The sequence below is a fragment of the Peromyscus californicus genome, unplaced genomic scaffold (assembly GCF_007827085.1).
Source record: "Peromyscus californicus insignis strain IS unplaced genomic scaffold, ASM782708v3 Scaffold_10__1_contigs__length_136768540, whole genome shotgun sequence".
In the NCBI taxonomy this organism is placed as follows: Eukaryota; Metazoa; Chordata; class Mammalia; order Rodentia; family Cricetidae; genus Peromyscus; species Peromyscus californicus.
The window spans coordinates 121,053,539-121,125,627 of record NW_026294391.1 but is presented as its reverse complement, the minus strand read 5'-3'; the positions used below and the strand labels follow the sequence as shown (position 1 = coordinate 121,125,627).

General features: G+C 39.8%; 1 protein-coding gene across 1 annotated transcript; it reads left to right on the top strand.

Annotated features, from left to right (window-relative positions):
• The first annotated feature begins 36,067 nt into the window (after positions 1–36,067).
• On the top strand, positions 36,068–44,616 carry LOC128111788 (uncharacterized). Its single transcript, XM_052740148.1, is given in 2 exon segments — positions 36,068–41,503; positions 41,860–44,616. Coding segments are annotated over 2 exon segments (6,861 nt in total). The 5' UTR covers positions 36,068–37,007; the 3' UTR covers positions 44,225–44,616.
• Positions 44,617–72,089: the final 27,473 nt, after the last annotated feature.

The following is a 72,089-nucleotide window of genomic DNA, read 5'->3' as shown; positions in this document are numbered from 1 at the left end:
TGGAATTTAGATGTAGTTCAATGGTAACATACTTGCCTACATATGTGAAATCCTGGCTTTGATTACCAACAGCACCAAATAACATTGAAAAACTGTGTTAAGCTTAGATCTCTAGGGATATTACATCTATAATGCCTTTCTCTAATGTGTTTTTCTAATGGTTACCTTGCTAATCTCTCAAAGGTAGGACATATATAATTTCTTCTATGGAAACTCAATTGTGTCCCTGTTTCTTCCAAAAATAATGATACATATCTATTCCCAGTTGTCTTTACTCTTTGTGTATTATGACATGATTATAGTAACCATCAAATCAAAAAAATAGTAAATGGAAAAATAAAGTCAATGTAGATAAATATGTGAAAATACTTGCATATTAATTGGTTTTCTTAAGTGTACTGACATCCTAAACTCTTTCTGTGATACCTGGTTATTAGATCAAAATGCAATTCTGTTGAAATTGTATAGGTCTTGCTTCCACACACAGTACTGTTCAGCCCAAATCCTGAATTTCTTCACTGGAAAATCAGTATGTTTTGATTTATTAACTGCTTTCATTATGAAAGTATCTGGTTATAAAGAACATAATCATGACTAACAATCTTGGAGTGAGTCTGTTTCCTTAGCTACTCTGCTAAATCCGTCCCATACTTTAAAATGTCATCTTCAACATAGCATTTTATAAGGATTTTAGAAAGAGCTGTGACATATTTTAAATCATCAATTACTGCTGGAACATTAAAGGAAAGGGTAGCTGAGAGCTTTCTTCTGATTTTCTAGCATATTAACTGTACTCAGAAATGATCAGTTATGTCTCACAAATCTGTTCTGCTTGTGGTTTATTATCTATTTTCCTCCTGGATTCAGATTCTGTGAGTTCTGGAATCATTTTTCCAAAGCTGTAACATTATTCCATTCATTTTAATATCATATTATATTAATTGTTTGAGAATTTCACACAATATATTTTGACTGTATCCTCATCCCTCCTATGCCCTAATTTCTTTTATGTCCACCGCGACCTCCATACCCTCTCACAATTTCATGTCCTTTTAGTTTTCTGTTGTTACTTTATTTTTTTAAAAAAAGTTATAATGCAATTATATCATTTCTCCTTCCCTTTCCTCCCTCCAAAGCCTCTCGTATACCCTTCCTCACTCTTTCACATTCAGGGCCTCTTTTTTCATTAGATGTTTCTGCATACAATTATGTATGGGTATGCACACATATACACATATATGTATACATATATATATACACACATAAATACAACCTATTCAGTCTGTATAACGTTACCTGTATGCATATTTTCAGGGCTGACCATTTGATATTGGAAATTGGTGTGCTCTTCCCTGGGGAAGATTACTTTTACCACTCTCAGCATTCCTTCAATGCCTATAGTTCTTTATGTAGGATTGAGGTCTCATTTTAATGGAATAATGACAATTTCATTCACCTGTTAGTCTTTGATCAGTGTCAGTAAGCTTTTTGTCACAGTGACAAATACCTGAACAACAAAGGGTAGAAGGGTTTAGTTTGGCCCAGTTTCAGTCCAGGTGAACTTGTTCCATGTTTGCAGGCCTGTAATGTGGCAGTACATCATGGCAGAAGAATGTGATGGAGTAGAAATGTTCAAGTCATGCATACAGGAAATAGAGACACAGAAAGAGTATTTGTCTACGGGGTTTCTTTCCCTTTCATTCCATCATGGCATCTAACCCATTGGATAGTGCCAACCATATTCAGCACATTCAGTACAAGTTTTTCTGTTTTTCTCTTTTGTTAATCCTCTCAAAAAAATCACCTTTACAAACACACCCAAGGGTATATTTTATTACTCCCTAGTGTTTCACAATCCAATCAAGTTGATAATTAAGAGCTGAGGATGCATGCACATGAGTTTACATTATATGCCTTACTCATTTTGTCTGTTGTGACAGCAAAAGACAACTACTGGTCAGACTAGGAAACCACCTTCAATAGAATGGGTGCATCAATAGAGTGTATGCTGGAAGAAAACATTGCTGCCTTAATTAGGATTTTATTGCTGTGAAGAGACACCATGACCATGGCAACTCTTATAAAGGAAAACACTCAATTGTGGCTGGCTTACAGTTCAGAGGTTTAGTCCATTATCATCATGGTAGGAAGGATAGCAGCATGCAGGCAGACATGATGCTTGAGAGGCAGATGAGAGTTCTACATCTGGATCTGCAGGCAGCAGTAAGTGACAGTGACACACTGGCAAGCCTGAGCACCTGAAACCTCAAAGCCCAGCCTCAGTGACACGTTTTCTCCATCAATACCACACCAACTCCAATAAGGACATACTGTCTAATAGTGCCACTCCCCATGGGCCTATGGGGGCCATTTTTTTCAAACCACCACTATTGCCAAAACTAAATTCCCCCCACCTCATTATTTTGATCATGTGTTTAAAATTTGAAGGCTTTTTTTTTTTTTTACAAGACTATGGCAAACCAAGAAAACTTCTTTCCTCAAATTTTAAATTTTGATTCAATAAAATCAGCAGCTAACATAAACCATGGTTCTCTAAATTCTGGGGGAAAATAAGCAGATAAAAGGATATAAACTTTAATTCTCTACTTAGCAGTGTTTCTTCCCATTTTCTGTTGCTATAATTAGGTAACTTATAAATAAAAGAAGTGGATTTGGAGTCACAGTTATAGAGCTTGGGAAGTTCAAGATTCAGAAGCTTCATCTGCAAAGGTCCTTATTTCTGTCAGGTGCTATATGCAGATTCCTATGACAAAATAGTACATCATCAGGTGAGACAGCAAATAACAGAGACAGCTTGTTTTTTTTATAACAAATCCACTTTGTCAATATTTGTGAATCCCCAATCCAATAATCTATGAATTCAATTTGCAACTTGTGAAATTTTTTTTTTTTTTTTTTTTTTTTTTTTTTTTTTTTTTTTTTTTTTTTTTTTTTTTTGGTTTTTCGAGACAGGGTTTCTCTGTGTAGCTTTGCGCCTTTCCTGGAACTCACTTGGTAGCCCAGGCTGGCCTCGAACTCACAGAGATCCGCCTGGCTCTGCCTCCCGAGTGCTGGGATTAAAGGCGTGCGCCACTACACAAAAATTCAGAAGAAAAGTAAAGCTTCTTTTAGTTCATCACCAACAAAGAAGAAATTATCTCCCGATAATGTTAAAATACAAATTCCCAAAGTTCATCTGGGACAATTCCAATTCAATAACTGAATAAGTCTTAATGAAAATGATGAATGGGACTGAATTTGGGGTAACTGGGGAAGCCTTTTGAGGAAAGATTTTTGACCAAATTACTAAATTAATAAAAAATAAATGAAAAGTGGAGTGAAAAATAAAAGGAAAAATATTAAGAGTTTAAAAATAAATACTTGCAAACAGAATACAGATATAAAACATCATCCCAAACCCAGATGCATAGATGCTAGCATAAAAACTTAATAACAGCAAGGGCACCATGTGTCAAGTAGAGTCCAGCAACTCTACCACAGCAGGCCCTGAGAACTGCAACTTAACATTAGCACAGGACAAAGACCTTCAAATAGCCTTTATGAATATGATAGAGATTCTCAAGGAGGAAATGAATAAATCCCCTAAAGACATCTATGAAAACACAAACTGTGGGTAGAAATTAATAGAACATTTTTTTTTATTGTCGCTATCTGAAGAGTGGAGTGGTTGCTTTGATGGACCACAGACCTAAACGTGTCTTTGGGAAGATTGTGAAAGAGTTTGGAGTTTTGAGCTGGGACAGCTGTTGAGTGCTCAGAGCTTGATGCCTGATGGGCTGGCTGTCCTGTGGGAGCTTGGAGCACATGAAAGCAGAGAGAAACACAGATAATGAGTGCCTGGCTTATGAGGTCTTAGAGCAGTGGTTTTCAACCTTCCTAATGCTGTGACCTTTTAATACAGTTCCTCAGTTGGGGTGAGCCCCAACCATAAAATTATTTTTGTTGCTACTTCATTACTGTAGTTTTGCTACCGCTATGAAACATAATGTACATATCTGTTATGCAGGATGGTCTTAGGCAACCCCCATGAAAGGGTCGTTCCATCCCCAAAGGGTTGTGACCCAGAATTGCTCTTTTAGAGGGAAGCAAAGACCATATCAATGCTGTTTGTGTAATATTCTGGATTGAAAAGCCATCAAAGTGAAACCTTTTTGTTAGTGTGACAATAGATGCTGGTTAGGTGGAACTGAAAAGTCATTTGTGATTAATAAGAAACTATCATCACTGAAGTGAAATCTCCTGGGGAGTATTTCCATGAGGTTAGCACATAGACACCACAGTCCGTTGCCAAGAGTACACATCAAGTTGATAGAGCAACTTTCCAAATGATGACAGAGCAACTTTCCAAATGATGTGTAAGACTCTCCAACATGGTACTGGCTTTGGAGGCATGAACAGGTCATGGAGAATATTTGGGGCTTGGCACTGTGTGTCAGGTTCAGAAGACAGACTGGAAGAGGTCACTGGGGAATGTGAAACTCCAGTGTCAGTGAAGACTCCAGCATACCAGAGATGGCAGGATCATGAGGATCTGTGAGGGGCAGTGGCAGATATGGAGTGGAGCTGGCCTGAACCTACGAGACAAACTGTGTGTGCTGCAGATAGAAGAGCTGGAGAAATGGGGCTGCTCATACTTTTTGTAGCCAGAAGATCATGAGTGAATTCCAGATGCTGGACATCTAACTACAGGTTTTGCTGGATATTGGGTTTTGCTTTGATCTGTAATGGTGCCCTGGTTCTTCCTTTCTGAAATAATACGTTTGTTTTTTGTTTTTATGGGGTTCCTGTGTGTTGTGTTCCTGAATATGTGTTTCTTGTGCTTTTGTTGGCTCTTTTTCTTCTGTTTCCTTGGTTTCTACTATTCTGGATAGTTTGTTTTGATTTATCTTATTTTATTATTATTCTTTAGATGCCTGTTTTCTAAAGAGAGACAAAGGTTGAAGATGTGGATGGGACCAGATGTAGGGGAGATCTTGGAGGAGCTGAAGGAGGAGAAACTGTAATCAGAATATATTGTATGAAAAAAGAATCTATTTTCTTTTTTGATATTTTTTATTTAATACTTTAATTTAATTTTACTTATCAGCCACGGATTCCCTTGTCCTCCCCCCTCCTCCCCCCACCTTCCCCCCAGACCACCCCCTATTCCCATCTCCTCCAGGGCAAAGACTCCCCTGGGGATTGAGTTCAACCTGGTAGATTCAGTTCAGGTAGGTCCAGTCCTCTCCTCCCAGGCTGAGCTAAGTGTCCCTGCATAAGCCCCAGGGGGAAGAAGGGAAAGGGAGAGAACGCAGGGAGAGATAGCTGAAATTCAAGGCCATTTGGGAGGTCCTGTGGAAATCTAATACAGTAGAATCTAACCCAGATGCTATTTTTAATTGACAAGTACTTGCAAATGAAAAATTAAATCTTTATGGAGTCTCACTGAGGGAACAAATTACTCCTAAGGGTAGGCTGCATATCCAGCAGTGTATGACCAACATCAAACGAATTCAAGAGCATCTTTGGAGGTTCCTTGTCTCATAATGCAGTGTCTGGGTTTTTCTTAATTTTATCTCATCTTTTACTTTTATTTCATTTTATTTTTCCCTCATTTTACCCTACAGGTCCTTTGGGTATATATTATGGCTTCCAGTTTAGTGGGTTTTTATGGGATTCCTGAGTGTGCAAATGAATGGGTTTCTGCATCTGCATGTTTCTTGTGCCTTTTCTTGTGCTCCTTTCCTTCTGTTTGTTTGTTTTGTCCTATCCAAATGTGCTGGTTTTTTATATTATACTGGACTATAGTATACTATATTGTATTGTATTGCATTGTATTATTACCCCTTAGAAGCCTGTTTGTTTTCTAATGAGAGACAGAAATGGGGTGGATTCAGATGGGAGGGAAGGGAAGAAGAAACTTGAAGAAGTGGAGGGAGGGAAAACTGTAACCAAGATATAGTATATGAGAAAAATTCAATAAAAGGAAAAAATAATGAGAAATTTGAAAAAGAGAAAAGACAACACTCAGAATATTCACACAATGTTCAATATGTTGTAAGTACTATATCATACATTTTTTTCATTTCCCATTTTGAAATATGATGGGTGTGAATATGGAAACAGGAATTTGTAAAGTGTCACTGAGTGAAGGAGATTAACAGAATAAAATTGGAACAATAGGTTAAACTCTCAGTGTCACAAATACTAAACTCAGGACTTCTTCTTCATTCTCCCATCAAGCAACAAGAATCATGTAGGTTCCATTTCATACAACCTACGACTAAGTAATGATAACAAAAGTAGTGATGGCTAAGTTGCTTGGCAGAAAACCAGAAGAAACAGAGTAAGCAGTGACCTATGTAGGATGCTCTTATGCTACCACAGGGTTGAAGGAACCGGGACAACCTTAAAAATTAAAAAAAAAGTGTAAGATGATGTGTGATGTGTGCTCAGATAGTAAACACTCAGATCTAGCACTGATGCCAAGAAGATCTAGGCATCACATCTCACTCAACATTTCTATACTACTCATGTCAGTAATGAACAAATGAAACCTTCTGAGAAGGGCAATCTTTGAAAAACATTTTTGGAAAGGAGTGAGAGTTGTCTCTAAATCTATATGGAGAAATATTATCTAGTTTTCAGTCCTACATAATCTTATTTATGGAGTTGAAATTTGTCCAATTTGTAAGAAGTCTGCATTTGCAAGGCTCACATAGGAATCCACACAATCTCAGTACAGTCCTCAAATGAGTATCCTGACAGATGATGTGTTATTAGAAAGACTCACACCTCTGCAGTCAACGTGGCCCAGGATAACAGAATCCCTTGGACACAGTCAAACAACAGAAACACAGCACTCTAATCAGCAAGATGATCAGCTGCCTCCTCACATTGTATCAAAAAATGTACCTAGCAGATAGCTGGTTGCCATAAATAGACCAGCCCACCTGCTTTCATGAGCCATATGTAGGAATGTGAGGAACTAAAACGCACAAGCTTATAAAAAGCACAAAGCTCTAGAGTTCAGCAGTTGCTTACAACATACTAATGTAAAAGGGAGTTTCTAAGAAAGAAATCTTGAATCCTATTAGTACTGAGAAAGAATTCCCCTACTGCTTCTCCTTATCAGTTCTGTACTCCCAGATCCTTACTCAAATACAAAGATTTTGATATGGATAGTTGAAAATACTTAGGAAATAATACACTATTTGCAGGCCTGATACATTTCTAGAAACTACTTTTCCTTGTCCGTAGGAAAGTGGAATTGATTATGTCTTGTCTTGCTTTTTACTATATGAAGACTGTGTACATTTTTGCCAAGGCTCTTTGTGATTAGCCATCGGACTTTGCTTTGCGGGAAGGTCATTGTGTGGCATACATCAACATTTATATTGTCATAATTTTACAGAGAATTTTACCAATTCATTTCCCCCATTCCGATACTCTAAGCATCAAGATATAAATGTAAGGACAGGGAAATAAATTAAACTCCCCCAAATGTTGTATACCATCAGCCAATATGGATCTTCACTTCAAAAGTCTAAGCTAGTCAGTTTAAATCCAAATCTCAGAGAAGTAAAGGTTAATGCTGATATTTCAGATTATAAAAAAAAAGTAAGAAATTGAACCTGACAAAGCATAATGATACAAATAATAGGGAGAATCATTCAAAATGTTAAAATGGTGAATGTCTTTTTGGACAAGACCTAAATAGCACAGAGTGGGGAAAGCGAAAAATCAAATATTATATCAGATTTTGAAGTATCTGCACAGGAAAAGAAAGAATAAAGCAACAACCTATACATCTGACAAAGGCTTAGCCAGAATACATAAAAAGTATTAAAAATCAATAATAAATAAATCAATTTATTTAAATATTGGCAGTATATACCCTGGCTATTCTTCAGTGAAATGTTATTCAATGCAATTATTTTTTACCTTTTACTTAAGATGGGAAAGACTAAACAGACACTTCTTCCTACCCAAAAGCCTAAATGTGGCATCGGGGACTCAAGTTTGTTTCCAACTCCCACAAAGCAACTGACAACCATCTGTAGCTCCACCTCCAGAGGATATGACAGCCCTTCTGGCCTCCACAGGCACCAGGCATGCATGTGGCATACTTAATTGCTCAAGGTATTCACACACAAATACAAAATAAAAATCAATAAATTTTTTTTTAAAATTATGAACATAACAAGTGCCATTGAGTGTATGGAGAACAGAGGAAACTTGAACACTGTTGGAGGGAATGCACAGTCATTGTGGAATACAGTATGGGGATTCCTCAAGATTAAAAAGAGATTTATAATATGATCGAGCAGTCTCACTCTTAGATACATAGTGGAAGGAAATGAAGCCAGTATGTTGAAAAGACAACCACTCACGCTTTTACTATAGCAATATTCACAACAGTCAAAAATAAGATCAGCCTAGGTGTCCATCAACTAGTGAACAGATACAGACAACATGTTATGCATAACCTGAGTAATACTATTCAGTCTTAAAATCTTAAATCTTAGTTAGAGATACAGCTCAACAGTACATTGCTTACTTGCCAAGAATGGCCCTGGGCTCAACATACATTACCACAAGAAAAATAAATACAGAAATAGAGGGAGGAAGGAAAGATGTCTATAAAAGTCATAAGGAATCATATAATTATTTACCTAAAACTGCACACAATACATTTAAGTCTATGTGTATACACATAATATATAGTTTAAATGATAGTCAACTTGTGCTGACAACACTCCTCTCCAGAGCCATAGACTATCTGATAAAACCCCCAATACCAGGCATGAGAAATCCCCTTTCAACTTGTTTGTCAGAGCTGTCCAAGAGACTCCCAAAGTAACAGGCTATTGCTGTTTTACTTGGTTGCCTCTCAGAGGTTGAAGGCAAATCTCTATTGTTGAAGACACCATGCCTATCAGAGACAAGAAATACAGAACCCAACCTGGATCTGACCTAAAAGCCATCTTCCTAAAGACTAGCTTTCAAAGACCCAGAAAGTGTTATGAAAGTTTCCAAGGAAGGAAAACAACCAATAATCCTACCCGGAAATAATACCTATGGGCCAAAAGGCTGACTAGCATGGCACTATAACCCTAAGAGTAAAATGTTGGCAACAACCAACAGCGTGGAAGAGTTTGCATGCCTGGTACTGGAAACCTGCTCAAGTTCTCAGGACTAGTGAAGTCATGGATCCGAGAATCTGTCACCACCATTTTATTAAAATAGCATAACTCCTAACTGAATTCTAAATATTTATCTTTATATCTACTGATAAGCATAGCTCTCACCTGTCATCAAAGACACTTCTCTCTGAAACAAAGAGCATTTCAAAAAAAGAAAACATAACTGGTCAAGATGCAGGGAACAACTAACTGTGGAGTAAACAGGCCCAATTGATACATCTACAACTCAAGTACAGGTCTAAGACTCAGGAACATTACAGAAGAGAGATCAAAAGATTTTAAGAGCCAGAAAACAAGGAAATTGTCTATGAGAATGCATCATCTATAAATGACAAGGAAACTATACCAAAGATACCTCAACATTACAGCTGTCTAAAGAAGACCAAAATAAGAACAGCACAAATAGACACACTAAAGTGGAAAAAGAAAATCTCATAGGTCTCCACCCCTAGACAAAGAACTATAGGTAATTAATGAATTCTGAGAGGAGAAATATTCTTCCCTACGGATGTGCCGCCTAATTGCAACTCTGAAATCATAAACACAAAAGTAACACAAAATAGACTGAGCAGGTTATATTTGTATCTAACAATTTATATTTATAGAGACAGATTTATAGATTTGGATGTAATTCTATATGTATGTATATGTAACAATAACAAACAAAAAGAAATCATGGTTTTAAGAGGGATCAAGGAGGGGTACATGGAAAAGATGAGAGGGGAAAAATGATAGTTACATTTCAATTTTAAAAAAGCTTTGAAAAGAATATTAATATTTGTGACAACATGAGATCCTTATGGGAAACAAAGTAAGTCAAGTACAAAATGAAATGTTTCCACATGATCTACCTTATATGTGAAATTATCTAATGGATGTTGAGAGCAGAAGGGTGTTATCAGAGGCTGCAGATTCATGCCCCCCCTTTCACTAACTGCTACTTCATGTTCTTAATATAACCTGTTCAGTCCAAATAATGTTACTTGTATGTGTGTTTTCCAGGCTGGCGATTTGGCACTGGACAAATGGTATCCTCTTCCCTGAAAAAGACTGCCTCTACACTCCCAGTTTTCCTAAGTTGCCTGTAGTTCTTTATGTAGGATTGAGGTCTCAAGAGCTTTCCCTGTCCATGTTAGCCTGTCTATTGCTGTCCTGGTTCAGCTCACATTTGGGCAGCCACGTTGGTAAGATTTTATGGGTGTAGTTTCTGACAATTCTAGGAGACACAATCTCACATCAAACTCCGTGGTCCTCTGGCTCTTACAAGCTTTCTGCTCCCTCTTCTGTAATGTTCCCTGAGCCTTAGATGCAGGAGGTTTTTGGAGTTTTGTTGTTTTGTTTGCTTTTTGTATTTTGTATCCATTGAGACTGGGCTCCACTACTCTGCATTTTGACTGGTTGTGGTTTTTTGTACTGGTCTCTTCTGGTGCAAAGAAAAGTTTCCTGAATGAGGGGGTAGAATCTATATTTTTAATGTTATAACCATAAAAAAAGGTGTTCAAGGATATATATATATATATATATATATATATAATGTATACCACTGATATTTATTATTATATATACATGAAACATTTCTCCTTTCCCTTTCCTCCCCCCAAACCTTGTCCTATAGCCCTCCCCACTCTCCAGACTTATGGCCTCTTTTTTCACTAACAGCTATTGGGTGCACATTTGTATATGTACATGCATATATATTCCTAAATATAACCTATTCAATCAATATGTTACTTGTGTATGATTTCACCTTTAAAAGCTATAGATACTAAAGGAGATATATTTTTGACAAAGAAGCCAAAACAGTACCGTGGAAAAAAGAAAGCATCTTCAACAAATGGTGCTGGCATAACTCGATGTGAACATGCAGAAGATTGCAAAAAGATCCATATCTGTCACCATGCACAAAACTCAAGTCCAAGTGGATCAAAGACCTCAACATAAATCCAGTTACACTAAACTTGACAGAAGAGAAAGTAGGAAGTAGTCTTGAATACATCAGCAGAGGAGATCACTTCCTAAATATAACACCAGTAGCACAGACACTGAGAGCAACAGTTAATACATGGGATCTCCTGAAACTGAAAAGCTTCTGTAAGGCAAAGGACACTGCGAATAAGACAAAATGACAGCCTACAGAATGGGAAAAGATGTTCACCAACCCCACATCTGAGAGAGGGAAGATCTCCAAAATACATAAAGAACTAAAAAAGCTAGACTTCAAAATACTGAACAATCCAATTAAAAAATGGGCTACAGAGATTAACAGAGAATTCTCAACAGAAGAATCTCAAATGGCTGAAAGACATTTAAGGAATTGCTCAACATCCTTAGTCATCAGGGAAATGCAAATCAAAACAACTCTGAGATACCATCTTACATCTGTCAGAATGGTTAAGATCAAAAACACTGAAGACAGCTTATGTTGGAAAGGATGTGGAGCAAGGGGAACACTCCTCCACTGTTGGGGGGAATGCAAACTTGTACAGCCACTCTGGAAATCAGTATGGCAGTTTCTCAGAAAATTGGGAATAAGTCTTCCTCAAGACCCAGTTATACCACTCTTGGGCATATATCCAAGGAATGCTCAATCTTACCAAAAGGACACATGTTCAACTATATTCATATCAGCATTATTCATAATAGCAAGAACCTGGAAACAACCTAGATGCCCCTCAACTGAAGAATGGATAAAGAAAATGTGGCACATATACACAATGGAGTACTACTCAGCAGTAAAAAACAATGACATCATGAAATTTACAGGCAAATGGATGGAACTAGAAAATATCATCTTGAGTGAGGTAACCCAGACTCAGAAGGACAAACATAGTATGTACTCACTCATAAGTGGATACTAAATGGGAGGGAAGGGATGGCCAGACTCCAACCCACAGCTCCAGAGAGGCTAGCTAACAGGGAAAGACTCTAGGAGGGACACATGGATGGCTCAGTGAAGGAGAAGTGGATGAGATCTATATGAGCGGACTGGGAGTTGGGGTGGTGGTGGAGGGTGAGGAGTGGGGGATGAGAACATAGGGAAATGGAAGTGTCGAGCTGGAACAGGGACAGAATGGGAGGGCAGGGAGGAAGATACCATGATAGATGAGGACATCATGGGAATAGGAAGAGGCAGGGTGCTGGGGACGCTCTCAGGAATCCATAAAGATGACCCCTCCTTGGAGTGCTGGCAGTGGTCTAGAGGGTGCCTGGACTGGTCTACTCTGGTGATCGGTCTAGTGAATAACCTAACTATCATCATACAATATATTTAGGACTAATGAAGCATCTGCGTAAGTGTCAGTGGAAGAGTTTCTAATGTGTATGCTTTAAATATTCATCCGTTGAATGAGAGGCTACATTTTTGTGGTGAGTGCAAACTGTGTGAGACTTTAGCAAGCACATACCTTCCTTGCTACATTCTCATCATACTGCTAGCTTTAGTTAATGCCACAAAAGCTAAAAATAAAACTGTTATGTAACCCAGATATATCACCCCTTGGCATACATGCCAAAGAATCTACATGGTCCAACAGAGATACCTGCACTTCCATGTTCACTGAGGCTCCAGTCACAATAGTTTTGCTTAATGACCATTCTGTAAAATTTCCTCCTAAATACTACTGTTTGTATCTGTAGATTAGTGCTGCACCTGTCCTTTATCACAGAATCTTCTGACTGTAGTGGATAGTAGTTAATGAAAAAAAAAAAAACATGACTGGCCAAAGAACCAAGTAAGTGTTAGTGTAGTGTTTGGCCCAAATGAAATAGTTATATTAGCCCCCATAAGGTTCAAGGAACATCTTAGCAGAGGGGCCAGAAAGAATGCTAGATTCAGGGAGTGTGGAGATCTGCAGTAAAAAGACATCTTCTAGACATGGCATTGTTACTGAGCTCATGAACTCACTGAAGCTATGGTTATCTGCACAAGTGTTGCATAAGACTGGACAATTCAGCATTTAATCATCTCTCCTAAGTGACTATTGGGAGTTAACAGTTGTCAGGAGGCAGGGCGGTGGTGGCACATACCTTTAATCCCACCACTCGGGAGGCAGAGCCAGGTGGATCTCTGTGAGTTGGAAGCCAGCCTGGGCTACAGAGCTAGATCCAGGACAGGCACCAAAACTACACAGAAAAACCCTGTCTCAATAAACAAACAAAAAACAGTCATAAGGAAAGCATATATAATAATTACTCTTCAGTGATACAGCCACTGACTATCTGCTATTGCCCCAATAATGTTCTTCCAGCCACATTTGGGCAAAAAACTTTAATTAACCTCAGTGAGTCACATTTGTGATTCTTATATGAATAACCGTCAGACCCCATAGACCATTTCTGAATCAGGATTATTTTTCTTCTGATGCAATTTTTAGTTGTTTTATTATTATTATGTGTATGGGTGTTTTGTCTACATGTATGTGTGTGTGTACCATCTGTGTTCTTAATGCCCATGGAGGTCCAAAGTAAGCATCAGATACCATAGAACTGGAGTTACAGATAGTAATTAATAACCATGTAGGTGCTTGGATCCAAATAAGGGTCCTCTGCAAGAGCAACAAATGTGATTAACTACTGAGCCATCTCTCCAGCCCATTGATGTTAGTTAGTTTGTTTGTTGTTTTTTTTTCTTAAGATCATTGTATATTTTAGAAACTGATCTGTCAAATCTGGCAAAAAGTTTATCCCATTCTGTAGGCTACCTCTCCACAGGACAGTTTCCTTTACAGTACACAAGTTTTTAATTTCATAAGGTTCCATTTGTTGATTGTTGGCACTATTTTCTAAGCAACTATAATCCATTGGATACTTCTAAAGCAATAGTCACAGAGATGTCCCTGGTTAAACTAAATAGATCACAAAATGAAACAAAGAGTCTTAAGTCTAACAATGGGATTGATATAGATAAGGGAGAGTTGTCAGAAAGAGAAGAGAAGTAGCAAAGGATGAAGGAGAGAGAGTAATAAGAATATATATCTACATATTTAAAACTGTCAACACAAACACACATAAAAAAAATAATAAAAATAAAAAAATCCAGCTATACCACTCTTGGGCATATACCCAAGGAATGCTCAATCATACCACAAGGGCACTTGTTCAGCTATGTTCATATCAGCTTTGTTTGTAATAGCCAGAACATGGAAACAACCTAGATGCCCTTCAACTGAAGAATGGATAAACAAAATGTGGTACATATACACAATGGAATACTACTCAGCAGAGAAAAACAATAACATCATGAGGTTTGCAGGCAAATGGATGGATCTAGAAAAAATCATCCTGAGTGAGGTAACCCAGACTCAGAAAGACAAACATGGTATGTACTCACTCATAGGAGGATACTAGATGTGGAACAAGGATGACTTAACTGCTACTCACATCACCAGGGAGGCTACCCTGAAAACAGGACCCCAAGAAAGACATGGGGATTGCCCAATGACGGAGAAATGGAAGAGATCTACATAAACAGCCTGGACATGAGTGGGGGTAATGAAGGGCGAGGATCCAGGGAAAGAGAGCTTGGGGGAGCGGGAGATCCCAGCTGGATCAACAACAGAGAGGGAGAACAAGGAATAGGAGACCATGGCAAATGAAGACCACATGAGAATAGGAAGAAGCAAAGTGCTAGAGAGGCCCACAGAAATCCACAAAGATACCCCCACAACAGACTGCTGGCAATGGTCGAGAGGCAGCCTCAACAGACCTACTCTGGTGATGGGATGGCCAAACACCTTAATTGTCGTGCTAGAAACCCCATCCAACGACTGAGGGATCTGGATGCAGAGATTCATGGCTAGGCCCCGGGTGGAGCTCTGGGAGTCCAAATAGTGAGAAAGAGGAGGGTTTATATGAGCAAGAATTGTTGAGACCAAGGTTGGATAAAGCACAGGGACAAATAGCCAAATGAATGGAAACACATGAACTATGAACCAATGGCTGAGGGGTCCCCAACTGGATCAGGCCCTCTGAATGGGTGAGACAGTTGATTGGCTTGATCTGTTTGGGAGGCATCCAGGCAGTGGGACCAGGTCCTGTGCTCATTGCATGAGTTGGCTGTTTGAAGCCTGGGGCCTATGCAGGGTCGCTTGGCTCGGCCTGGGAGGAGGGGATTGGACCTGCCTGGACTGAGTCTACCAGGTTGATCTCAGTCCGTGGGGGAGGCTTTGCCCTGGAGGACGTGGGAACGGGGGGTGGGCTGGGGGGAAGGTGAGGGGGGCGGGAGGGGGAAGAGCGAGGGAATCCGTGGCTGATATGTAGAACTGAACTGTATTGCAAAATAAAAAATAAAATAAAATAAAATAAAACATCATGTAGCCAAAAAATCTTTTAACTGCTTTGCATCTTGCTTTTAAAAATCAGCACTAAGCTTCCATTTTCAAGAGGTCCCATTGATTGATTGTTGCTCTCAGTGTCTGTGCTACTGGTGTTATATTTAGGAAGTGATCTCCTGTGCCAATGTGTTCAAGACTACTTCCTACTTTCTCTTCTAGCAGGTTCAGAGTAACTGGATTTATGTTGAGGTCTTTGATCCACTTGGACTTAAGTTTTGTGCACGGTGATAGATATGGATCTATTTGCAGCCTTCTACAAGTTGACATCGAGTTATGCCAGCACCATTTGTTGAAGATGCTTTCTTTGCTCCATTGTACACTTTTGGCTTCTTTGTCAAAAATTATATGTTCATAGGTGTGCGGATTAATGTCAGGGTCTTCAATTCGATTCCATTGGTCCACATGTCGGTTTTTATGCCAGTACCAAGCTGTTTTTATTCCTATAGCTCTATAGTAGAGCTTGAGGTCAGGGATCATGATGCCTCCAGAGGTTGTTTTATTGTACAGGATTCTTTTGGCTATTCTGGTTTTTTTGTTTTTCCATATGAAGTTAAGTATTGTTCTTTCCAGGTATGTGAAGAATTGTGTTGGTATTTTGATGGGGATTGCATTGAATCTGTAGATTGCTTTTGGTAAGGTTGCCATTTTTACTATGTTAATCCTGCCTATCCATGAGCATGGGAGATCTTTCCATTTTCTGACATCTTCTTCATATTCTATTTTCAGGGACTTAAAGTTCTTGTCATATAGGTCCTTCACTTGCTTAGTTAGAGTTACCCCAAGGTATTTTATGTCATTTGTGGCTATTGTAAAGGGTGATGTATCTCTGATTTCCTTCTCAGCCTCTTTGTCAATTGTATATAGGAGAGCTACTGATTTTTTTGAGTTAATCTTGTATCCTGCTATGTTGCTGAAAGTGTTTATAAGCTGTATAAATTGGTCAAATTTTGGGGGTCACTCATGTATACTATCATGTCATCTGCAAATAGGGAAAGCTTGACATCTTCCTTTCCAATTTGTATCCCCTTAATCTCCTTATGTTATCTTATTGCTCTGGCTAGAACTTCAAGTACTATATTGAATAAGTATGGGGAGAGCAAACAGCCTTGCCTCATTCCTGATTTTAGTGGAATCACTTTGAGTTTCTCTCCATTTAATTTGATGTTGGCTGTTGCTGTAAATTGCCTTATGTTTAGGTATGTTCCCTGTATTCCTGATCTCTACAGGACCTTTATCATGAAGGGGTGTTGGATTATGTCAAATGCCTTTTCAGCATCTAGTGAGATGATTATGTGTTTTTTTTTCTTTCAGTTTGTTTATATGGTGTATTACATTGATGGACTTTCGTATGCTGAACCACCCTTGCATCCCTGGGATGAAGCCTACTTGGTCATGGTGGATAATTGTACTGATGTGTTCTTGAAGTCTGTTTGCCAGTATTTTATTGAGTATTTCTGCATCAATGTTCATGAGGGAGATCGGTCTGTAGTTCTCTTTCTTTGTTGCATCTTTGTTTGGCTTGGGAATCAGGGTAATTGTAGCCTCATAGAAGGAGTTTGGTAATATTCCTTCTGTTTCTATTGTGTGGAAAAAGCACAGGGACAAATAGCCAAACTAGTGGAAACACATGAACTATGAACCAATAGCTAAGGAGCCCCCAACTGGATCAGGCCCTCTGGATAAGTGAGACAGTTGATTAACTTGAACTGTTTGAGAGGCCCCCAGGCTGTGGGACCAGGACCTGTCCTTATTGCATGAGTTGGCTGTTTGGAACTTGGGGCCTATGCAGGGCTACTTTGCTCAACCTGGGCGAAGGGAGGAGGGGACTGGACCTGCCTAGACTGAATCTACCAGGCTGAGCTGAATCCCCAGGGGAGTCCTTGCCCTGGAGGAGATGGGAATGGTGGGTGGGCTGGGGGGAGGGCGGAGGGGGCTGGAGGAGAGAGGACAGGGGAATCCGTGGCTGATATGTAAAATTAAATTAAATTATAAAATCAATTAAAAAATCAGCATTAAATCAAATGGACACGCACACACACACAATCTCTACTGTTAATGGGTTATCTACCACTATGATTCTTCAAAGAGACTTTTTCCAGAAATCAGAAAAAAGATAGATAAAGAGACATTAGATAATAGATACAGGATAGCTAAAGGATAGATGACAGAGATATGGAAGACAAATGTAGGATAGCTGAGGATAGATGATAAATAGAGGAGCTAAACACAGGATGGCTACAGGATATCCAACAGAGAGATGGGACATAGACACAGGATAGCTAGAGGATAGGTGATAGAAAAATATAAGGTAGACATTAGATATTTGAGGACAGGTGATTGATAGCTAATGGAAAAATGATACATGGATCGTAGACAGACACAGAAAACTAGAGGATAGAAGAGAGATAGATGGAAGATAGGCAAAGAAAAAATGAAAATGAGATAAAAGAGAGACACAGGAAAACTATAATTTATCTCAAACACAGATGGAAAATAAATAAATGGTAGCTGAAGATAAATGTTACATGGATAGTAGACACACCAGCTTGAGGATATGTGTGAGATAGATGGCAGACAGGCACAAGTTAGCTAGAAGATAAAGGATAGACGGATGAAAGACAGACACAGTATAACTAGTGGGCAGATGATAGATAATAGAGAGATAAAAGTTAGCTAGAGGATAATGACACATGGATAGTACAGAAACACAGGATAGCTAAAAGATAGATGACATAGAAGACAGACACAGCACAACTAGAGGATAGGTGATAGATAAATTGAAGACAGACACAGAAATAGCTAAAGGATAAGACAGATAGATGGAAAATAGACAAAGGATAGACAGAGGAACAATGTAAATAGATGAAAGACTGACATACAATAGTTAGAGGTTTGATGAGAGATAGAAGAGAGGTAGCTAGAGGGTAATAATGCATGGATGGTTAACAGACAGAATAACTAGAAGACATAGGACAGATAGAAGATAAACAGGATAGGTAAAGGAAAGATGATAATAATTAGATGTAATTATTGCTAGATGTTAGATGATAAATGGAAGAGACATAAAGTGTAGCTACCTGATAAATGATATGTTGATGTTTGGCAGACATAGGACAGATAGTGGATGGAGAGTTGATAGATGACAGAGCAACACAGGATAGCTAGAGGATGGATGATAGATGGAAAACAGACATTGGATAGCTAGAGGATTGATAATAGGTAGATAACAGAGAGATATAGGGTAGCTAGAGGATAAATGATACATGGATGGTACAGGGACACAGGACAGCTAGGGAATAGGTGGTAGATAGATGGCAGACAGGTACATGAGAGCTTGATGATAGATGGAAAGCAGACATGGGATAGCTGTAGCAGGAATCTTAAAAGTTCTTATTAATAAAATCAAACCTGAGGCCAGTTATTGGGGTCAATGCTGGAAGGTCAGAGTACCAGAACAAGCCACAGCTATCTCACCTTGCCAATTCCTCAGCTGGTCTTGTTTCCTCAGACTGGAAGCTTCTGTGTCCTCATCCCAATGGCTCTCAGCTGAACTGCTACTCGAAAGCATGAATGCTTAACCAGCCAAAATGCTTAACCAGGCAAATGCTGCTAGCCAAATGCTTCTAGTTTCTGGTCCTCACGCCTTATAAACCTTTCTGCTTTCTACCACCACTCCCTGGAATTAAAGGCTGCTTTCTGGGATTAAAGGCGTGAGTCACCATGCCTGGTTGTTTCCAATGCGGCCTTGAACTCACAGAGATCCAGAGGGATTTCTGTCTCTGCAATGCTAGGATTAAAGGCGTGTGCTACCACTGCCTATCCTAAGTATCTTGTGGCTTTTCTGTTCTCTGACCCCAGATAAGTTTATTAAGGTACACAATATTTTGGGGAACACAGTACCACCACAGATAGCTAGAGGATTAATGGTAGAGCAATAATTGAGAGATACAGGAGAGCTAGGGTATGAGTGATACATGGATGGTACAAAGAAACAAGATAGCTAGAGGATAAATGATAGACTGAAAGACAGACAGACAGACAGACAGACAGATATATGACCAGAACAGGACAGCTGGAGGTTAGATTACAGATAAATGGAAGGCAGATGTGGGATAACTAGAAGACTAATGGTAGATAACAGAGATACATATGGTAACTAAGAAATGATATGTGAGTAGTACATAGACATAGGATATCTAGAAGATAGACAATAAATAAATAATAGACACAGCATAGGATCACTAGAACATAGATGAAAGATTGAAGAGACACAGTATAGCTTGAGTACATAAGACAGAAAGATAGAAGAAACACAAAAGATATGTAAAGGAAAGATGATAATTAGATGGAAGACAGGTGAAGAATGCTAGATATAGATGCAAAATAGAGATGTGATAATAGATAAAAGACGCAGGGTAGCTACCAAATAAAAGATGGTAGATAGACACAGGATGGATAAAAGTTAGACGAGGGAAGACAGACAGATGGAAGAGAATAAATAGGCAAAGGAATGAAGATGATTAGAGAGAAGATAACAGGGTAACTAGAATTTAAATGGACAAGTAGAAAAGAGATAAAAGGTATCTAAAGGAGAAAGGAAACATGGATGGTAGATAGACAGAGAACAGCTAGAGTATGGCAATAGATAGCTGTAAGACAGACACAGAATAGCTAGAGGCAGAAGATAGAGGGAAGGTAAACAAAAGACTTATAAAGGAAAGATGATAATTAGATGGAAGATAGACATGAGATAGCTAGAAGTTTGATTGAAAATAAAGAGTTATACAGTGTAGCTAGTGAATAAATGATACATGAACCATAGACAGACAAGGATAGCTAAAGGATAAATGATAGATGGAATACTGACACAGAATAGAGTATAGGAGACAGAGAGAATAATGGAGAAACAATAGATAAATATAAGATGATATATTTAGATGGAAGATGGACAAAGGCTTGCTAGAAGTTATATGAGTGATAGAGGAAAGAGAAATGTAAAGTAGATAGAGGATAAATCATACATGGATAGTAAACAGACACAGTAGAGCTACAGGATGTATGATAGATAGATGGACACAGAGACAGGAGAGCTACAGGATAGATGATATATAGAAGAGAGATCCAGAGTAGCTAGAGGTCAGAAGACATTTAAATGGAAGACAGACACTGGATAACTCGGGGATAAACAACAGGTGGACTTAAGGAAAACACAGAATAGCTAGAAGCCAGAAAACAGAAAGACGGAAGATAGACAAATGATTTGTAAAGAAAATGAGATAATTAAATGGAATGTATAAACAGTATAGCTAGAAGTTAGACAATAGAAGGAAGTGAGATACAGGTAGCACAGGATATTTGATACATTGGCATTAGACAAAATATTGCGAGAGAACAGATGATAGATTGATGGAAAGCAGACATAATATGGCTAGAGGGAAGATAATACTTAGATGGAAATTAGACATGAGATTCCAAGAGGACTGATGATAGATAGCTAACTGAATGAAACAGAGTGGCTAGAACACAGACATGGGATAATGAGAATATACATGATAGATGGAAGAGAGATGCAGGGCACCTAAAATAATCATGTATGAATGGTAAACAGAACCTTGATAGCAAGAGGAGTGGTGATAAATAGCTGAAAGACAGACACAGGACAGCTAGTTGATAGATCTTAGATGGAAAGTAGACATTGGTTAGCTGGAAGATAGGTGACAGATAGGTGATGGTAGATACAGCATAACTAGAGAATAGATTAAAGATGGACAATAGACATATGATAAGTAAAGAAAAGATTATAGTGTGGAGGCCTACAAAGTTTTCCTAGTGAGATCTGAGCTTGCTTTACCCAGCAGGATTGCTTGACCATGTGTGTGGTTACCAGGTGATTGGAAGGGTCTACACTTGGCTGAGCTAGGGGGCAGTCTTTTGCTCCACCCCTTGGCATTCCTATAAAAGGCCCTTTAGAAGAGACAGAAAGGGCCAGTGGATAATGGCCCAGGCCCTTCTGAGACTATTCTGTGTTTCCACCTGTTTCTCTCCCCTCTATCCTTCTATCTAAATATTTCTCACTTCTCCCTCTTCAAGAGTACCCTGGGGAAAAAAATGCAAGGGGACCTCCCACAGACAAATGGGTAGCCCCCCAATATTATAGAAAGATAGACAGAGATACAGAGTAGCTAGATGATTATAGATTGTAGAACCAGGATAACTAAAGTATAGTTGATGGATGGAATGTAGATACAGGTTAGCTGGAGGATACATGATAGAAAGATGGGAAATATCCCCAGCTGAGTTGTTAGAAAGACAGGTAGATGGATGGATAGATAGATAGATAGATAGATAGATAGATAGATAGATAGATAGATAGATAGATAACAGACAGACAGACAGATGAGAAATTCGAGTAGCTAGAAGATGATAGATGTTAAACAGACACAGAATATAGCTATAGGACAGATGATAGTTAAATAGGAGACAGATACAGGGAACCTAGAGGGTTGATGATAGAAGGCAGATAGCCACAGGAGAACTACTGTATAGATGATAGATAGATGGAAAACAGACATGTGATAGCTATCAGATAGATGATACACAGATAGAAAATAGATACAGGATATGTAAAAGTGAGAAACAGAAGCAAAAACAGGTTAACCAAATGAGATGAAATAGATAAAAAAAATGGAAGAAAAGGAATGGAAGATACACATAGATCACTAGAGGATAAATAATAGATAGAAGATATACACAGGATGGCGAGTAAATAGGTGACAGATAGATGCAAGATCGTCCCAGAATAGGCAGAGAATATATGATTATGGATGGCATATAGACACAGGATGCCTAGAGGATAGACAATGGATGGATAAAAGATTGATACAGAGCAGCAAGGGGATAGAAGATGTTTATGTGGAAGATAAACACAGGAAAGCTAAAGGATAGGTGATAGATACATGGAAGATAGACACAAGGTGACTATGAATATATGATATACATTTGCAAGATAGACACAGGATAGGTAGAACATTGTAACTGGAATTATCTCCAGTCCTGCCCAGGCCCACAGCCACTCAGACACAAATAAACACACCAACACTTATATTATTTAAACTGTTTGGCCTAATGGCTCAGGCTGCTTGTTATCTAGTTTTTATATCTTAAATTAACCAATTTCTATAAATCTGTACCTTGCCACATGGCTCGTGGCTTACCGGTATCTGTACATCTTTCTTCTCATGGCGGCGGCAGTGGCTGGCAGTGTCTCCTGACTCACCCTTCCACCTCCAAGAATTATCCTCTCTGCTTACCCTGCCTACACTATACTTCCTGCCTGACTACTGGCCAATCAGCATTTTATTTATCAACCAAATCAGAGCAACACATTCACAGCATACAGAACATCTCAGAGCAGAACATAGATAATACATGGAAGACAATAGATGGAAGAGAGGCAGAGGATGACTAGAGGATGGATGAGAGATGGATGTTTCACACAGGCTAGCTAGAAGATATATGATAGATGGGTGGAAGAGAGACACTGGGGGCTAGAGGAAAAGTGATATAAGATAGATACAAGATAGCTAGAGTATAGATGACAGATAGATGGAAATAGGTAAAGGGCAGGTAGGGAATAGATGATAGATAGATAGATAGATAGATAGATAGATAGATAGATGGATGGATAGCTAGGTAGAGAGATAGAGAGATATACAGATGGTAGATAGGATTATCTAGAGGATACATGATAAATATATAGAATATATACACAGCATATATGGGGGATAAATGATGGATGAAAGATAGAAGATATCTTAAGGATAGATCACAGATGGATGGAAGAAAGACACTGGCTTGTTAAAGAATATTTATACTGAAGAGAGATGCAAGATATCTAAAGTATAGATAATGAGTAGATGGAAAGTAGACACTGGATAGTCTAGAGGATAAATGATATATAGAAGAAAGGCAGATACATGATATGCAAGAGAATAGATGATAGATAGATGGATGACAGACACTGGCGATCTACACAATAGATGATAGTTAGATAGGAGACAGAAACCAAATATCTAGAGGATGAATAAATGGAAAAAGACAAGATTTCTAGAGTATAAATTTTAGATAGATGGAAGATAGACATGGGGTGATTAGAAGAATATGACAGAAGGATAAGAGACACATAGCATAGCTGTAGTATAGAGGACAAATAAATGGAAAATAAATACACTATAGCTAGAGGATAGATGATAGGCAGGTAAAATACGATAGCAGGAAAACAGACACAGGGAGAGTTTGAAGACAAATGATATATGGAAAATACACTCAGGATACCTAGAGAACATATGATAGATATTAGAATAAAGACAGAATAGCTAAAAGATAGATGATAGGTGGAAGACAAATATAGGATAGTGATAGGATATAGGATAGATAGTAGACAGGTTATATCCACTAGCCTTTGCCTATTTTTCATCTATCTATCTCATTTACTCTATATATCCTATAACTATCTTCCATCTGTAAATCATCTTCCACATAGCTACATTGTGTCTATCTTTGATCTATCATTTATCCTCTAACTCTCCTGTGGTTACTGTCTTTCATCTATCTTCTAGCAATGTTGTGTATCTTCCATCTACCATTCACCTACCTTCTAGCCTTCCTATCCAACATACATCTGTCAGTTGTGTATACTGCAGCTCTACTGTATTTACCTTCCATCTAGATACCCTGTGCTTTTAATTGATCTATCATTTATCCCTTTCCAATCTATCTTTCATCTATCCTCTAGCTATCATTGTTAATCTTCTACCTAAAATCTATTCTCTATCTCCAATTTATTATCTTTAATCTATCCATCGTATATCCTCTAACCATTCTGTGTCTATCTTCCATTTATCTATCATCTATCTTCTAGATACCCTGTGTCTATTCCCCATTTATAATCTTTCTTCTACCTATCATATGTCTAACTTCCATGCACTAATAATCCCAAAGTTCTCCTATGTCTACTTTACCTCTATTATCTTCCACCTACCAGTCATTTATCCTCTAGACAATCTGTGTCTGTCTTTAATATATCTATTGTCTATCCTCTAACAATCTGGTGGCTGCCTTCTATCCAACTTCCAAAGTGTTTAAATATTTTTAAATTCCTGTTTCTTCAAAGTATTTTAAAAATACTTCCATAGACCTGGTTCTTCTAACTACAGAGTGATATATTGCACACTCATACTGTATATTCAAGGTCAATCCAGTATACCTTATAAGTATGTAAAATTATATCAGATGCTAAATGCCTGAGGCCTGAGGTTCTTTGGGTTCTTATTCCTAATTATTATGATGGATTTCTTATAAATAAATTAGTTGCCAAATACATAATTAAAGAACATTAATATTTGGTCTTACTTTGACATAGACTAGAGTCTAAGCCAAATTTGTCTGTGAACAAGAATGTTAAATAGAAATGTCACTTAACACTCCAATATGCAAGGAATTCTGCAATGGACAGGTATTCAGGACTAATTTCTGTGAAAACCAGTAGCTATGTTCTTTGATGCCATGACTTTTGGCACTCAATTGATAATTTCCTTAGGTTTACAGAAGGTTTTTGGTTTTATGAGGTCCTACCTGTCAGTTGTTGGCCTGAATTCCTGGGCAAACAGAATTCTATTCACAAAGTCCTTTCCTATACATAACCTGTATGGTATTGCCTAATTTTCTTCCATTAGGTTCAGCATTAAGGTATTTGATCCATTTGGAGTTGATTTTTGTGCAGGATGGTAGATACAGGTCTACTTTCATTCTTCTCATGTTGGCAACCAGTTTTTTCAGCACCATTTGTTGAAGATGCTGTCATTTCTACAGTTTGTTATTGGCACATCCATCTGATATTGGGTCTTTGATTTTATTCTATTTGTTTACATGTATGTTTTGGTGCTAGTACCATATAGTTTTATTATTATAGCTCTGTAAGATGTCTTGTAATCTGGAATGGTAATTCCTCTAGCATTGTTCATTTTGCTCAGGATTACTATCTAGGGTCCTTTTTTGGTTCCATGTGAATTTTACGGATGGAGGACAATACTAAAAGAGAGAACCTCCCCCAAACAATATAAGGCATTGCTGTTGCCCTTGGTTGCCTCTTAGAACATGAAATTAAGCCTATATTGCTGAGGACACCACATGCTTTGAACACAGGACCTGGAACAATCATTATGGATCAAAGCCTCCTACCTGAGTGCTAGCTTTCATATACCAGGAGAGTTCAATCTGTCAAGGAAAGAGAGCAACCAACAGTCTTACCCAGTTACATGGTCTAAGAACCAGAACAATGAGCAGCCAGACAAAATATCCACTACGGTTCAATAGTGGCACTTTTTCATGATGATAGCTAATAGCTAATTGAACTCAAGGCATGTATGACATCTGGTACTGTAAACCTAGCCACAGATCCTAAAGGAGAACACACTACTTCCACTTTCCTAAACCAGTAGAATTTCTAACTGCATTCTAAATATTTGTCCTTGTCCTCATAGAGTAGTATAGCTCTCACCTTTCATCAAAGAAGCTTCTTTTTGCCACAATTTTTGGAAACTATTACAGAAAGCTATACTGAGTGAAATGCAGAGAACAAGTGACCATGCAGTGTCTAGTCCCAATTGATAAAACTACAACATAATTCCAAATCTAAGGGCCAAGGAATATGAGGAAGAGAAAGCAGAATGATTGTAAGAGCTGAGTACCAAGAAGTCTGCAGTAAGAACATGTCTTCTAGATATGGCAGGGAAGCTACAAATCCACAATATCTCAACAATGTGGCTACTTACACAAGATGTGAGCAATGACACCACCAGTTGACATGTTTTTTTTTTGTGTGTGTGTGTGTGTGTGTGTGTGTGTGTGTGTGTGTGTTTAACAATAATAATTTTTAAAAAAGAAGTCATGAATGTGAGATGGAGTTGGGAGAGTACATGGGAGCACTTGAAAAGAAGCTTATGAGGGAATGATGTAATTATACTTTAATTAAAAATAAATTAAATAAAACAAACATGTCAAATGATTGCTCATCAAATTTTCAAAAGCAATACAATGGAGAAAGCATAATCCCTTTAGAAAATGTTTCAGGAACAATTGGGTATAAATGTGGAAAATACAAATGTCAGCATTCCTATTGTTTATATATAAAATTAATACAAAATTACTCATAGACCTAATGATAAAAATTAAAAGTATAAATTTCTTTAAAGGAAAAATTGTAGAGTATTTTGTGATCTCTGGTTAAATAATTATTTTTCTAGAAACCATACCAAAATATAATTATTGAAAAAGAAAACTGATATATTTGACTTCAAATTTAAGGCCCCTATTCTTGAAAGATAATCAAAAGAGGATCAGCTGTAAAGTAATATTGTATAACACAGATTTTAAAGTCACATAGATTATACTGAGACATTATTCAGAATACATGAAGAACTTTAAACTTTCAATAATGAGAAGACACAATTTAACGTGGAAAATGATGGAACAAACACTTCCAAAAAGAAGATGAACCAACAGAAATCACAGTGAAAGATGCTTAATATCACTGATTTTTGGGGAAAAGAAATGTAAAACTGTAAGATAGCAGTGCATCCTTGCCAGAAAAATAAGAAAATACTAAGGAGAATACGACAATGTCAAGTGCCAACAAGGACATGGAGCATCTCACACTCGCACACTGCTGCTGGAATGGAAAATGGCAGCAGACACTTTTTAAAACCAGTTTTTCAATTCCTTAACATCTTGGGCACTTACCATACAACTTAGAATACCACTTCCAAGTGACTTAAGAATCCAACTTCAAAGTATTTACTAACATAAAATGAAAACTATATTCACTAAAAGACTCAATGCACAATTTTAACATGATTTTATTTCTAACAACCAAAAAAAAAAAGGAAGGAAAGGGAAAGCTAATGTCCTTCCTTCATCTGGTAAAGAGACTGTATATATTTGAGTACAGAAAAGAAATTAAGGAGAAATCAAATAATGGCAATGAGTTGCAAACTATATAAAGTGAAAAATCGGAAAAATACCTACATACCATATATTTCCATTTTCTTTTAAAAATAGTTCTGTTAATTATTTGAGAGGTTCATATAAATTGATTATATTCACCCCTGTCTTTTCTAAATCCTTCCAGATCCATTCCCCTTTCTCTACCCACTCAATTTTTTTCTTTTTTTTTAATTCATCCAGTATGATTTGTACTGTTCTTATACTCCTGGGTATAGGATCATCCATTAGAATGTAGTTGACCTACCACAGGCCAAACCCTTAAACAAAACTGACTCTCCCTTTTCTAGCAGCTACCAATATCCAATAGCTCCTCAATTAGGTGTGGGAATCATGCCCACCTCTTCCCTCCATGGTGGAATTCTATTGGACTTGAGGTTGACAGGTCTTACTCATGCAGTGACCATGGATTTCTGTGTGAAACAACCCTGCTGTGTCCAGAAAGCATGGTTTCCTTGTACCCACCCACTTTCTCAAGTTCTAACACTCTCTTTAACTCCTTCTTTTGCAATGACCCCTGAGCCTTGGAAGGAGAGGTATGATACAGATATCCTACCTGGGGCCGAGCATTCTGCAGTCTCTTATTCTCTGCATCTTGACTGATTGTGGGTCTCTGTATTTATCACCATCTTTTTTAAAAAAAAGCTTCTCTGCTGAGGGTGATGAGGATTGAAATACACACAAATCTAGTGACATAGTGCTAAGCCATTAAGAGTTTGTTAATATTGTGAACATTTAGAAGATAAGAGTAGTAGGTACTCCTCTGGTGACTATGAGCTATCTAACTGGAGGTTCTTGGCCCCAGTAATGGTGCTAGGTATATGTTCTATCTTGTGGAACATGCCTTAAATTAAAAGAAAGTTGTTGATTACATACCTAACATCTATGCCACTATTGCATAATTGGGTTTGGTTGTTGATGACTTTTCCATTCTGTTGGTATAAAAAGAACTTTCCAGAAAAATTGAATCTATATAATAAGGATGAAGCTTCCATGTGGATGTCAGCTTGATTTCTTCATGTTCTATGACTCAAGTATGTGATGTCTTCAGCAATAAGCTCTTATTATCAAGTTCTGGAGGATAACTACGGGAAATGGCAATAACATTTAATATTTAGAGATCTATGGGACCTTACTCGTCAACAGCTCCAAAAAGGCAATCATTTCCTGACACTGGGCATAATATTTGTTAGCCTGTGGTGTCTAGTATGAGCATTATTGACCTGCTACAGAAATAGAATTCCATATTACTTTTTTAAAAGATTTTTAGTTATCCTTTTAGTTATACTCTCCTCTAATCTGCCTTCCCACCTGCCATCTACCTCAATCTTTCATGTCCCATTATTCCCTTTCTAACTTTATATCACTGCATCATTTTATTGATCCCTTAAAAGCTTCCCATGCCCCACCATAGACCCTTAACTAGTTTCCTGACCTCTGTGTGTATTCTGAATCACATATCTGAAGATTCAAAGCTAGCATCTGCAAATAAGTGAAAATATGCAATGTTTGTATTGGGGGGGCTTGTTACATCATTCTGAATGATAGTTTTCCAATCTATACATGTACTTAAGAGATTCATACTTTATCTTTTAATGGGTGAATAATATTCCATTGTATAAATGTACCACATTTTTACTATCCTTTCATTGGTTGATGGACATCTAAGCTGTTTCCATTGCCTAACTATTATAAATACAGCAACAATGAACATGGATGAGAAAGTTTCTCTATAGTGGAATATAGTGTATATGTGGATCAAGTGGTAGCTTAATTTCCAAGTTGCTTTTTAGAAACTCTACACTAATTCCATAGTGACCACATTAATTTGTATTCCAATCAGTAGTGAACAAGTGTTTCCTTTCCCCACATCCACACAAGTACTTATCATCATTTGTTCTTTGTATATTAGTCATTCTGACTAGAGTAAGAAAGAATCTCAAAGTAGTTTTCATTTGTATTTCCCTAATGGCTAAGGATGTTGATAGTTTAAAATATATTTCTCAGCCATCCATATTTCATCTTTTGAGAACTCTTGTTTAGTTCCATGTCCTATTTTCTTTAGCTTGGGCTGTTTGTTTTCTTGATGTGTAGTTCCTTGTATAGTCTATATATTAACCCTCTGTCAGATATACAAGTGGTGAAGATTTTTCCCATTTTATAGGCTGCCTCTTCATTCAAACAATGGTGCTTTTTACTGTACAGAAGCTGTTTAGTTCATGAAGTCCCATGTACAAATTGGTCTTAATGTCTGAATTATTGGGGAAATTATTTCCCTGTGCCAGTAAGTTCAAGTATATTCCCTACATTCTTCTTTACAGATTCAGGGTATAAGGTCTTATGTTGAGGTCCTTGATCCACTTGTAGCTGAGTTTTGTGCAGGGTAAGAGATAAGAATGTAGTTTCATCTGTCTAAGTGAATCAGGGAAAACTAGAAGGGATAATCATCAGCTCAGTGGCCTGCTATAACATGGGAAAATGCATGAAATTTCAACTAAAAGGCACAATTCCTTTAGAAGTGAGAATATTCTAAAGTTCAATTTTCCTTTTCATTGTACAATTTTGTTATTTTCTGATTTATGTTACATTTTTTACAATGAAGTCCAAAATTTTATTTTATTATTATTTTTTTTTTTTTGGTTTTTCGAGACAGGGTTTCTCTGTGTAGCTTTGCGCCTTTCCTGGAACTCACTTGGTAGTCCAGGCTGGCCTCGAACTCACAGAGATCCGCCTGGCTCTGCCTCCCGAGTGCTGGGATTAAAGGCGTGCGCCACCACTGCCCGGCAGAAGTCCAAAATTTTTAAAAGAATAATAGTTCAACAACTAAAACAATTGTTTGGAGCATCTCCTCACCTTCAAATCAGCTTACTATATTTATAAATATGTATAGTAGTTGGTGATAAATATCTCAAACATCTTTCCAATGTTCAGGGCAGTAATTTATGAAGACTTTACAACATCAAACTGCAAGATTACCACAAATTATTCTATCCCTTTTCATTGTTGAGTAGATTGGTCTTTCAGTTTCAGAAGCATTATTTCAACAAAACAATCTCTGACCCTTCCATTTGCTCTAATACAATAGCAATACCAAGTACTGTGACTAATCATTGAGAAATTCGTAGAACTGGCAGCAGTGACGCTTGGACTAAAGAACAGTTTGTAATTTTGGAATGCTTTCTCGGATGTCCTCCAACTCTCTTGTTCTGTATCTGACAAGAAAAAACAAAACAAACAAACAAACAAAAAAAAAAGAACGACTGAAAACCAAACTTCCATAAAGTGGAACCAAAGAGCACAAAGCATATTGTGCTCTACTCTTAGACAAGAAAAGGCTCCTAGAGCCCCAGATCATGCTCACCTGGGAATCCTTTCTATCTTGAAATGACCTGTGCACGCACAGCATCCTGGGCGCTCTGACAAAATTTCCCTTACCATCTTCTCTTTATTCACCTAAGAAGACAGATTCAGAAAGACAGAGAACATGGGAACTCTTGAGGGATCTTTCTTTGTGCTCCATCTACCTCCAAAAGTACAAGCTATTCATAATGAATATCCACATCCTGGTCACATTCACAGTTTGCTTTTGTTTGTTTAGTTATGAAATATCATGCTTAGTATTTCAGCATGATAATAACAAAAATACTTATTAAATTCATTTTCATTTTTTATGTTTTTAATTGAAATAGAATTATATTACTTCTTGCCTCCTTTTTTCCCTCCATCCCCTCCTAGCTAACCTCTTATAAATGCCTCCCATGCCCCCCTACTCTCAAGTTGATACCTTCCTTTTTCTTTGTTTATAGTTGGTGTTTGTGTGTGTGTGTGTGTGTGTGTGTGTGTGTGTGTGTGTGTGTGTGTGAGAGAGAGAGAGAGAGAGAGAGAGAGAGAGAGAGAGAGAGAGAGAGAGAGAGGCTGTCTGATTGTCTGTCTTAAAGGAAGTTAAACCACTTGGGCTGACAATGCTGCCCACAAGACACAAGAGCAACGCACTAACAAAAATTCCAGACACAAGAAACCTTTCCAAGGGTGGGCCATGGCAGTCCACATGACGTCCAATATAATAGAGATTATCAATGCAGCCCTTGGTTGCCTCTCGGAGATTGAGGGCAGTTTACTATTCCTAAAGGTATTACATACTTAGTAGCCACAATTTGGATGACATGAGCTGGGTATGACCTGAAGCCCTTTTCATGTGGTCAAGCTTCCACAGTTCTAGAAAATACTGCGCAAGCTGCCAAAGGAGGGAAATAGGCTCTGACATCTATGAACCATGACAACTGCTAGCATGGCAAGATGTACATAAAAGCACAAGAAGTGGCACTCACAAGTAGGTAGCAACCAACTATCTAACTGAATATTCAACATAAGAAAAAATGCCTAGTACTGGAAACCTGGCTAACTTCTGGGGGCTAGTGAGGTCATGGACCTTAGAAAAGAATCTGCTGCTGCCACTTTGCTAGGCCAGCATAATCCCTTATTACATTCTTATACCCACACGTAAGTGTAGCCACCAATTTGTGGTGATATATTGTGTCCCCCAATATATTGTGCACCCTGATAAACTTATCTGGGGTCAGAGGACAGAACAGCTAGTGATAGACATAGAGGCCAGAAATGGTGGCACACATGCCTTTAATCCTAGCATTCCAGAGGCAGAGATCGTCTGGATCTCTGTGAGTTCAAAGCCACACTGGAAACAGCCAGGCATGGTAACAAGAGCCTTTAATCCCAAGAAGGAATATCAGGAAGCAGAAAAGTATTTAAGGCATGAGGACGAGGAACTAGGCCTGGTTAAGCTTTTAGGCCTTTAGCAGCAGTTCAGCTGAGATTCATTCTGGATAAGGACTCAGAAGCTTCCAGTCTGAGGAAACAGGATCAGCTGAGGAATTGGCAAGGTGAGGTGGCTGTGGCTTGTTCTGTTTCCCTGATCTTCCAGCATTCACCCCAATACCCGGCTCCAGGTTTGTTTTTATTAATAAGACCTTTTAAGATTCGTGCTACACCACTTCTCATCAAAGAAGTTTCTCTTTACATCATATGGAGACTATCACAGAAAAACACAACTGGACACAATGCTGAGATCAACGGATCATGGGTAGCCCAGCCCCAAGAGATACATTGTTTTGGTTTTTAAATGCTTGCTGAATAATTATATCACCCAAAAAGTAGCTATAGTCAACAGTAGTACATAAAATATCTCAAAACCTTTCCTGAAACTTCAGTAGTTGAAAACTGAAAAGTAAGTGATCAGTGGCGATAAGAAGAGTTACATGGTTAAAGTTGCAAAGTCAGTTTGAGGACATGACTGGCAAGTTAAAAAAAATCTCCATTTCCTATTACCTTCTTCCGTCTCTGATATTATATCATTTCATTTTCAGAGTTCACTGAATTCTGACATAAACTCATCCTTGTCCTGGGTTTTGAGGTACTGTTTTGTATACTAGAAATATAGTGATCAGTGGTATGGATCAAAATCTCTTGACAGAGTGAAGCTTATCTCTGACTGGGGCTCTAAAGTGATGCATAAAATAATGAAGGAATCCACATGTTAAAAACTTGTGTGTCACATGTGTTACAAATAGTATGAAGAAAAAATTAGGCAAGAATATTGGGTAATATCAGGGGCTTATTTTAAGTTAATCATGAAAAATAATTACAAAACTATAACTTTTTAGCAGAGAAAAAACTGTAAAGGAGAAATCATGGAGCTCTCTGATAGGTGGGTGCTATCTAGTGAAATGTTTCCATGAGGAGAGAGGAATACAAAAGTCCTAAAGTGGACTTAAGGATCAGCAAGGAAGTCAGTGGGCCTGGAAGGAAGGTATGCTATTTCTCAGAGATTCTATGACAAAATACCACAAGTTGGGTGATTTAAAGCAAATGAATTCTCTTCTCTCACATCTCCAGAGGCCAGAAGTCCCAATCAGGATGTGAACAGGCAGAACCATGCACTCCATTGTAATTTGAGGGGAGGATCTTCCCTTTGCCTCTTCTACCTTCAGGGGCTACATATATCCCGTGCCTTGTCTTTAGCCTCTAGCTTCATACCTCTGCCTCTCTTCCCTATGTCTCTTTGCCTCTCTAATCATAGAAATTCTGTGATATGCTAAGACCATTCGTATCATCTGAGATAAACTCCTCCTCTTGAGACAATAAACTATTTGAATATTTGTCATATAAACTATAGTTTCCAAATTTTCATATGGATATCTTGAAATTTATGGACTATGATAGAAAGGAAGTGAAATAATAAATGAAGTCAGAGATGTAGTCAACTCACTAGTAATAGAAGAACTTTATGCCACCACAAGTCACTGAGATGTTTAGGGTTTTTTTCTGACTAAAATTGGAAATCCTATGACATTATCTAACTTATTGCACATTTTGAGCTATTGGGTAAAATCCCTTAAGTGCAATATATGAATGGTCACAATAAGGGAAATTTTGAGCCACTTTTAGTCAACTGGCATCCCTCACTGAATTATTTCACTACAAAGAATAAATTGTTCATCCTTCACACTGCAGCCTCATTGATGTCTAAAAAAAAAAAAAAACAGTGACCATATTCAGGGACAAAACTCAGATGTAGCTACTGAACATGCATGTCTGGATCTTATTTTTCTCAAATAAAACAGTACAAATGGGATTAGAAAAGGTAAGTGTCCTACTTTCCTTTCTGTAGTTTGATAAAATGCCATGACATAATGCAACTTAGGGGAGAAAGGGTTTGTTTCAGTTAAAAGTTTTATATTACAGTCCATCATTTTAGGGAAGTCCAATCTGCAAGAACTTGAAGCAACAAGTCAAGACAGAAATGAAGCATGAGTATATGCTAGGTACTCAACTACCTTTCTCTACTCTTATACAATCCAGGACCCCAGCCTAGCAGTGGTGGTGTATGCCTTTAATCCCTGCACTCAGGAGGCAGAGACAGGCAGATCTCTGTGAGTTCAAGGCCATCCTGGTCTACAGAGCAAGTTCCAGGACAGGCAGGCTCCAAAGTTACAGAGAAACCTTGTCTTGAAAAATAAAACAACAACAAACAAACAATCCAGGGCCCCAAACCAAGGAATGGTCCCATCCACTCTCATCCTGTCTTTCCACATCAATTAAGGCAATTAAGACAATTCCCCACAGACACTCACAGGCAGACCTGATTTAGATAATCAATCCCTCATTGAGGCTCTCTTCTCAAGTTATTCTAGATTACCTAAAGTTGACAGCTATAAGTACTCATTACAGTAAAGGAATATCAAAGGAGAAAGACAAATGAGCACCGGAGGAAGTTCTCATAACAAAAATAAAATAGATTCTAGCTCAGTCCCCGCTCCCATACCATCAGTCCTAACTCTATCCATATTATATATCTACAATTAGCTGTGATTTCTGCATAATCGGTCAAGTATTCCAAACAAGAGAGAAGAAGCCATTATACTGCACAATGATAAATGCTGCTGTGGCAGAAGGGTCAGAAGATGCAAAACATCTTAATAGTCATAGTGATTGTTGTTATAGGAAATAACAATACAGTAAAACAGTGTGGTTATAATTATTGTATTCAGTGGGTAATATGAGTTTATCCCTGTTCTATATGTAAATTCATGGATCCCAATAAATGGGAGCACTAGTAAATTCATGGAACTAGGAAAAAATTGTTTGCTTCATATGAATCAATGTGGAATACTTCAAAAAGGAAAGGCATGAATAAGTAGGTATATAAATTTCAGACTATGCTGGCAATATGTATGTACTTAAATGATTACTGCTCTTTCTACTTTTACAGTCAAGTTTAGAAATAAGAGAATTATTTTAACTGTTATTGCTTTTCTCAAAGAAACCTAGAAGAAAAAAATGGCCAATGAAGAGGCTCATTGGGGATTGTACTCTTGTACTTCTCAATACATCAACAGATTTACAATTGTTAAGGAGATGAAATTATTCATTATCATAGGAGCCCTTTCAAACTTAAGTGTCCTATTCAGATTAATTTTTGTATGATACTCCTGAATATTACTTCAAGATATAGAAAGTGTGTATACCATAACTTCTCAAACCTTGAAAGCGCACTTTGCAGCTTCTGAAGAAGCCTATTATAGGGCTTTTAAAATCTTTATAGCTCTCAAGCTGTCTCCAGAGGCCCTATAATCCAAATTAGAGAAAACATCGATGATTTCATTGAAGAAAAATGACGAATACTAGAATGTTCCCAAGTTCTGGTTGCTTTGCTCACACTGTATGACTTAATGTCTCTGAGTAAAGCTCAAGGTTAGGTTTGAAGTGATAGTGAGGGGACAGCAGCATGAAAGCCAAGACTCATACAAAGACCATACGTTTCAAGAAAGAGGAAAAATGACAGTGGACTCAGTGGAATCCAATATCACAAGGACTCATCACACAGTGACAGAAGAATTAAGAATTCTTCTTAGTCAACAAAAGTCAACAGAATTCTACATAGTCCATAGAGGAGGCAAGATACAAAATGTGTTGAAGGGCCCCAGCATACTTGCTTAGCCTAACGCCATTTTTGAGCAGGGCCTGAAAAGTAACTAGAGGTCAGAAAAACAACTTGTACCCTGGATGAGAGCCAAGTCAGCAGGCGTGTCGAGCTCGGGGAAAAACCACGAGCTGTCCTGAGTTTGAACCTGGCCTCATACGAATCGTCCAATCAGAACCCTGTAAACTATGCTTCCTGCTTCTGTACCCGCCCTTCCGCTGCCCAACCCTATAAAAACCCTCCACTCCAGCCCGTGGGCGTGCCAGTCTCTTCAGCCTCTGGAGGGACTGTATCGCCCCGGGTACCCGTGTTCCTGAATAAAGCCTCTTGCTGTTTGCATCTGACTTGTGGTCTCGGTGTGATCTCTGGGCGAGGGTCTCTCCAGAGGGAAGACTCCAGTCGGGGGTCTTTCATTTGGGGGCTCGTCCGGGATTTGAGACCCCCGCCTCGGGACCACCGACCCACTGTCAGGAGGTAAGCTGGCCGGCCACTGTCTGTCTGTATTGTCTCAGTCTGTTTACTTGTCTTTCGTTTTCGTCGGATGTCCTAAGTCAGGTCTGAGTCGGTGGGGGCTGAAGGAGCTGACGAGCTCGGACTTCGCCCACCGAAACCCTGGAAGACGTTCCACGGGTATCTGAAGTCCCCTCTGGGGCACGGAAAGTCCCCTCTGGGGCACGGAAAGTCCCCTCTGGGGCACGGGAAGTCCCCTCTGGGGCACGGTTTTTCGGGGCCACCCACGCATCAGAAGGATACGTGGTACTGGCAGGGGACGGAGAATTCAAACACTCCGCGTCCCCATCTGAGTTTTTGCTTTCGGTTTTACGCCGGAGCCGCGCAGCGAAAAATTCTGTGGTCTGTCTTGCCTGTTTGTTTCTCGTTGTGTGTTTAACCCTTCTTTATTTGGAGACCACCATGGGACAGGCTGTCGCCACCCCATTGAGCCTAACCAAGGACCACTGGTCCGATGTTAAGGCCCGAGGAAACAATGAAGGTGTCATTGTCAGGAAGAAGAAATGGATCACCTTCTGCGAGGCCGAATGGGTCATGATGAATGTCGGCTGGCCGCGAGAGGGATCTTTTAACCTCTCTCTTATTTCGCAGGTGGAGGGTAAGGTTTTCGCCCCTAGCCCTTATGGGCATCCCGACCAGGTCCCATATATCACCATCTGGAGATCACTGGTCGAGAACCCATTTCCATGGGTTAAGCCTTTCCTTCCGCAGCCCCCTCCAGTCTCTGGGCCTTCTGCGCCCCCCAACCCAGACTCCTCCCTTTACCCCGTGCTCCCTCACAAGGAGACTCCTAAGCCTCCAGTCCTTCCCCCAGACCCCAATACTCCCCTTATAGATCTCCTGATGGAGGACCCACCACCATATCGAGCCGGACCACCTGGAGAGCCGGCCAAAGCGGCCCCAGCCGCCGCCCCGGTGGCGGCGTCCCCGGCCGTGCCCGTGGCAGATCCGGAAGTCACCTCGACTCGCAGGACCCACGGGACTGAAGAAGAGGACGCAGCCCCGTCCCCCATTGCCGGCCGCCTCCGCGGCCGCCGGGATGGCCCCCCTATTGAGTCCAGGGCCTTCCCGCTTAGAGAGGGGCCGAATCGCCAGTTGCAGTACTGGCCCTTTTCAGCCTCAGACCTCTATAATTGGAAACAACATAATCCCCCTTTCTCCAGGGATCCTGTTGCCTTAACCGGCCTAATTGAGTCCATCCTAGTGACTCACAGGCCGACTTGGGACGACTGTCAGCAGCTCCTGCAGACCCTCTTAACAGTAGAGGAGAAGCAGAGAGTTTTCCTGGAGGCCCGGAAGCAGGTTCTGGGCGACGATGGGAGGCCAACCCAACTCCCAAATATCATCGATGCAGTTTTTCCCTTGACCCGCCCAGACTGGGACTTCAATACACCTGAAGGTAGGGAGCATCTACGTCTCTATCGCCAGTTGCTCTTAGCGGGTCTCCGAGCGGCCGCCAGAAGGCCTACCAATTTGGCCCAGGTAAGGAATGTGATACAGGGAAAGGAAGAAACACCCGCTGCATTTTTAGAGAGGCTGAAGGAGGCTTATAGGATGTACACTCCGTATGATCCAGAAGACCCAGGGCAAGCACCAGGTGTCATCCTATCATTTATCTATCAGTCTAGCTCAGATATCAGAACCAAATTGCAGCGGCTGGAAGGTTTACAGGCGCTAGGTTTGCCAGACTTATTGAAGGAAGCAGAGAAAGTGTTCAATAAGAGAGAAACTCCTGAGGAGCGTGAGGAAAGGAGATGGCAGAAACAAGAGGAAAGGGACAAGAAACAGCATAGGGAGATAAAAAAGGTTTTGGCCGCCGTTGTGTCTCAGGGACAGCGGAGAGAGGGAGATAGGTCGGGAGAGCGAAGGAGGCCACCCCTTGATAAAGATCAATGTGCTTACTGCAAGGAGAAGGGACACTGGGCCCGAGAGTGCCCCAAGAAGCCACAAGGACCCCGCCGGCCCAAGCCCAAGACTGTAGACCTCCTTAGTCTGGAAGACTAGGGGAGTCGAGGCCAGGAGCCCCCCCCTGAGCCTAGGATAACCCTCAAGATCGGGGGGCAGCCCGTGACCTTCCTGGTTGATACTGGTGCCGAACATTCAGTCCTAACCCATGCCGGAGTGCCTCTTAGCCGGCATTCTGCACTGGTGCAGGGGGCAACTGGAAACAAGAGGTATTATTGGACTGCCGAGAGAAAAGTCCAACTGGCATCAGGGCAAGTAACTCACTCCTTTCTGCACATACCTGAATGCCCCCATCCGCTGTTAGGACGGGACCTATTAACCAAATTGAAGGCACAAATCTATTTTGATGAGAAGGGACCGAGGGTCACGGGTCCTAAAGGAGACTCTCTACAAATCCTTGCCCTCAGTTTAGAAGAAGAATACCGTTTGTTTGAACCAGAACCCCCGGAGAAATCTCCTGAGGAACTACAGAACTGGCTGAGAGAGTTTCCTCAGGCCTGGGCAGAGACTGGGGGCTTGGGGCTGGCACACGATCAGCCACCGCTGGTGATCTCACTAAAGGCCTCCGCAACTCCCGTTTCAATTAGACAATACCCAATGTCACGGGAAGCTCATGAGGGGATCAAGCCCCATATTCGAAGGCTCCTAGACCAAGGGGTGCTAAAGCCCTGCCAGTCCCCTTGGAACACCCCTCTCTTGCCTGTTAAGAAACCGGGGACAGGGGACTACAGGCCGGTCCAGGACTTGAGAGAGGTCAATAAGCGGGTGGAGGACATACACCCCATGGTGCCCAACCCCTATAACCTTCTGAGCACCCTCCCACCGACCCACGTCTGGTACACTGTGCTAGACCTGAAGGATGCCTTCTTTTGTTTGAGACTGCACCCTCAAAGTCAAATGCTATTCGCTTTTGAATGGAGGGACCCAGAAAAAGGGCTTTCGGGACAGTTAACCTGGACCCGGCTCCCTCAGGGCTTCAAAAATAGCCCAACCCTCTTTGATGAGGCCCTACATGCAGATCTGGCCGGATTCCGGGTCGAACACCCAACCCTGACTCTGCTCCAGTACGTGGATGATCTACTCCTGGCGGCCAGGAGTCGAACCGAGTGCCTGGAGGGCACTCGAGCCTTATTGGCCAGACTTGGACAAAAGGGCTATAGAGCCTCAGCCAGAAAGGCTCAAATATGCCGAGACAAGGTTACCTACCTGGGCTACACCCTGAGCGGGGGGCAAAGATGGTTAACAAGAGCGAGGAAGGAGACGATAATCTCCATCCCCCCTCCTCGGAACCCCCGCCAAGTTCGAGAGCTCCTGGGTACGGCTGGGTACTGCCGCCTTTGGATTCCTGGCTTTGCCGAACTGGCAGCCCCATTGTACCCCCTCACTAAACCAGGGGCCATGTTCCAATGGGAGGAGAAGCATCAGAAAGCGTTCCAACAGATCAAGAAGGCCTTACTCGAGGCCCCGGCTCTGGGTCTGCCAGATCTAACCAAGCCCTTTGAGCTGTTTGTGGATGAGAACTCAGGTTTTGCCAAAGGGGTACTGGTGCAAAGACTGGGACCTTGGAGGAGACCTGTAGCGTACTTGTCCAAGAAATTGGACCCGGTGGCTACAGGATGGCCATCATGCCTCCGCATGGTGGCAGCCATCGCCGTATTACTTAAGGATGCCGGGAAGCTGACTCTGGGACAGCCGTTGACTGTGCTGGCCTCCCATGCAGTGGAGGCCTTGGTCCGACAACCACCGGACAGATGGCTTTCTAACGCCAGAATGACTTACTATCAGGCCTTACTGCTGGACTCAGACCGGGTAAATTTTGGGCCGACAGTTTCCCTTAACCCTGCTACCTTGCTGCCACTGCCTAGCCCCTCCGAGGAGCATGACTGCCTCCAGATTCTAGCCGAAGCACATGGCACCCGCCCTGATCTGACAGATCAGCCGCTTAAGAATCCAGACGCTGTCTGGTACACAGATGGGAGCAGTTTCCTGGAGGAGGGGAAACGCAGAGCCGGGGCAGCTATAACCACCGAATCGGAAGTGGTATGGGCATCGTCACTCCCGCCCGGGACATCGGCCCAGCGCGCAGAACTGATTGCGCTCACCCAAGCTCTCCGGATGGCAGAAGGTAAGAAGCTCACAGTTTATACTGACAGCAGATATGCCTTTGCCACTGCGCATGTCCACGGGGAAATCTACAGACGGAGAGGCCTGCTGACGTCCGCGGGTAAGGAAATCAAAAACAAAAAAGAGATCCTAGACCTCCTAAAGGCCCTGTTCCTCCCGCTCCAACTCAGTATTGTCCACTGCCCAGGGCATCAAAAGGATGACTCTGCGGTAGCCAGAGGGAATCGGCTGGCGGATCTGACTGCCCGAACAGTGGCTTCCCAGCCAGCAGGGAGCAGCCAGTTGATGGCCATACGAGAACCACAGCCTGAGAGAGACCCCGTGCCCTATAGCCCAGAAGACCATGAGCTAGCAAAGAAAATGGGGGCGGACTGGGAACAAGGAAGACAGGCATATATACTAGGGGACCGGATGGTCATGCCAACCTCCCATACCCGATACATGCTAAGATTCCTCCATGCTTTGACCCATTTGAGCAAAAACAAGATGAAGACCCTATTGGACAGAGAAAACACCTGGACAGTGCTGCTGAACCAGGATCAGGTACTTCAGCAGGTAACTTCTACCTGCCCAGCCTGTGCTCAAGTCAACGCAGGAAAGGTTCATCTAAACAAGGGGGCCCGCCAAAGAGGCCATCGTCCTGGTGTTCATTGGGAAATAGACTTTACAGAAGTAAAACCCGGACTCTACGGGTACCGGTACCTCCTGGTCTTCGTGGACACTTTTTCTGGATGGATCGAGGCATTTCCAACCAAGAATGAGACGGCTAACGTGGCAACAAAGAAACTGTTGGAAGAAATCTTCCCCAGGTATGGGATGCCTCAAATATTGGGGTTGGATAACGGGCCTGCCTTCGTCTCTCAGGTAAGTCAGAAGGTGGCCAAACTATTGGGGGTTGATTGGAAACTCCATTGTGCATACCGCCCCCAGAGCTCAGGACAGGTAGAACGAGCTAATAGAACAATCAAGGAGACTTTAACCAAATTAACGCTTGCAACTGGCACTAGAGATTGGGTGCTCCTACTTCCCTTGGCTCTCTACCGAGCCCGAAATACTCCTGGCCCACACGGCCTAACCCCTTTTGAGATCATGTATGGGGCCCCACCTCCTGTTGTAGACTTTCTCCATCCTGATATTTCCTCCTTTGCTACCACCCCTACTTTAGAGGCACATCTTCAAGCCCTCCAACTGGTGCAGAGGGAGATCTGGAAGCCCCTGGCCAAGGCCTACCAGGAGCAGCTAGACAAGCCGGTGGTGCCCCACCCCTTCCAGATCGGGGACTCCGTTTGGGTCCGACGACACCAGACCAAGAATCTGGAACCACGGTGGAAGGGGCCCTACACTGTCTTGCTGACCACCCCCACTGCACTCAAGGTCGACGGGATTGCTGCATGGATCCACGCCTCGCATGTGAAGGCTGCCAGGGAACCCGACCCAGCAGGATCCAGAAAGTCAACATGGACAGTGCGCCGCACACGAAACCCCCTAAAAATAAGGTTGGCCCGCGGCTCCTCTTCCTCCCCCTCCTCTTAATCTCTGCCTACCCCCAGGGGACTAGGGCGGCAGAGAGCCCGCACCTAGTTAAGAGGCTCACTTGGCAGGTTATCTCACAAACTGGGGAGATGGTCTGGCAAACGACCGCCCTTCACACCCCCTTCACATGGTGGCCCAACTTGCATCCAGATCTCTGCCAACTAGTAGCAGGGTCAGGGGACTGGGACATCCCTACCACTGACCCCATGAACCCCAGAGCACCAGACGTCTGTCAGGATGGTAAGGGAACTTGCAAATGTAGTGACGGGAGATATGGATGTGGTCACCCTGAAACCAGAGCAGCCCTGTCACAACTATCCTTTTACGTCTGCCCCCGGGATGGTAGGGACAGAAAGATGATTAGACAATGTGGGGGTTATGAAAGTTACTTCTGTAAAGCATGGGGATGTGAAACAACTGGTAATACCTATTGGGAGCCTTCATCCACTTGGGACCTCATTAGGGTAAAAAGGGCTACCCAAAGAGAAAGCCACTCATGGCGTCCTCTTACTCAAGGACGTTGTTGGGGAACTGTCACGCCAGGAAGAGATAACACTTACTGGAAAGGGGGGGGGCCCTGTGTAAATTTCACCTGCAACCCCCTGAATATATCTTTTACTCAAAAGGGAAGGGAGATAACACAAGACTGGATTAAAGGTAGAACATGGGGACTTAGACTTTACATGACGGGATGGGACCAGGGAGTCGTGTTTACGATTAGGCTTAAAATCACAGAGCCCTCCGCCTCTATAGGTCCCAACCAGGTTCTCTCTGACCAAAAGCGCCCCTTTTTACCCGCTCCGGCACCCCCGAGGGCTACCCCCCGACCCAATTCGGCCATTCGCCCAAGCACGGCTCCGAATGCCACTATAACCCCAGTCACCCTCCAGCCACCCAGGCCCGGTACGGGAGACCGGCTATTGAATCTTATAGAGGGCGCTTACTCAGCCCTCAATGTTACCAACCCAAATCAGACTCAGGAATGCTGGTTATGCCTAGTCTCCACACCCCCCTATTATGAGGGGGTGGCCGTAGTCGGAAGCTTCACCAATTCTTCTTCACCCCCGTCAGGATGTGCCTCGACACCTCAGCATAAGCTCACAATCTCCGAGGTGTCAGGACAAGGACTATGTCTGGGGATAGTACCCTACACCCACCAACACCTGTGTAACCGCACCCAGGCACTTGTTCCAGGACCCCACTATCTCGTGGCTCCCAACGGGACTTATTGGGCCTGTAGCACTGGACTTACACCATGCCTCTCCTCCTCAATACTAGCCAACACGGCCGATTATTGTGTGCTCATAGAACTGTACCCCAAGATAGTCTACCGTGCACCTGAAGATATCTATGCCCGATATGAGACAGGGGTCCCCCGTATAAAAAGGGAGCCAGTCTCGCTAACCCTGGCCCTGATACTAGGTGGGTTAACTATGGGAGGAGTCGCTGCCGGAATAGGCACAGGTACCACTGCCCTCATGGAAACCAACCAGTTCAGACAACTCCAGGTTGCCATGCATACCGATATCCAGGCACTGGAGGAGTCCGTGAGTGCCTTGGAAAAGTCACTCACCTCCCTGTCTGAAGTAGTTCTGCAGAACCGGAGGGGATTAGACCTCCTCTTCCTGCAGGAGGGGGGGTTATGTGCCGCCCTTAAAGAAGAATGTTGCTTCTATGCGGATCATACTGGGGTGGTGAGAGATAGCATGGCTAGATTAAGAAAAAGATTAGAGCAAAGACAAAAACTCTTTGAAGAACAGCAGGGATGGTTTGAAGGATGGTTCAGAAGGTCCCCCTGGCTCACCACCCTCATCTCCACCCTTATAGGACCCCTTCTGATTTTATTGCTCCTTCTGACGCTCGGGCCCTGTATCCTAAACAGACTTGTCCAATTTATCAGGGAACGCGTTTCTACTATTCAGACCTTGGTATTGACCCAACAATACCAACGACTCAACCAGGTGGAAATGGAGCCACATCCCTATTCTTCCCCATGAATGGAGGATTCCATTCCCTGAGATAAGAAAATGGGGGAATGAAGGGCCCCAGCATACTTGCTTAGCCTAACGCCATTTTTGAGCAGGGCCTGAAAAGTAACTAGAGGTCAGAAAAACAACTTGTACCCTGGATGAGAGCCAAGTCAGCAGGCGTGTCGAGCTCGGGGAAAAACCACGAGCTGTCCTGAGTTTGAACCTGGCCTCATACGAATCGTCCAATCAGAACCCTGTAAACTATGCTTCCTGCTTCTGTACCCGCCCTTCCGCTGCCCAACCCTATAAAAACCCTCCACTCCAGCCCGTGGGCGCGCCAGTCTCTTCAGCCTCTGGAGGGACTGTATCGCCCCGGGTACCCGTGTTCCTGAATAAAGCCTCTTGCTGTTTGCATCTGACTTGTGGTCTCGGTGTGATCTCTGGGCGAGGGTCTCTCCAGAGGGAAGACTCCAGTCGGGGGTCTTTCATTGTGACACCTAGAATTAAGAGGCAATGCAGAACTCTTGCTCATACATTTAAAATATCAAGATAAGATAGGCAACTGTCCAGCAATTGAGAGGACCTAAGTTCAATACAGTGTAAAACACACTCATGCATGCATGCGTGCACACACACACACACACACACACACACACACACACACACACACACAAACACACACACACAAATATAATCATGGCAACATCAACACATTAAAGCAAGTGTAGAACCTTTACAAGTTTAGTATTCTGAGAAACTACATAAAGCCAGACCTGCTCACATCTTTATCTTTTAAATATTTTTATTAATACTTTGAAAATTTAATTCAAGGTGCTTTATCATATACACTCCAAACTCCTTCCCTTAATTCTCCCCAGATCCAGTCCCACCTCCCCATACTTCATACTTCCTGTCTTCTATTCTATTTAATAGCCCATTAACTCCAATCAAGTGAAGTTCTCCAGGCCTACTTATTCTAAAATATTGGCATATATTCAATGAATAAAGTGATTAGTTTCATAAATGCAAACATGTAGCATTTCACTATATTCACCCCTATCTTCTGTCATTTGTCAACCCTTCCAATAAATCATTAAAATATGTATGCATGTGTATGTATGCATGTATGTATGCACACAAAATCTAGGTTCTGAAAATTAGAGAAAACATGTGATATTGGTTTATCTAAGGGTTATTTCATTTAATATGATGATGATTGTAGCTGAAGTTTCCTGTGTCCCAGCCTGCGGGTGATTGGGACAAATCTCTCCCATTCGCATCCCCCAAGTAAACACACAACACAAAGGCTTATATTAATTAAAACTGCTCAGCCATTAGCTCAAGCTTACTACTAAATAGCTCTTACACTTAAACTCAGCACACTTCTGTTAATCTATATATGTCGCCATGTTTTCCCTAGCTTTACCTGTGTGCCATAACATGCTGCTCCCTGGACTGCGGGCTGGCATCTCCTGACTCAGCCTTCCTCTTCTCAGAATTCTCCTTATCTGCTTATCCTGCCTATACTTCCTGCCTGGCTACTGGCCAATCAGCATTTTATTTATCATCCAATCAGAGCAACACATATTCACAGCATACAGAATGACATCACCCATCAGATGATCTTCAGTTTTATCCATATTACTGAAATGATATAATTTTATTCATTACTGCTGAATAAAACATTGTTGTTTATATGTATCATATTGTCTTTATCTCTGCTAATGAGAACCTATGCTGATTCTTTTATGAACTAGATTTTGCCTCAGAGCAACTCTCTGCTCTTCCACCACCGTCCTTCCATTTCCACCTTCAAAACTCATTTTCACCAGTCCTAAATAGAACACTCTATAAATTCAGACATACTTCTTTTTGCCTTAGAACATAAATATGATTTTTATTACACTCATATGCTGAGAATCAAAATTATCAAATATTATTATCAAACACTTTCCGATAAACTAGCTAATTATAATTCACGTTAACTTAGAATTTCAGTTTTAATTGCAAGTGTTTTGCTAACTATACTTCATGCTGAAGATTTTAAATTAATTTTACATCCCGACTGCAGCCTCCCCTCCTTCCTCTCCTCCTACTCTCTCTCCCCACCTCCCTTCTACCACCCACTCAATCCACCCTCCTCCGATATACTCCCTCAGAAAGGGGCAGGCCTCCCATGGGCATCATCAAAGCATGGTATATCAAGCTGCCATAAGACCAAGCACATCCCCCTGTATTCAGACTGGACAAAGCAATCCAGCATGAGAAATAACTTCCCAAGAGCCAATCAAAGCACCAGTGACAGCCTCTGCTCCCGTTGCTGGGAATCCCACAAATAGACCAAGCTACACAGTTGTCATACGTATGTAGAGGGCCTAAGTTGGCCCCATGAAGGCTCCCTGGTTATTGGTTCACTTGCTACCACAACACAGACTAACCTTAAAATATCTCAGAGACTACTGAGTACAGTAAGTAAAAATTCATCTGTTCGATCTTCACCAGCCCCACTTGAATCTGTTTTGTTTTGGGAGTTTCTATGTAAGTCTTCCTCTTGGATAAAATAAATAGTATCACTGTAAAAGAAAGTTTACAAACAAATAATTATTTACCTTGATTATACCATTATCCAGGAAGCAGAGACACAGGATAGAAGAGAGTCCCCTTCTGGGTCACAATTCCAATAGCCTTTATCTCTTCAAAGTTCCAACAACTCCCAATAGTTACCACCACAGGGACCATGTCATCCACATGGAGACCTTTTAAGGGCATTCAACTTCCAAACTAAAGTAAATAGGTGAAATGTTATTAAGTGCCTATAGCATTTTAGATAAAATGTGAAAAAAAAAAACCACGCTGTAGTGCTTAACTTCCACAACATACTCCTGAATAATATTTTCATTTCTTACATTAAAACACTGAGGAAGTAAATAAGCACACAGAAAAATCCACCCAATAAATAGCAGAACAGCACCTTGAGCCCTGGCCAGGGCATGACACATCCAGTTCCCCACCCATGTTAAACTATAAATCTGCAAGCATTTTGCCACATAATTCACTAGGTGGTTGGGGTCATAGTCTTGGCCACAAGCTCATCTCTTTGCCTTATGGAGTCAACAGAATGTTAGGGAAGATGTGGACTGGAATAGGCAGAAGCTGGGTTTATAATCACTCAGGCAAGAATTAAACCTTGTATGGTCATGGAGACCTAAGTAATGAACCTAAAGACACTGGATTTCCTTTTCCTGTGACAAGTGAGTAGTTCATGGTCTCAGCTTTGAAGAACTACAATTGCATCTGCAGTTTTCAGGATCAAAAGTTCTTCACATGTTTTATACAGAAAGGGACAAAATTATTTCCACATAATGGACTCCATCAGTTCCAGCTGATGTCTGTGAGATGAATGCATCCTAAGTAGCCTTTTATGATGTATAGCATTTTTGCATATGTAATGGTACCTAGCACTTCCATACTGGATGGAAAGTTTAGAACGAAAATACAAAGCTCCTTAGCACCTTCAGAAAACGTAGTATGTAAATAGAAAGGCACTGAAACACAAATCAGACACTGTAATAAACAACTGTGGATTTATGAGATTTAAAGATATATTTTGTGTGTCAACAAGAATGAAGAAACCGATTCCAATGTCAACAGAGTCTGTGCTGAAGCTGATGGATTTAAATATATAATATATACCTAACTTCCTACTGGTAATATGCACATTTTTTTCACAAAAATAGAGATAAACTGTTTTTCTAAAATATTTTTAGATTAAATAGTCAAGATTAAATTCAAAGTAATGTGGTCTTATCTCAAGTGGAAGAATAAATATTTTGGACATGTTCACATATATCTGAGACAGTATGTTATAAAGCTGTTTCTGAGTCCAATCACCATCATTCATGTGACTTCTAATTCCATCAAAACAAAAAAATTGTACCTTTCCCAAACTCTTATCCTTTTATTTCCAAATGAAAAGACTGTCAATAAAACATAGCCTCTTTCGTCTTAATGCCAACAACTGCACTTCTCAAATTTGTCCCATATGAACTCTGATTACAGTGAGTGTTGTTACACCACGTATTTTCACTGTAGGAAAAGCTACTAGTTTTACCCAAAGTGTACCCCTCAAGCTGATTATAATATAGTTGAGAAGCAACAGTAAAGAGTTTAATATGCCAAATGATCTTGTGCGGATCCTCACTGTTGGGCAATAATTCCATAATATATGTCTTTTCCTCATAGGGAAGTGGTTATATATGGACAATTTAAAAGTGAGGTGAGTCCATTCCTTGTTAGATGAACAGGCTGTGGCAAGATACATTAGGGTCCAAAAGGTTTAAAGGTTCATACTTCAGATGACAGGAAGAACTTGATTTCTGTTTAATACCAGCAAAGCTTCTGTCGAAGTTTGTAAAATGTTCCCATGTAACCAGTTCTTTGGTACTGAAGCAAAGAAGAAAGTGCTGTGTTAGAAGCCCTGACATCTTCTTCTTTTTCAAATAATGTATTTTGATCAAGTTTTTCCCTCCCTCAACTCCTGCCACCCCCTATTCACCCAACTTTATATCCTTTCACTCTTTCAAAACCAAAAACAAAAATACCACAAAAACAAATAAGCAGAACACCAAAACGACAAAAAATGACAAAAAAAAGAAAAGGCACATACAGAAACACAAACAGATAAATAAACTACAGATAGATAGATAGATAGATAGATAGATAGATAGATAGATAGACAGACAGACAGCATTGAATTTGTTGGCCAACTATTCCTGGGCACAGGGACTGCCCTGCAGAATGGTTGATATACCCAGTAACACTCCATTGGAGAACACTGATTTTCCCTTTGCCAGTAAGCATAAATTGAAAATATCTTATTGGATATGGGTGGGCCCCATGTATACTTACCCCCTTAGTGCTGGGACCCCAACTGGCTTGAATATAAGCAAGTCTTGTGCATGCTAACAGTCTCTGTCAGTCCATACATGCATTAGTCCTTTTGTGTTTGGAAGATGCTTTCCTTGGGGTCATCTATCACTTTGACTCTTACTTTCAGTATCCTCTTCCATATAGCTTCCTAAGCCTTGATGGAAAGGGTTTGATGAAGACATACCATTTATGAATTAGTGCTCCAAAGTCTCTCACTCTCTGCACATTTTGCAGTTGTGGTTTTCTGTGTTAATTGCCATTTACTGCAAAAAGAAGTTTCTCTGATGTGGACTGAGTGAGGTACTTATCTATGAGTGTAGCAGTATATCATTTCTATGTTCCTTTAGCAGAATAATAGTAGTAGGATTTCCCTTAGGCCCATGGATACCTAATCTCAGGTTTTTGGCCATTTTGGCACTGTCTCATGTATGTTCTATGTCATGGATTAATCCTTAAATTCACTTAAAAAGTGATTGGTTATTGCCATAGCATTTGTACCATTATTTCACCAGTATATCTTGCAGGCAGATCACTGTTGTAGGTCTCAGACTTCATAGCTTGGTGATATTGATGAGTAACTTTCTCTTCCAGCAGCATGCAGAGAGGCCCCATCTTCTGACCTCTCACTGAATAGGGTCCTACTGTAAGAGTAAGGGAGTTTCTTAATTTTCTTCGGGGACAGGGGTAATTGTTTCCAACTCTTTCCTCTTTAAAACATTAGGTAAGACTATGATGCAAAATTCTTAGCATTCTACTGTTATTATCATCAGTAGCATCACTGTCATTATTAAAGGAGAGAGTAAATGTCATAGTACAGCCAGCAACAGTGCTGGTCTCACAGACACTTCCATAATAGGAAAAGAGAAAGTATATAATGTCAGAACTACAAAGAAGGCAGGAGATTAAAGACCGATTCTCAACATACTGATTGAGCAGCTGTGGGACTCTGACCTTCTGAAAACAGCATCCTCTGGCACTATTCCCCTGTGACAGTACAAGCTCAGAAATGTTCCTCCATCACTTGAAAATCTCCACATTAGAAGGGGAAGTTGATAGGCATGTTCATATCAGCTTCTCTTTTATTTTCTATAGTATACATTAACAGGTCTCTACCCAGTTCCTCTTTCTTTAATGGGGGACTTCACCTTCTTTCGTGACATTGTTGTTTTGCTACTTGACACGTAAAGGCTTTTACTGAAAGCAAAGTACAATTTACAACATAGAACATTTCTAAATTATAGGTTGTATGAAACTCCTTTCACCGTTTTGGAAAGACAAATTTCTGAACCAGAGAGAAATAGCAGCAAATAATAGTAGTTGGTGACACAGATGCAAAAAAAACTGGAGGTGACATTAGGATCTCCATTTTAATTTTCTTTTCCTGGATAGATGATCACTTCCAACTCTCTGTAACTTGGTAGGCAGCCTTCATGCTGGGAATCTGCCTAGCATTCTTCAGAGCACACCTCCACATATTAGAGTGAAGACTAATCTGTTTTCCTGCAGAAAAGTATGCTAGCATCCTGTAGGCACGTATCAGAGATGAAGGGCAGAATATTTTACCAAACACCTTGTCCAATATTCTCCTCTGTTTATTCACATATTATCCCATGATTTTCAGCAAAGGCTAAAGAAGCATTGCACTTAGAAAAGAAACAAAAGAACTTGGCCACACAAATAGTGTTTTCTTCCCTCCCTTCCTCAGCAGGTTGGATCATTAAGAGAGAGACTGCTCTTACTGAGGAGGGGCTCCCAAGGAAGACAAGCTTTGTAAATGATTAATAGAAGATTATTCCCCAGCTTAGACTTGTCTAGGTGATTCTTATGAATCTGCAGTAGCTCCACACTCTTGCTGAGGACTGTTGCAGCTCCATTATGACCTGAGTTGCTGCTGGCTTCTGTAAACTTATTTTCTTTTATCCTCTCCCTACGTTTTCTTTTGGTCCTGTTGTTTCTCAAACACATGTGCATTATTCCAGTCTTAGGGCATTTTTACTACCTGGGCACTGTCTCTCTGAAAGGTCAAACCATCACATAACTACTTTCTTATCATTCAAGCCAGCTCCAGTTCACCACCGAACAATACCTTTCCTGACATGAAATAAAGTTGCCCCAACAAACTACAATATCACTCTCATAATTTTCTATCTGCCCAGAAGTTACTACTTTATGATTTTTACTTGTTTTCATGTTAGCTCCTACTTTTAGAGCAGTGGTTCTCAGCCTGTGGGTAAGAACATCTTTGGGGTTGGGGTTAACAACATCACATATCAGATATCCTGTGCATGAGATATTTACATTAAAATTCCTAACAGTAGCAAAATTACAGTTATGAAGTAGTATTGATATAATTTTATAATTGGAGGGTCACCACACATGAGGAACTGTATTAAATGGTCACAGCATCAGGAAGGTTGAGAACCACTGCTTTAAAATATATGCTTTCTTCTGTCTTTTGTCCCACTGTAACTTCAATACCCAGAAGTGTTTAGCAGTCGTAATGGGTACAGAGTATAAAATCTCAGGAACTATATAGCTTTAAATACCATATGCTTGGAATATTTCTTAGAGGTAGAATACATTTGTGATACACAAGAATAAATGTGGATGTTTAAATTGAATATAATGAAAGAAAATATGACTTGATATTCACACAAACCCACTTAATAAATAGAACAGCAGGCAAACAACTCCTTGTCCTCGACCTGCTCAGGCCTTCTTGGATTTTTGTTTGTTTTGAAAGTTGTCCTAGGGAACAATTATGCCCACCTCTTTACATATGTTTAATGCATTTCTTTTAAAAATAAATTTTAAAGAAAGAGGACAAGGAAATTTGCAAGACAAATACAATATGTATAGACAATAGGTAATGGGAAGGTAATAAGTATGATTGAGATAATATTTTTTAAAACCTGTGCTTTTCCTTCCTCACAGAGTACATTTTTTTCCTGCAAGGGGTCTTCCATTTGTCAGAAAGGAAATGAAGATATGTGATACAGGGAATGAACTAAGAGTATGTCACGTAGCCTCCCACACAATGAGTCAGCACCTTTATGAGCCAAATTGTTATTTTAAATCACTATTTCTAAGTTCCTTTTCGTGGATTAGCTGGTGTCAAAAAGGCAGGTGTGATATGGAAAAAGAATAATAGATAAGGCAGAAAGAGGAAGAAAGAGAGTCATGTGTCCTGGCTGTGGACAGTAACATGAGACTTGAGATGATTTCATGTCCTCACTTCCTGTGTGACAAGCTACAGTTAGACATCCTGGGGTCTATGTACATCAAAATACCCTGGGTCATTCAAAGTGGTCATAAATAAAAAGAGTCCTTATTTATGAATCTCCCAAACGGTCCTTGATTCATACATATCAAGAGACCTGGGGTTGAAGTAAAGAAGGCAATGAGGGCTACATATAGGAAATAGCAGGTATCTCAGGCTTCTGTACCCCGGGGGGAGGGGCTAAACAATATCTAGCCCACTGAACAAGCCAAAGAGAATGCTCAGACTTTGCTCAAGCCAAGAAAGAACAGGATGAAAGCTGCAGACTTCAGCATAGATGCCAGCTGAGCAAGCTTCAAGAGATATCACCAAGTGACAGGAACACCAGAGGATTGCAATGTTCTCTCTCCCACGTAAGTCACATGAAATCATAGCATACTCACACAGCACAGTCATCATTATAATTATAATCTCTGGAGAGAAAATGAGGGATGCACATTTTCCCTGCATGTGACATTTGTCACGAAAGATTCTTGAGATTCTTCTGTACAAATTGCTAACTGGAATTTAGGGGAAACACTGGGATAGCATTAGATAAAATCCAGCTGGCAGGTGAACATTGTGGCTTCCTGATACAGATCCTCACTCAACCATAGATTGTCTATAGTTCAGATAGAAGCTTTCCTTTACTGAAAGTACAATTCAGCAAAAGTCAGAATATCTGACAAAATTTGAACTTGCTATGCTGAGACCTGCTCACTTCTAAGACATACCTAGTTACAGTTAGAGGGCTTTCTCCTATTCTGGATCTATTGTGAAATAAAATTCAAGACATGGTGAAGTCCATAAACTATAAGAGAAACCTCCAGGTTCTCCCACACTTCATTACAGGAAGGACAAAAACATCAATACTAAAATTTCATATACCCACCCAGCATTTCCCAAAGAAAAGCCTGTGAAATATAAGTCCTATGAGATTTTGTTTGAAAAAAAAACAGGGGCTATGAAAAATCTTAAAGAAAAACTCTTTTATTAGTTTCTCCTGCTGAGGAGTTAAATGCATACCAAAGGTTCTAAGAATATTAATTTTCTTTAGCATGACTCTCCTAACTTATTTGACTTCAGAACATTCTTAATGTACAACTAGTCATCAGCATGTAATATAATTAGCATTATATTGAGGTATACTGCAGCATACCTCAAATCCAAGCACCCAGCAGGTAGAAGCAAGAAGGGGAGAAAGAAGGGATAAGGAACACTAATGATGCTTTAAAAAACCATAGAAAACATTGTTTTATAAGTGCTCTCTCTGTCTCTGTCTCTCTGTCTCTCTGTCTCTTTCTCTCCCTCTCTCTCCCTGTCTACACGTACACATACACAAAATGTATGTGTAGTGCCTATGTGTGATAATTCATCTCTATTTAACAAAACCTCTGTTGGGGCTGTAGAAATGGCTCAGTAGTTATGAGCAGTTATTGCTGTTGAGAAGGGCCTGGATTTGATTCCCTGAACCTACATGGTAGGTCACAAGTGCCTATAACTCGATTGATAGTGGTCTGATGACATTTTCTGGCCTCCTTGGCCACTTGTGTGCATTTGGTGCACATAAACTCACACATGTTAATTCACATAAATTAGACAGAGAGAGAGAGAGAGGGAGAGAGAGAGAGAGAGAGAGAGAGAGAGAGAGAGAGAGAGAGAGAGAGAGAGAGATAAAATCCAAGCCCCAGGAAAGGGAAACTTCCTTTTGTTATTGGTCAGAGCAGGGGTATGGTATCCAAGAGATTCCCAAAACAATACAGATTATGGCCATTGCCCTTGATTTTCTCCCAGAACTTGAAGGTAAGACCCTATTACTGAAGACACCTGTGGTGGTTTGAATGTGAATGACTCTTCCATATGCTCATATACTTAAATACTTGGTCTCCAGTTGGTGAGACTGTTTGGGAATGATTAAGGGGTATGACTAGGTTAGATGAGGTGTGTCACTGAAGTGGGCTTTGAGATTTAAAAAGCCAACACTATTCAGTTATCTCTCTCTGCCTCCTCCTTGTGTGGATTAAGATATGAGCTCTCAGCTACTGCTCCAGCACTATGCCTGCCTGCCTCCTGCCATGCTTCCCACAATGATGGTCATAACTCACCCTCTGAAACTGTAAGCCCCCAGTAAACTATTTCTTCTATAAGTTTCCTTGGTCAAGGTGTCTCTTTACATCAATAGAAAAGTAATTAAGTCAACATCCCCATATTTCCAAAACAGGGTTTGGAAGAATAAAGCTGGTACTGACCTGGAAGCCTTGGCCTTGAGCTCTAGCTTTTCAGAGTATTGGAAGATGTTATGCAAGCTGCCAAAGGAGAAAAGTAATAAACACTACTACCCAACTATTAAGCCTGTGAAGCACAATGACAGGCCTGGAAAGATATCCTCAGTGGTACAATAGTCACACATTTATATTGGGAATAAGCAACAACTACTGAACTTAAAGTCTACTTAATAAGAGGGGATTTATGCCTGGTACTATAAACCTAGACAAGTACCCATGGCTTGAGAGATCTAGACCCTAGAGGAGTACCTACTACTGCTGTATTCCTAAGTCAATGTGCTTTCTAACTGAATTCTAAATAGTTCTTTTTATACACACAGATTAGCATAGCTTTTACTCTTCATTAAAGATGATACTTTTTGCAGCAGATGGTGGCTACCACTAGTCAAAACATTGAAATTAAATGACTAAGGAGTTCCAAGCTTCAACTGTTACATCGATAATGCAATTCCTACACTTAGGATTCTCAAAACATTGTGGAAGAGAATTTGACAAGATTGTAAAATTAGGAGGACCAGGATACCTGCTGCAAGATAGTGTCTTCTAGACATGACAAGGTGGCTACACAAATGAAATCTCAGTAATATAGTTGCCACAGCAAGATCTGCATAATGGTGATACTAGTCCACCGGTTGACATTTCAGTATTGATTGGGGGAAATCTCACAAGGCCCCACTCCTGTAAGCAATTAATGTCTGCTGACAGAGGAAGAATTATTTTTCTCCAGAGATGAGAGCCCTGATATGTTTTCCAAACCCAAGTCCATCTACATATGAGCAATACCAAATAAAAGAGGAGGTCATAAATAAAGACAGAGTGGGTAGGTACATGGGAGAAATTGTAGGGAAAGGGGGAGGAGTAGAAATGATGTAAATATAGTAATCGTGCACATAAATCTCAAAATAAAAAACAAATAAATAAATAAATAAACCATAAATAAGTTGAATTCTAGATGTTTACAAATTTATTTGCTCCAAGAATGTAATGTGGTCATGCACCTGTTAACAGACAGGGGATACCTTCATGAATGTGCTTTGCTTTACACACAAAAAAAGTTATATCACTTTTAGAAATTTTCTTTTAAATGTGTGAAACTTGCCACTAAGGAAATTATTCATGAGAAATTCTTTTTGAAAGGAATGACCTCACTGTACATATGGACATAATACAGTATCAATTGTATTACTACATTTAATAATAATTTCTATGTATTAAAAAGATTATAACAATAAAATTATACAAGAAGTTATCATAAACTTGAGAGGGGAAGATGTGAGAGGTGTTGGAGAGGCAGATATGATGCAAATACAATGTACACACTGTAGCTAGAGTTTTTCTGCCTGGCCCACAGTCAGGGCAAATCTCTCTCACCCGCCAGTCCCAAGCCACTCAAACCCGATCAAGTAAACACAGAGACTTATATTGGTTACAAACTGTATGGCCGTGGCAGGCTTCTTGCTAACTGTTCTTACAGCTTAAATTAATCCATTTCTATTAATCTATACCTTGCCACATGGCTCGTGGCTTACCGGCATCTTCACATGCGGCTTGTCATCATGGTGGCTGGCAGTGTCTCCCCCCCCCCAGCTTCCTGTTCTCTCAATTTTCCTCTCTGTTAGTCCCGCCTATACTTCCTGCCTGGCCACTGCCAATCAGTGATTTATTCATTGACCAATCAGCAACACATTTGACATACAGACCATCCCACAGTACTTCCCCTTTTCTTTTCTTAAAAAGGAAGGTTTTAACCTTTACACATCTCTAAAGTCAGCTTGGTATATTTGGGAATTTGGGCGTAGCTTCTCTTACTACTTCCTGCTGGAGGGGGGTGCTGTATCTTCTGGGGAAACAAAGAAAATTTTAGGATCATGGAGTAGTCTGTGAGGCTGTATCATCTGAGCCAGTTGTCTTGAAACGGTTCTGGATGTTGGATCATCTGGGCCATGGTGTCATCGGAGACCTTTCAGGGGGTCTTGGCTGGTCAAACCTGATGTATCTTACTCTGGAACAAATCCATAGCCTCTTGCTTTCTGTGGAAACAAAAGAGACTCTTTTCCAAAGCAACATATCCTTACATCCAAATTTTGAAGTCAAAGTATCTTTAAAATATACGTACTGGTTTAACTCAGCTTCCTTTACAATCAAACATCTCTCTGTAGTTAAGAATCCCAAAGACAACACAATCCAGACTCTCTGTGTAATAGTCATCTCTACGTGGCTTATTTTTTATATTAATTTTACTGTCTCTTTAAAGACTTTATTTTTTTTTTTTTTGGTTTTTCGAGACAGGGTTTCTCTGTGTAGCTTTGCGCCTTTCCTGGAACTCACTTGGTAGCCCAGGCTGGCCTCGAACTCACAGAGATCCGCCTGGCTCTGCCTCCCGAGTGCTGGGATTAAAGGCGTGCACCACCACCGCCCGGCAAGACTTTATTTTTTAAAACCATGTATTTGTTTCTATACTGTATATATCACCTTTTTTGTCTCTTTTAAGCCTACGTATATTTTACACATATTTTAAACTATTATATCTGAATCTGTCTTATTGTGAATCTATTGTTTTAAGCTGCAGCAGCTGTGGCTGCTGGCTCCGCCCACCTCAGCTTCCCAACACGGCGTTTTTCACCAGCTCTGGGAGCTATCGTGGGTCTATGCTTTTATCCAAGCAGCGTGTAGCCCAGAAACCTCTTTTTTTGTTTTGTACTAGCAAAGGCTAAATCCACAATGTAGCTTAATGTGCCACTTGCAGAGGCCTCATTCCCGCCATACTGTAGGTCGAGCACGCACACCAGCAACCCGCAGTAGCTCAAACCGGCAGCTCAAACCGGCAGCTGCCGCTCATTTGAGAGAGACAATCAGGAAGCTGTTTTTAGCTCCGTTTTAGAATCTTTTTACTCAGTTTTTAGGTGGAAACTCTTGCCACCACGTTGGACGCCATTTGTTGCTGGAGTTTTCCTGCCTGGCCCACAGTCAGGACAAATCTCTCTCACCCGCCAGTCCCAAGCCGCTCAAATCCAATCAAGTAAACACAGACTTATATTGGTTTCAAACTGTATGGCCGTGGCAGGCTTCTTGCTAACTGTTCTTACAGCTTAAATTAATCCATTTCTATTAATCTATACCTTGCCACGTTGCTTGTGGCTTACCGGTACTTTACATCTTCCTTGTCCTGATGGCGGCTGGCTGTGTCTCTCCCCCGAGCTTCCTGTTCTCTCAATTTTCCTCTCTGTTAGTCCCGCCTATACTTCCTGCCTGGCCACTGCCAATCAGTGATTTATTCATTGACCAATCAGCAACACATTTGACATACAGACCATCCCACAGTAACACACATATGAAAATTTCAAATAAAATTTTAATTAGAATTAAAAAACAGAGTTCAAGACAAGTCTTGGTTACATAGCACATCTGAGACCAGCATTAGTTGCACAGACCCTATTGCATTAAAATAAGATTTAAAACATAGACATTGGGAAATACCACTGTTTCACGTTATATTTAACAGAGAAAACATGAGCATAATTCCATGATTTCAGAATCAAGGTGACTCAAGAGCTTGAGAAATAATAGGAGCAACAAGAGCTAGCTGACAGATGAACTCTACCTTTCTGCCTTCCTGCATCAGCCACATCCCAAACCACCCTAAACAAATCTACAATGCAAACAAAAATCACTGGGCTTGCTATATGCACATGTAGTTGGAGACAAACCACCCCATACAAGTTTCCTCAGCCTAACACCCTGATATAGAAATTCCACAGCATCTGCTGAATATATAAATAGTGAAATCATAAGTAAACATGAAAAGGAGAATGCAAAGTTATTGAAGGAGCCTGTGTAATTACCAAAGGATTTCTGAGATCATCTAAAGCCAGCCAAGAGTCTGTTTAACAAACCTGAGGGCAAGTGTCTCCTAACACAATCTATATAGTGCACATCCAGTAAATATGGAGTAAATGGACTATAGTGTAAGAATAAATGCATTTGTTATGATAATGACATTTTTGTTTTTCAAGATCTAGGGCCCATTGAGTGCTATTAATAACCCCATGTGATATCTCTTTCTGCTCTTCCTCCCTGCTCTTTTCCTTCCCCCAGTGATAACAGACAGACATAACTTACTAGAAGACTAGGAAGAGAGAATAGATGTCTTGGGCTCAGAAAAGAGAAAGATGAGTTAAAAAGGTAGTGAGACTAGTTCCCAAGTCCCATGAAGCATCCTACTGATGGAAGTATCTTAAAATTAGTACAGCTGAGTTGATCCCACCTAGATATCACATACTAAATGCCTTATACCATTCTTACTGGAGGAAGTGAAGCACTGGCAACACTGCTTAAGTTCCAGAGAACTTACAATTAGACAAGGAACCCAGTACCCACTGGTTACAATGGAATGTTTCATGGAGGCCTCCATGCTGTTGCCCTGTTATTCAATATTTGGTACAACCAAGGGGGGAAAGAACATCGGAATTTAATGAACTATTCATGATGGACTTGAAGCCAATTTGATTTGACTGGTGTGTGTGTGTGTGTGTGTGTGTGTGTGTGTGTGTGTGTGTGTGTGTGTTACTAAGCATCAAACTTAGGGTCTTAAGCTTTTTAGGCAAGTTCTGCATTATTGAACCACATCCCCAGCTCTCATTTAATTTCAAGAAATAAAAAAAAAACAGTTACTTTGCCTCAGCTATTATGAGAAAACCAATCTTTTTCTTCAATATATCTTAATAATGAATTCCAGAAATGTTACTTATTTGTCAGATATATATGTGCATAAGCATATACACATCTATATATGTGTACCTTCAGATATCATATTCTCCACTGGTAAATATAAAAATCTCTTCCAAGGCTCCCTGAGCTGTAGGTTCAGTTGATGTCATCACCTCTGTTTAAAGAATAAATACTGTCACCACTGTCATTCGGTTTCTTATCTCTCACTGAAAAAATATGCTAAATAGGCTCTTGATCTCTAACTCTTACAATTAAATTCAATTGAGTGTAATATGACTTGGAAAATGTAGGTAATGGGGGATGTTAATTTCTGATTCAGCATCGTGCAGCAAGGAGGGGGATGGGAAGCAGAATCAGTCTCCTTAGTGTCACCTTCACCCACATTCAGGAACAAAGCACTCATAAATTATCTAAAGAGATTTGACAGTTTTTCCCTTTCAAGAGGTCTAAGACCTTGGGACTGTGTGTGTGTGTGTGTGTGTGTGTGTGTGTGTGTATGTGTGTGTGTTTGTGTGTGTGTACATGTGTGTATAAATACAAGGAATAGAGAAGCATTTAAAAGACACTGAAGCAGTAAGACAGGTTGCCTATGACAACAATGATCTGTCACAATCTGTCTCTCATATCTTACCATCAAAATGTCCACAGAAAGGCACTTGCCTTAGAAAAATTCCTTCTTTTTTATATAAAGTGTTTATCTCAGTTAGACAGCTGAGTAGTTGATTGTGACTATCAGTAACACTAAGTATCATAGCTCTACAGATAATCTAACTTCTATTGGTTCTGATAGAGATATGAATTAAACAAAGATTAAATTAGACTGTAATTATACCTGGGTAATGAGGATAAAGGTAATTTTAATTTCTTCTCTTTGCCTACCTGTACTTTTCCTATATGAAAATATTTATTTGCTAAATCAGAAAAAAAGAATTTAAGAAATTAGAAAATTGTTCATAATGTTGGTATTGGAGTGCAGCTTTCAGCATGGTGAAGCAGCAGAAAACAAGCCTTGTCACTCTGCCATAAACAACTAAAACACTGAAAACTATAAATACATGAACTATCAAAGAACTGTTTAGGCATAAGGCATTACAGAAAGAACTGTGCTTAGGCCCATTTTTTCAGGCAGTTACACAGCATGGAAGACAACAATCCCAGCACATTTTTTTTTTTGTTGAAGATAAACATATATAATTTTGGGAAAGTGAAGCATGTGGTGTTTGCAGGATATGAAGACAATGAGTTTCAGATATCTTCACAGAAGTCTTGCTTAGAAATACATTGGAAAAATGTTTATGTATAAGGTAATACTCAATGGTGAGTGCTGTAAACAATGCTACAACAGCTCTGGAAGCAGACTGGATTTTGATCACCTCAAGTATGGATATCATGTTGAAATGGAAAGCACACAATAGTAACTTTTGCAATACCCCATCACAATGTAGGTGGAACTAACTACCTGTACTTTAGATTACCCTTGACCAAATTGACCTACAAGTTATCTGTTTCACAAAATTAGGTTGATTTCTTAAAAGCTACCAATGAGAGGTAGATAGTTTACACTACCCAATCAAGCATTACTTGACATAAAAAGTACCTAGAAAATATGAAACATAACCAAGAGAAAAATAATCCAATTGAAATAACTCATAAATGACAAAAATGATGAAAATAGAAAGACTTTGTAATAGCCATATGTATGTAACATGAAGTGACAAATGAATGACTTAAATTGGAAACAGCATTGTAAAATTCAAAATAAAGTATTTACAAGATGAATTTAACAGCAGTGCAATCACTGAAAAATGAATGATGAACCAGGAATTGACAAGTCTAAAGAGCATTTGGGAGAGAAAAGGGACATACGGAAAATTCTAACATCTGGTGAATAGCATAATGCACCATTACTATGCTTATGGTGAATAGAACTGAAAAGAAAAACACTTAAATAAAACATGATTTTTTTTAAATATTTTTCTAAATTAAAAACCCATAGAATAATGAAATTTAACAAACCTCAAAGAATATAAATCTCAACAACAAATCACATCAAGACCCCCAGGATAAGGTAGTTAGAAACCAAAGAAAGGAAGAGAATCCATAAGGCTTTAAGATGGGAGAAATAGGGAGTTTACAAACAGAATAAAGATTAAAATGGACAGACTACACATCACTCCCACATAAGCAGAGTGATGATATAAAATCTATACATTAATGACCAGAAAATAGAAATTTAGAATTCTACACATAGAAAGAATATTCCTCAAAAACAGACAAAATGGACTTTTTCAGACAAACAGACTGAGATATTCTGTCCAGTGAAATTTTAATACTTGAAATATAAAAAGATGTTTTTGAGATATAAGAGACAGTGATCCCAGAGAAAACCCTACACTAACATAAAAGAAGAAAAACAGAAGTGCTAAGTATTTGTGCAAATAGACAACGCTGTTTCTCACTTAAAAAAAACTTTACAGTTAAATTTATTTCAAAATAATTGTACAAATATATCTTAGGCATTAACAAGTATAACTACAAAATAAATACCCCAAAATATTTTTAAATGGAGGAAATAACCAGAAGTATAGGTTTCAAGCACACACACACACACACACACACACACACACACACACACACACACACACTGTGGGAGAGATTGGCATAAATTTACAGGGTCATGCTTTAAATTCTAGTACAGCTAGTGGGGGAAAATAAAATGGATAGCTATAGCTATATGGGAATAGTAAATGACTTTTTTGAATAGGATCCCAGACAATCAGGAAATAAAGCCAACATTTGATAAATGAGACCTCATGCAATAAATTTAAAAGTTTCTGTTCAGCAAAGGAAATAGTCAAGTGAAGAGACACTCTATAGAATGAAACAAAAACCTTTGCCAGCTGTATATCTAACAGAGGATTAATTCATTAAGAGCTAAAAAGAAAACTTAACAAGAAGTAAACAAATCCTCCAGTCAATGAATAGCCTAGTGAATGAACTGATAGTGCACAAAGGAACAGATACTAATGCATAGTAAATATGTTTAAAAATACCATTCAACCTCAGTAACCCTCTTATTCCAGTCAGAATACCAGATGGGCATGGATGTATGTGAAAGAGAGCCTCTATACACTTCCAAAGGCAAGGTAAACTAGTCCAAGCTCTATGGAACTAGCATGATCAAAAAAAAATTTAGAAGGGTCCATTAGATAATCTGAATCTAAGTGTCACACTGAAGATCCCGGTTAAACTAAATGGGTCACAAAACAAAATCAAAAGTCATTAATCTAGGCAAAAGACTGGTAGGAATGGGGGCATTCACAAGTGTGGGAAGGAGATAATAGGGGAGTAATCACAACATATTATATATATATATATATATATATATATATATATACATATATATATATGCATGAAATTACAAAGTAACAAAAATAATTTTTAAAAAATCACTAGAAATAGACCTACCATAGAACCCAGCTATACCATCCCTGGCTATTTACTTGAAGGACTAACTCCAAGTCCACAAAGCACAGAGATATGTACACATCAATGTATACTGCAGTTCTGTTTTCAGTAGCCATGCTATGGAATCAACCTAGGTAGGCATGAAAACTTATCTCTCAAATCTCTACAGCACACATGATTGGAGAAAAGCCCCAGTTCTTGTGCTGTGGAATATATCATATTCATGCCATACTTCCTAGAGTGCTCCCAGATTATGACTCAATGCAGGAACATTACAAAACTAGCCTCCTTCTTGGCAGACACATGAATCCTCCAACATACAATCTTGGCTGAAGAACTGCCCATTGGCTGCTTAAGAACTTTCTTAGAACTGCACCCCAGTGTAAGTCTCTTCCATACAACCCTTCTTTGCTTCTTTATTCTCAAGAGCCAGATCTGCATCATGCTCTTACATTTTCTCATTCTAATTTCCTGCCTAGTACATCTATTGAACATCTAATCCTATCCTGACATGTGCTTTTCCAAGGACATGTACTAATTCCTAGACACTAAATACAAAAATATGTATAGATTAAACATTAAAAAATAGAAAAGTATGCCATACCAATACAAGTCATTAAACTAAGTACCCACATTGATATTAAAGAAGTAATTGAGATAATGAATGTTAGCACAAACAGGAGTATTTGTGTTTCAACAGGTCCATGTCATGTCGAACAAAGAACCGAGGTCTCACACATATGAGGAAAGTACTCTACTATTGATCTATATTCCCAGTGGTTTTGAAAATTTCATACATGTATACAATTTATCTTGATCATTTCCAACCCCACTCTCCACCTAGGCCTGTCAAACATACGTCCCTCCCAACTCAATGTCTTTTTTTCAATATTTTATTTAATATTTGAAATTTTCATGTTTAAAACATATTTTGACTACATCTATCCACCCCTACCTCCTTCTAATTCCCACTAGTGTCCCCACCATGCCTCTCTATCAACTTACTGTTTTCCCTTTTTTTATTTTATTAATCCCTTGAGTCCAACAGTGCTGCCTAAATGTATGTGGTTGTGGTAACATCCAGGAATCAAGCTAGATACCCATCAACAGAGGAGTAGATCAGGAAAATGCAATATATATATATATATATATATATATATATATATATATATATATATATATATATATATGACTATTACTCAGCTTTAAAAAATAAAACCACAAAATTTATAGATAAATACATAGATCTTTTCATCACATAATCCACTGAGTCCAATTAGTGCTTCCACTATGTACATGGGTACAACAACTGGTACATAGACATGCAAGTAGAAGGCACATCTTTAAGAGAAAATGACTCTATCTACCCATTTCTAGCCATCAACTGTATCATTCTCTAGCTAGAGATGGGTACTCAGAATCCTCTCCCCCATTCTTTTGAAATTTCAACTGGCATATAGTATATAGGTCCCATGTAGTTAAAAATATAAGTATATTGGTATATGGTATATAGTATATAGGTATAGTGTATAGGTCTTATGAAGTTAAAAATAGAGGCTATAAGTTGATGTATGCAATAAACACGCATGCCCAAAAGACAGCAACTCAGAGCACTCCTCTCCTCTCAATTCTCTGACTCTTACATCCTTTCCAGGCCTCTTATCAACAACAACAAAAAAAAGCTAAACTATGAATTATAGAAAAATGCTAAAAAAATGCAAAGACACATAATAAAAAGTCAATGATTTTTAAAATATACATATAAAATAATATATACATATATAATTTTATATATCTGTACATATGTTTATATTCACACATAAATATACATGTGTATATAAAACAATTCAAGTTTTGTCAAGAATATAGAGTGTTCTAGTTAGCTTCAGGTATCAGTGTAACACATCCCAGCATCATCTCAGGAACCTCAATTAAGGAATTCCTTAGATCAGATTGGCTTATGGCTGGCCACGTCTGTCAGACTGTCTTGAAGGATGGTTGATGTGAGAGAGCCCAGCACACTGTTGGTGCCAGAATCCTTTGGCAAGTGGACCTGGATTATATAAGAAAGCTAGCTTAACATGAGCCAGAGACTGAGCCAGTAAGCACCATACCTTCATCATTCCTGCCTCGGATTTCTGCCCTCACTAACTTCCCTCATGATGTAGTATGACATGGAAACAGGCCAAATAAACCCTTTCTTTCCCAAATTGATTTTGGTTATGATGTTTTATCACAGAAACAGAAAAAAGAAAACTACAACATAGAATATCTGTTACATTCATGTATTTATAATGAGAATGCAAAATATACAGCCACTTTAAAACAGTTTGGCAATTCTTCAATGTGCTAAACAGTTAATCAAATGAGCCAGCAATTCTACCGGCAGTATCTACCCAAGATAAATGAAAGCTTAAGTCTACAAGTTCTTACATGCCAATGCTTATGGCAGCACCATGGAAAACAGGTAGAAGGTGGAAACAACATGATGCCCATAAGCTGATGAGCAGGCAAACTTATGTATCCACAGTACTCAGCACTATTCGGTAACACAAACATGTGAGCTACTGCTAAACAGAACAACAGAATGAAATCCCAGTATGAAATAAGAGAAACTCAAAAGGCTACATCCTTCATGAGGCTATTTACAAGACATTCTGCAAAAAGCAAAAAAACTAAACTCATCAGTGGTTCTGTGATAAGTTTTCTCTACAAGGTATTTTTAAGTGACAGAACTCTCTCATATTTTAATTATAGTCATCTTTACCAGTCATTTGTCAAAAATTCTTATAAATTTATACTGAGCAAGGTAAATTGCACTGAATGTGTACATACACACACACTATATATGTATATCTACATCCATAACTTATCTTTAAAACTGAGTGATATTATATTGTATAAGAAAGTAAAAGATCTTAATAAAAAGTTTATAAAAATGTCAATAATTTAAAGAGAAAACAGGTTTTCTAAAAAGTCTTCCATTTAGTATAATTTAAATTCCTATTCCTGGAGTTGGACAGCAGGTGGTCTCATCAAGAAGTCATCAAAGTAACAAGCCCATCCAGATGACTGATGGCACTGCTAGGCCCTCAGATAGCAGGCCTGCTGGGAGTGAACTGCTTTTATAATAAAAGCAGTTCATTCCAAAGATGTGTTCTTTCTTGTAGAAATTTCTCAAGATAGCAGTAGGCACAGCATCTCTTCAAAGCCTGGGAGTAACAACGGGTCTCTTTGAAAAAATAAAAATGAATGTATTCAAAGTACTAATAATAATGCAGACACATCAAAGCAAAAGTATTAAAGCATATTTATTAGGCCTAAGATAGGCATGACAAATAAAAATAGAAATTATGATTATCAGACTACAACCCATAGCTCCAGAGAAGGGACTTGGGGATGCATGGATCACGCTGGGAAGGGGAAACAGATGAGATCTCCAGGAGTAAACTGGGGGTGAGGAAGCGGCAATAGAGGGGAGGGGATGGGGGATGAGAACATGAGAGAATAGGATGGTCGAGCTGGGGGAGGACAGAGTGGGAGAGCAATGAAAGAGATATCTTTATAGAGGGAGACATTATGGGGTAAGGGAGAAAACTGGTGCTAGGGAAATTCTCAGGAATCCACAAGGATGACCGCAGCTTAGACTACTAGCAGTAGTGGAGAGGGTGCCTGAACTGGCTTACCTCAGCAATCAGATAAGTGAGTACTCTGTCATCCTAGATCCTTCATCCAGTAACTGATGGAAGCAGATGCAGAGATCCACAACCAAGCACAGAGCGAGCTCTGGGAGTTAAGTCGAAGAGATCGAAAGAAATTATATGAGCAAGAATAGTTGTTAGTGTCTGAGAGAAGCCCCCAAGAAAGACCAACAGTCACAGTCACGTATGCAATTTAGCAAGAGCGTTTATTGTTTCCAACAGTTGGGGTAGCAAATAGCGACCCCAAAGGGAGGGTCACAAGCTCCTTTTAAGCAGAGGTAGGGGAATTCCAGAGAGGAGGGATCAATCTGGTGCTGATTGGTGGAGGTAAAATTAGTCTGGGAGTTGACTAGTGGGAGGCTATATTGGTTAGGGGCTCATTGGTGGTGGGGGGAGATCTAGTGTCTAGGGGCTTGTTGACAGGAGGGTAGGGAAAGCTATTTTTAGCTAGCAGAAGTCTGGGGGACATCTGCTGAGCCAGCAGAAGGGGATTGGCAGCAGGAGGCTGGGGGGCACCTGTTGATTGGTTGCCTCTAAGTTGTGGTTTTCCTGAGGATTGCTTGTTTAGCTCCAGCCCATTCAAGTGAACCAAAACTAAAGACTGGTCCATGTCAGCGCTGCTAGGGGAGCCTGTTAGGGCCCTGGCTTGGTCATCCAATCCTTTCAGGAGTCAAAATCATGATGGGGAAATCTACAGAGACAACTGAACCAAGCTCATAGGAACTCACGAACTTTAGAGTGATAGCTGTGGAACCTGCATGGGACTGAACTAGACCCTCTGCATATGGGAGACAGCTATGGAGCTGGGTCTGTTTGAGGGGCCCCTAGCAGTGTGATCAGGATCTATCCCTGGTGCATGAGCTGGCTTTCTGGATCCCATTACCTGTGGTCAAACACCTTGCCCACCCTTGATGCAGGAGGGAGGGACTTGGTCCTGCCTCAACAGAATGTACCAGGCTTTGCTGTTTCCCCAGGGGAGGACTTACCTTTTTGAAGAAGGGGATTGGGGGTGAGACGGGGAGGAGAGGGGAAGGCAGAGTGGGGATGAGGGGGGAGCTGGAGGAGGCATGAGAGGCATCTGTTGTTGGTATGTAAAATGAATAAAAATTTTTAAATAAATTAAAAAATATGTGATTATCAACATAGGGTTGTGTTCATTTTATTAAAACATTTGCAAAAAAGAGATAGGTTGGAGTGATAGTAAAAGTGGGTTGCTCATAGAAGGATTCAGGTTATAGGATATCAATTACAATTCTACCATTCTGGATAAAGTATGAGGGAAGAAAATGATGACTTTTTCCACTACTGAAATTGGTGCCCCATATTCATTTTCTCATTCACCTTGCACAGGATTTCTGATTTTATCATCACTTTTCACTGATGAGAAAAGAGAGGTACTAAGAAGTTGAGAAAATTATCTCATATCAGCAAAATAGAACTTATCCCTAGATTTAGTTCTGATAGCACACTGCCACTTTAAGGATGCATCATAAATAAAATAGAAAAGAGAACTCAAGAGGAAAAAAAGCAGTCTTATTGGTATTACTCTAATGAAATCTTTGAATGTAATCAGTAGGCCTGGGGACTTATAGAGGGAGAGCAATATATGGGGAATAAAAAGAAAATAGCAATACATTTTTAAAAAAATATTTAATCACAATCATTCATTACTTTTGGTGCTCATAGGCCCATGTTTTCTCCCGTGTGACTTAGAAAGATAAATTTTATTTCAAACATTTTTTTGCCCAAATGAACATATAACCTAGAAAAATAAACATAAAAAACATTGACATTGTTTTCAAAACAATGTAGATTTACATATTACTAGAACATTTTTTAGTGTGACAGTTCATGGCATAGTTTCAATTTTTCTTTAAGTTTCTGCTGTATTTGACTTTTTTTCATTCTGTTTTTGTTCTTGCCACACTAGGCTCACTTAATAAGTGCTTTTCATAAGAGCTGTTTGCAGGGAAAGGTTGGTAACTTCCTGAGGATGTTTGTTCCTTACACTACAACCTGTGTTCTGGACTGTTTGTTGTTCTTGGTTTTGTTACTTTTCTGTTATTTGTTGTTTTGCTTGTTTCAATCATAAGGCTGACTGAAATACTGGGCATGACAAGAACCTGCCGAGCTTATACCCTAATCCTGCTGACAATCATTAGAAAAAGTCGGTTGAAAGGATTTCAGGATAAACTCCAAAGCCGGGAACAAGGTTTTAAAAGTTTATCTCACTGTGCATATTTATCTCCATATACACAAAATTATATACTAAAACGGGAGTTTAAGGAGTTCTGCTGTAGATGTATCCATTGGGGCTAGCCACCCCATGATCAGTTGCTTTCTGACCATTTGTGAGGGTTTTTTAGTTGTTTATTGGTTTGGTTTGGGTTTGGATTTTTTATAATGGTCTCTGTCTCTTGCAAAAAAACGCTTCATTGGTGAGGATTGAGAACACTACTTTTATTGCATATAAGTGTTTAGAATGCAGGTAGGAAATTATACTGGTTTAATGAAGTGGTGGTTGTAGGTTATCCTATCAAATTCATGACCTCACTAGCCCTGGTAGATGGCTAGGTTAACAGTACCAGGCATGATTTCCCTTCTGTTGAAAGGGCTTTACATTGAACTCCAGCACTCAAGGCTCAAGAAACATTGTGGAAGAGGGGAAGGAAAGATTGTAAGACAAAGGACTCAGAAATCTGCTGTGAGAATGTGTATCCTAGAAATGACAGGGAAGCTTCTCCCATGATACTTCAAAAATGTGGCTACCTGAACATGCCTGAACAAAGACAACAACAGATATGCTGCTGTGGATGGCAGTGTGGCAGAAGGGATATCACAAGGCCTCAGCCCTACACAAAGAACTACAAGCAATTAAAGAATGCTGAGAGCAGGAGAGAAAGTCTTCCTCAGGGAAGAGCACACCAATTAGATTATCCAATAGCAAATGGTCAGCCCTGAAATCATAAAAAGACAAGTAACATTATACAGACTGAACATGTTGTATTTATATATTGATGCAAATGTGTTTGTATATATGTAAGAAATGCAATTAAAGAAGAAGAGACCAGGAATTTGTGAGGGATCAGGGTAGGACAACATGGGAGGAGTTGGAGGTAGGAAAGGGAATGGAGGAAATGATGTAATTATATATTTATTTTTATAAAAATTGAAACATTATTTAAAGTTTAATGTTCACATTGTTATATGTACAAAATATGACTTTCAACAGAGCATAAGATACAAAATTAATACCATAATATAGCTTGGCATAATAGAAAAAAACAAAGAGAAATGCCAGGAAGTTGATCTGTATCCTTTGGTGGAAGTGGAACAATGTCCTGTGATTCATTCATGTGACATCCTTATGGAATTATACTGTATTTTAATAAAAATTACATTAAAGCAGCATCATTTTAATAGTAATTTTAATCAAGGAGGGGTAACAAATGGTTTGTCTTTTTAAGTGAACTGAATTTGTAAAAAGGAAGAGGTATATAAATGCCCTGAAAATTTTCCCTCCCATGTAAAAATGATAGTATATTTAAAACAAATAAACTGATTTTATAAGTCTCAAGTTTTTTCTAAACAAAAATAAAACTATGTGACCCATATGAGTATGAGTCAGCTTTCATTCACAATCCTAAATACACTCCCTCAATGTTGCCCTGACAAAATCTTATTTTAAGATAGCTGACTTATTGCCTAGTGCAGCAGCACAATGCTAAAGAATTGAATCTTTCATGGTGTCCCATAAGTTTGGGTATGTTGTACTTTCATTTTCATTGAATTCTAGGAAATCTTTATTTCTTCCTTGACCAATTGGTGCTTCATGTGGGCATTATTTAGTTTCCATGAGATTGTAGGCTTTTGATAGCTTTTGTTGTTGTTGAAATCTAACTTTAAGCCATGGTGGTCTGATAAAATACAGGAGGTTATTCCAATGTTTTTGTATCAGTTGAGATTTGCTTTGTGACCGAGCATGTGGTCAATTTTGGAGAAGGTTCCATGGGCTGCTGAGAAGAAGGTATATTCTTTTGTGTTAGGGTGGAATATTCTGTAAATATCTGTTAAGTCTATTTGAGTCATGATGTCTGTTAGTTCCCTTATTTCTCTGTTAAGTTTCTGTCTGGTAGATCTGTCCATTGGTGAGAGTGGTGTGTTGAAATCTCCCACTACTAGTGTGTGGGGTTTGATATTCTATTTAAGCTTTAGTAATGTTTCTTTTACAAATTGGGTGCCTTTGTATTTGCGGCATAAATGTTCAGAATTGAGACTTCATCTTGGTAGATTTTCCCTGTGATAAATATGTGATGTCCTTCCGGATCTCTTTGGATTTATTTTAGTTTGAAGTCTATTTTATTAGCTATTAGGATAGCTACACCAGCTTGCTTCTTAAGTCCAGTTGACTGGAAAGACTTTTCCTAGCCCTTTACTCTGAGGTAGTGTCTGTCTTTGAAGTTTAGGTATGTTTCTTGTATGCAGCAGACGGATAGAGGAGAAGCTAAAATCTTTTTAGGTTATGGATTAGTCTATAAAAAAATGTTTGCCATAAATCAAACAGTGAAGGGGAAGATGAATAGGAATCTCACTTACACAGGTTAAGTAAAACATAGCTCTCTGAACAGATGAAGATAGGTTTCTTCTGTATCCCAGAATCTAGTCAATATTTACATGTACAATTCAGCTATCATTTGACTTAAAAGAGCTTATTGGAAAATGTTATCATTTTTACTATTTTCTATAGAGAAAACATTTTCCTGTTTAAAATAACCCTGGAATTTTGAATTATAACCTGTTTTTATGTTCAAATAAACAAATAAATAAAAAGCATAATGGAAAAAAATAAAAGGTCTGGAGATTAAACCCCAGTGCCATGCCACAAAATAAAGTGCTTCAAGGAGTTTGAAAAAAAATGGCAGCTTTAAATACAAGGGAGCTGGGAACATCATTTTTCATGAATTATAATTGGTGTTGGACAAATTAATTGGGTTTCTTTTTCCTATATTGCTCAGAGGTTGGGTCCTGATCCAGAAGGATAGGTTGGTCTCAGTCTCTCCTCTTTAGAGATTAATAATGTTTCAATGGTCCACTCCGTGTTCCAAGATCTGATTTAAAATGGTGGCCAGCAGCCATTTTAAAAGCCTCAAATACTACTAACTCTATTTCCCTCTCCCAACAGACATAATAAAAAATTTTAGAAACACAAATGATGACAGTTGTTAGAAATATGTTCCAAGCAGGGTGATGGTGGCACATTCCTTTAATCCCAGTGCTCGGGAGGTAGAGGCAAGGGGATCTCTGTGAGTTGGAGGCCAGCCTGGTCTACAGAGCAAGTTCCAGGACAAGAGCTGTTACACAGAAAAACCCTGTCTCAGGGAGGGGGACGGGGAACATGTTCCCAGTCACAGAGAATGAGGCCACTATTGGAGTAAATGGAAAGCAGCTGCCCATCCTTCCCACCACAGTCTTCCAGTTCAACCCTTTGTTATCTGTCTCAGTGTGCCTTTTACCCAGCTAGA